The following is a 72,089-nucleotide window of genomic DNA, read 5'->3' as shown; positions in this document are numbered from 1 at the left end:
TGTAGATATCGTAGATTTTTCCATCTATCTGCCTGTCAATATATAGATGGATGTATTGGATTTCGTTGTGGTTCTGTGTGATTTCCCTTGATACTTGTTCATATCTTCTGAGCTATCCTGCCGCCGCCTAGTGGATTCATTTAAAAAATGCATTTATTCATATCTGTTAAAGGCTTGTTTGCACATAAGGAGAACATGTTTCCTCAGCTTTATTACTATTGTCTCATTGAGAACATATGAATGTTTAACTCATAGACAATGTGTGTAAGCTTTAAAGGTTGACAGATCACGTACACAGGCAGCATCGATAATAATTATAAGTATCAATCAAATAAGCATAAACCAGACAGAAGCGCTCTATTCATTTTCTAATAATAATTTGAATATAAAACAGCCATGGTTCATCCGTTGTCCTGCAAGATTCTGACTAATAATGAATAGAACTTTACAATGGAATATAAGTAAACAAATCTGGAGGATATTTAACATTTACAGAGAGGGGAGGCAAAGATATGAAGAGGGATATTTACAAATAAAAAGGGTTTAGTGGTTTAGTTTGTAATAGCGAGGGGGTTATACAATGAGAGGGCATAGGGGTACAGGCGATGATATCCCGAAAGCGAAAACAGAGGGTGGAGACGATGAGGGCGCATTGAGCATTGAGGGCGACATCATGAACTCAGCCTATTATAGTGGACCGCACAGACCATATCTTATCTTAGGGGTGCAAGAGAGATGTTGTGGGAGATGTATTCCATCTGCCTAATATATTCCACCAGCTATAATACTTCAGAAAGAGTAGGAGTACCACCTATACCACACTATGTTCGCAGTTTACATGTAATTGTCACACCTTGTTGACTTGTTCACAGGAAAAATGGGCAAATGTAAGGATCTGAGCGACAAATTGTGATGACTAGACGACTGGGTCAGAGCATCTCCAAAACTGCAGCTCTTGTTGGGTGTTCCCGATCTGCAGTGGTCAGTACCTGGTCAAAAGCGGTCCTAGGAAGGAAAAGCGGTGAACCTGCGACAGGGTCATGGGCGGCCAAGGCTCATTGATGCACGTGGAGGGGGGGTGAAGGATGGCCCGTGTGGTCAAATCCAACAGACGAGCTACTGGAGCAAAAGTTAATGCTGGTTCTGATATAAAGGTTTCAGAACACACAGTGCATAGCAGTTTGTTGCATATGGGGCTGTGTAGCCGCAGACCAGTCAAGGTGCCCATACTGACCCCTGTCCACAGTTGAAAGCGTCTACAATGGGCACATGAGCATAACAACTGGACCATGGAGCAATTAAAAAAGGTGTCCTGGTCTGATGAATCAGGCTTTCACGTGTGCGTTGCTTACCTGGAGAACACATGGGACCGGGACGCATCCATGAAGTCCCCACCTCGCAACTTACAGGACTTAAATGATCTGCTGCTAACGTTCTGGTGCCAGATACCACAGCCCCCCTTCAGAGGTCTAGTGGAGTCCATGCCTTGGCGGGTCAGGGCTGTTTTGTCGTCAAAAGGGAGGCCTACACAATATTAGGCAGGTGGTCAAAATGGTATGCCTGATTTTTTTATATGTTGCAATACATTTGGCTGAAACCTGACATTTACAATTTCGGATTTTTTAGCTTGACTTTGCGATGACACTTATGTAAGTTTGGCAGTAATATGGCTGGATTGGTGATAGTTAGCATAATGTAGTCTGCAAATAGATCTGCTTTCAGGATCCCTTTATGGCCATTGTGTTGTACATATGAAATGATATCTAATGCCTTCATAATGCCAGTCAGTACCGTTCAATCACTCATTAAGAAGTGGAAAATTGGAACAACAATTAGCTTTATGGTCGAGCTACCAGAAAAAAGCCTTATCTGCAACAATGTCACAAAAAAGCCCAGTTACAATATGCCAGACAACACCTTGACAGGCCTCACAGCTTGTGGCACACTTCAATTTTAAGTGACAAGACCAAAATTTAGCTTTATGGTCACAACCGTAAACATTACGTTTGGAGAGTGATCGACAGGGCCTATTGTGAGAAAAATACCATCCCCACTCAGAAGCGTGGTGGCTCTCTGATATTTTGGGAGATGAGCTCTAAAGGTGCAGGGAATCTTATGATGATTGGCGGCAAGATTAATGCAGCATGGTATCAGAAAATACTGGAAGACAATTTGCATTCTTCTGCACGAAGGTTGCACGTGGGATGCTCTTGGACTTTCCAGCATGACAATGACCCTAAGCACAGGCCAAGTTGACCCTCCAGTGGTTACAGCAGAAAAAAGGTGAAGGTTCTGGAGTGGCCATCACAGTCTCCTGACCTTAATATCATCAAGCCACTCTGGGGAGATCTCAAACATGTGGTTCATGCGAGACGACCAAAGACTTGGAGGCATGACCTGGAGGCATTTTGTGGTGACTAATGGGCAGCGATACCACATGCAAGAATTTGGAGCCTCATAGACAACTATTACAAAAGACTACATGCTGTCATTGATGCTAAAGGGGGAAATACACAGTAAGGGTATGCAGATCTTTGAACAGGGGCCATTTAATTTGTTTGTTTGCTGCCATGTTGTGTTTTATGATTGTGCCATTCTGTTATAACCCACAGTTGAATATGAAACCCATAAGAAATAAAAGACATGTGTTTTGCCGGCTCACTCATGTTTTCTTGATGGTACATATATATCCAATTCTCCAAGACTATGCAAACTTTTTAGTTTGGTTTCCCGCACATTGCGCATATGTTTCTGAGGAAGTATTAAAAAATTACAGTAAGGGAGGAAATGAAACCTATAAACAAATACTTGTTACAGTTTTGTAATAAGCATAGTACTTTACAGCAGAGAGACGGAGACTGATTTGTTGATGTTCAAAGGTAAGGCATTTCATGTACATGTATATTTCCATGATCCAACTTGTACTCAACACTGGGCCAATTGTCCACTGTGCTGCAGTGTCAGATTATGAAAGTGTAAAGAGGAAGTTGTGTATAACTACTGTGTCAGTAACAGGTTAAAACAGGCCATCGGGTATTCATAGGGTTAATCTACCGTAAGGGGAAGGGTGTGGGCATGGATTTCAAATAAGAAAGCACTGAAAGCATTAGGTACCTGAGAAGAGTACATGAGCTGCAATTGCTGGCTGGGGGCTGCAGGTTGTAATATACTTTCATTTTGTTCTGACTAAATGAATGAGTAAATGAGTAAGTGAATGAATGTACATGTGTTTGGGGCAGAGGTGGCATAGGCTGAATTTTTAAGGGGCACAGGTGGCACTGGCAGGCTGTTTTGTTGGCATGGGTGGCACTGGCAGGCTGTTTGGGGCACAGACTAGCTGTTTGGGAACAAAGATGGCATAGACATGTTTAGGGGAACAGATGATGCAGACAAGCTGTTTGGGGGCAAAGGTGGCACTGTGGGACATGTTGCTTGTGAAGTTGGGGTGCCCTGGGGCAACTTTCCTTACAGGGTTATGTGTTTTCTAGTAACGCCCCTGGGGCGTGTGGGCACATGAACTCGACCATGCAATAACATTTTAGACAAGCTCTAATTTATGGAATAAATACGGCTCACTGTCTAAAAGCACCCATTGTGTTTACTTAATAATCCTGTAAAGCAACACGAAGGCACCAAACCTCACAAGTACATATATATATCAAATGATAGGACTTAAAAAATGTTTTTGCTTGCATACACTGTTTTACTTATAATGATTCCAGACACGTTATTATAAAGTAATTATATTAATAATTCTCCTTTATAGATCAAGAGACCGGTTTGCAACAATGAACATATCTTATATTTTTGACAAGGCATAGAACAAAGCATTAAACATGAACCTTTATCGACTAACAAACCACAGAATTTATCTTATAACAATGGCATTGCACTGCATCACGCTCACTACAGGATATGGATACTCTAAATGTTATCTGCCATACAACAACAACAAATATGCTGACTGTGTAGGCCGAAGGGTTGTTGTCTTAACATCAGAGATTAGGAATCTTCCAAATGAAACACAATGGTTAAACATGTCACAAAATGAAATCAGGATCATAGAAGATAATGCATTTTCTCATTTGCCCAATCTCCTGGAGATCCAACTGAGTAAGAACAGAATTCATACTATTCAACACAAGGCATTCCAAAACTTAAATAACCTTCAACTTCTTGACCTTAGCCAAAACCTAATCGAGTCTTTGGATTCCCTGACAAATCTCACAAGCCTCAGAATTCTTTGCATCAGTCACAACAAAATCTTCACGATACAAAGTGAGATCCTGAGACCTTTACAAGCTTTAGAAGAACTTAATCTGGCCTCTAATTTAATTTCAGATTTTAGAATGGTGGCAAAGGCACTCACAAATTTGTACATGGTTTCTAAACTGAACCTTTCCTCAAACACTATATCCAACCTGAGCAGTGAGCAACGTTTGATAAAATTACCGTCTCTACAATACCTGATCCTTTGCAATAATACAATTTCTGTTTTGGATCTCTCCTATTACTTCATGCCTAATCTTATAGAACTAAATGTGTTGAGGAATAACATGTCTCGCATAAATGGGAGTTCTTTGCAAAATGTACCCAACTTGTCTAAAATTGTATTTGATGAAAACCCTTTAAACATTTCCCAACTTTTGGGAAGCTGGCTTCCAAACTTGACAGAACTTCACTGGTCAAGTATGAGACCTGCTCTACAGCATGACCTGTCACTCGCTTGTCAAGTTTTCCAAAGTTTACCATTATTGCGATGGCTTGAGCTCAAGCATTGCAAAATCTCAAGCACTAACTTAAAGGTCATTGGACAATGCACAAACCTTACTACACTTGTCCTGTCAACAAGTTCTTTCATCAGGGTGGTAAACAATAGTCTTCAGAGTTTTGAATATCTTCAGGTCCTTCACCTTGATAGCTGTAAGGTAAAGCAAATTAATGTCAATGCCTGGAATGGTTTGAAGGCCCTCCACACTCTAAATTTAGAAAGAAATAGACTCTCAGTCTTGAAAACAAACATGTTCAGTCCTTTAAGGAAACTTCGCGTTTTAGACTTGTCGAAAAACTATGTGACATACATCGACAAAGATGCATTTAGGGGCTTATACAATTTAAGATACCTTAGCCTGAAAAGCTGCAAAATAGCTTATATAAAAGAAGGAAAATTTATGTATCTGTGGAATCTCAGAGTGCTTGATTTAAGGGAGAACAGTTTATCGGTAATCAGGGGCAAATCATTTCACAAACTGAGCAAACTTCAAACACTTTTATTGTCTGGGAACAAAATATCCTCCATTCAAAAATATGCTCTACAAGGTCTTCGCTCTTTGGAGCATCTTTCTTTGGCAGATAACGGTTTTTATAAATTAACTAATTTTACTTTACAATTTTTAAAATCTCTTGTCACGTTGGACCTAAGTAAAAACCAATTGTGGGCTTTTAATAAATATCAGTCACCCAATCCATTCTTGTATCTTAAGCAATTAAAATCTTTGGACCTGAGCTACCAAACTCAAACCTTCAGTGACATTAGTGTTCCAGCAACGTTGTTCAAGGGTCTTCAGTCTCTTAAAAAACTGAATCTCAGAGGAAACCCATGCCTATTTTTCAAAAACAAGTCCTTGTCACTTCTTGCAAATCTAACAGAATTGGATATTTCTGAACTCTACCCAATGACAGATCATTCGGACCTTTTTAAACCAGAGTTATTTCAAAATCTCACTCAACTTAGGCACCTTAACGCTGACAAAAATGAAATTCGAGATCTTCCAGAAAACATATTTTCGCACGTAACACTGTTGGAAAACTTGTCATTAAAATACAATAAACTTAGAAATATCAGCAAAAGCATTTTAGAAAACGTGCCCAATTTAGTATATTTTGATGTGTATATGAATCCACTTTCTTGCTCCTGTGAAAACTATTGGTTTCAAAATTGGTCTGAGTTTAACACAGTGGTGCAAGTTCCCTTTATTCAGTCATATAATTGCTTTGGCCAGCAAGCTCAAGACAATAACTTTATAAACTATGATCTCAGTTTTTGTGGCGCCGACATCTCCGTCTACTTCTTCATTGGAACATTCTTCACAACGTCTCTATTCTTGATCATAAGTCTTTTGATTGTTAAGCTGAAGTGGTCGATACTTTATGGCTACTATATGTTACGAGTCTGGTTCAAGTGGAAAATTCAAAAGGAAGAACGCGCGTGTAGATATGATGCATTTATATCTTACTCTTCAGAGGATGAACAATGGGTCATAGAAAATCTACTATTTCAACTGGAAGAGCAGGGCAAACATAGATATAAGCTTTGCTTCAAACCTCGAGACTTTCTTCCAGGATGCTACCATATAGAAAACATTCAGGAAGCCATCAGCAACAGCCGCAAGACAATGTGCATTGTGAGCAGACATTACCTAACAAGTGAGTGGTGCAGGATTGAAATGGAGATGGCGTGCTCCAGAGTCTTTTTTCAGAAGGAGGATGTCCTTCTTCTGGTTTTTCTAGAAGATATCCCAGACTACAGGTCAGTAATAAGTGTAATTACAGCAGGAACCACTTATATTATTAATAATGAATGCCCACACACAGTTGAAATGATGAACAGGGAAAGGAGGACTTCAGTGAGTTATATATATATTTTTTAACCACATTGTATTGATGCTGTAGCCCCCTGATGGGCTGAGTCCCTCCATCACTTGGAGCTCAATGTAAGCTGCAGCTAGCACCAGGGAAAGAACCCACTGTGTGATGTGTGTGACTATGTGTGTATATGTGACTATGTGTGCAGTGGCGTCTCCAGCTTTCATATTTAGGGGGGGCACATGGGGGGCCAGGGACCAAAGTAGGGGGGCCAATTATAAAACAGCATATATATACTAGACGTGCATTTTTAACTACATAATAGTAAAGACCGTGATTGAAATATGATTTCAAAATAACAGCTAAACTGGCAGTTATTTTTCATTCTTTAATATTAGCCCCTGCTGACAATATATATAAATATTAGACCCTGCTGCCGATATATAGAAATATTACACCCTGCTTCCGATATATATTAATATTAGCCCCTGCAGCCTATATTAATATTAGACGCTGCTGCCAATATATATAAATATTAATAATACCGTATTTGCTCGATTATAAGACGACCCTGATTATAAGACGACCCCCCAAAATCTGAATATTAACTTAGGAAAAAAGAAAAAGCCTGAATATAAGACGACCCTAAAGGAAAAAAGTTTTACCAGTAAATGTTAATTCATGTAAACTATTTTTTTTAATAAAAGCTATGATTGAGAAAAATATTTTTTTTGTTTTTATTTCTTGTATTTTCCAGCCTGTCCCCCAGTTACGCACATCTGCCCCCAGGCTTGCCACACCAATATGGCACTGTGGCCCATGATATGCCTTTTAACCCTCTATATGCCACTGTGCCCCATGGTATGCCTTTTGACCCCCTATATGCCACTCTGCCTCCAGAAATGCCTTATACCCCTATATCCCATTCTGGCATTTAGGGGGTTAAAATGCATATTATGGGGCAGAGTGGCATATAGGGAGGTATAAGGCATTTCAGGAGGCAGAGTGGCATTAAGGGAGTTAAAAGGCATTGTATAGAGCACTCTGCCTCCAGAAATGCCTTATACCCCTATATGCCACTCTGGCATTTAGGGGGTTAAAAGGCATATTATGGGGCAGAGTGGCATATAGGGAGGTATAAGGCATTTCAGGAGGCAGAGTGCTCTATTAAATGCCCCCTTAACGCCACTCCAGAAATGCCCTATGCCCCCATTTAACTAACACACACACACACACTTTCTCCCCCCCCTCCCCTCCCCTCTCCTCTCTCCTCTCTCCCCTCTCTCCCCTCTCAGCCCTCTCTTACCGGTGCTTCCAGCCGGGGCAGCGGGTTGACGTCGCCTTCTGCTGCAGCCGGAAGGAGGTGGAGTTGGCAGCGGGGGTTTGTATGCGTCCGTCGCGTATACTTTCCCCGGCTGTCAGAGATCAGAGATCTCGGACAGTCGGGGAAGGTCTACGCGACGGACGCAGACAACCCCCGCTGCTAGCCACACCTCCTTCCGGCTGCAGCGGACGTTGTCTACGCGGATCGCGTAGACGTCAACCCGCTGCCCCGGCAATACAGCAGGAAGCACCGGTAAGTGTGTATGATGGGGGGGGGGGGTGAGACAGGAGGATCCAGGTCCCCTGCAGCGGTGCGGGGGATCTGGATCTTAGTCTCCTAATCAGACTCTATTTGAGGTCTGATTAGAAGACGACCCCGATTAGAAGACGAGGGGTATTTTTCAGAGCATTTGCTCTGAAAAATACCTCGTCTTATAATCGAGCAAATACGGTACATAAATAAATATTAGCCCCTGCTGCCAAAACATATATAAATATTTGCCCCTGCTGCCAATATATATATAAATATTAGAACTTGCTGCCAATATATTTTATAGTGAAAAAATTGGACCCTACCCATGCATTTCCTTGGGCCCCGCTCAACGCTTCCTTGCATGCAATCACTCCCTCCGCTACCATACCAAAAAAAATAATATTTGCCACACTGACTGCAGATCAGAGTCCCTTTGTCCCCTCATTCACTAAACCATACCGCTCTTTTACTTACACCCTGTAGTTCAGGTATAGATCAAATAAACAACACATGGAAACAGCACATGCAACTGAATGAGATAAAAAAACAAAACTTGCAGGTTGCAGGTATATACCAGCATTGCAGGTATATATCAACTGGAAATCACATGTACACTCAGCACTGTAGGTATAGATCAAATAAACAACAAATGGAAACAGCACTCCATAAGACATGAATAAGACATACAAATCCTATATTTGCAGGTAAACATAATTAATGTATGGAAATATAGCCGATACAGATCAACAGAATAACACAAAAACCCAGCTTTGCAGGTATATATCAATTGGAAATTACATATAAACTCTGCATTAAAGGTATAGATAAACCCCCCTAAATTACAGGCATAGATCACTGGTCACACACCCCAAAGCCAACCCTGGCGTCCACATTGCCCACATAGAACCTGACCAGCACCCAAATTACACGTACATAGGACGTGCCATCTTTGTCGCCAAACAGCCCAGCATGAGTCAACATTGTCCCCAAACAGCTGAACGTACGCCATGTTTGTCCCATAAACACACTATCTGTGGCATCTTTGTCCCCATTGCCTAAACACCCTGCTTATACAATCTTTGCTTTTTTGACAAATCAATAATACACCTATGATTCACAAACACTTTTACAGTCACTCACTAATTCACACAAATTATTTACACATTCATTAATGCATCCACACATTAATCCATTCATTCTCTCTCTCTCATTCTGACTCTTTATTTCAATATTCTTGCCACCCTCCTTTCTCCCTATCTACCCCCTCTCCCTCCCTATCTATCCTATCTCTCCCCTCTCCCTCCCAATCAATCCTATCTCTCCCCTCTCCCTCCCAATCTATCCTATCTATCCCCTCTCCCTCCCAATCTATCCTATCTCTCCTATCTATCCCCTCTCCCTCCCAATCTATCCTATCTCTCCTATCTATCCCCTCTCCCTCCCAATCTATCCTATCTATCCCCTCTCCCTTCCAATCTATCCTATCTATCCCCGCTCCCTCCCAATCTATCCTATCTATCCCCTCTCCCTCCCAATCTACCTCTTCTCACTCTCTAACCCCCTCCTAACTTTCTACCCTCTCCCCCCTTCGAAGTTCACTTACCTTGGGCCTGTAGAAGTCCCTGTCTCCCTGGTTCTGCCGCAGTGTGCGCGGCTTCACTGTTGAGCGCCGGATATGACATCATATACCGGCGCTCAACTTGAAATGCCGGCACTGCGACCAAGGCAGAGGCCTCGCGGAGAAGAGTGAGAGGCGCCGAACGGTTTCTGAAAACGTATTCCTCAGCGACCGTTCGGCGCCTCTCTCTCTCCTCCGCGTCTATTACAAAAAAAAAAAAAACGGCGTTTGAATTGGGGGGGCACAGCATGATGTAGGGGGGGCCATGGCCTGTGACTGTCTGTGTGACAGTGTATGTAATGTCTAGTAATAAACAGGTTGCCAGTGTCATCTTTGTCCCCAGATCTGTCTGTGTTACATTAGCCCCCAAACAGCCTGCCAGAACCTTCTGTGACCCCAAACATTGCTTGTTACAAAACCATAGAACGTTTAACCCTTTCAAAAAAGAATCTGTATTCTTTACATTCCTTTAACCATTACTTGTTGTAAACTACACACTAACATGTCTGGATGTGTAGTCTTTATTTTATGTACAGCTTGTAAACCCAATTTCTCTGCTCTCCTGTTTTTAGACTTTCCGCCTATCACAAGTTAAGAAAGCTAATAAAGCAAAATACGTACCTCAACTGGCCTGAGGACCCCCAGGGCGAAGAACTGTTTTGGTTTAAACTTAGTGAAGCCTTAGGCAAAGAGATGTATGAAGAGGATACAATACAGCTTGGAGTGGCCAGAAGAGCATTTTAATTTTATGATGTATTTTTTCAGTGCACCAGAAAATACTATCTGATGTTCATATACTGTACTTATATCTGTGTGTGTATGTATCTATTTATCTTTCTACCTACCTATTAACTGTACAATATCCATTTTTTTCCCTATATTTTTATTGATGTGTGTTGTTGAAAAAAAGTTTTTTAGATACATATTTCAAATCAAAATTCTTTATTACGTTATTATGTTTTTACGGTAAAAACTTTTAATTTTGTTTCCTAAGACAGCAGGGATATTTTTCAAACACAAATACATTTAAACGAGGATACAATGTGAAGCTAGGTCTACATTGTTCATTCAATGGGCTTACGCACAAAGCAGGTGGAAAAAATGTATAGATAGCTATAGATAACTGGAAGGTTAAAAACACTCAAGTTCCCTTTTTGATGGCCTAGAACACAAAAATATTTTTTTTAATTTCCTCTTTTCTCTCCAAAAGGGGAAATAATTTATTAGGCATAAGCCATCTGTTTTATATCTGGATTGTAATTCTACTAATACAATAAAACAAAAGTGCAATAAACAAAACAAAGGTCTCGCTACAGTTCCCCCTTTGCTGTAATCCATTCCTGGATTTCCATATGCTCTGTGCTTCTGATTCCTTGATTCCAGTTCTGCTCTTTGCTTCAGCTCTGTTCCCTTTATAAGGTGTGCCCCACCTGTGTGTTCTGTTTGTCTCAGTCAGTAGTCTAAAGGTATGTCCACGCAGGTTTTGTGCTCAATGTCTAGTTTCAGTTCATTAGTAATTCAGTAGGCAGGCACAGGTTTTGTGCTCAATATTTAGTTTCAGTTTATTAGTAATTCAGTAGGCAGTTTTAGGACCCACTGAGTACTTAGTGGTGAGCTAAGCATACTATGGATATGACAGAATCTCCAATTGTTATCACTTAGTCCTAGGCTAGTTCCTGTATTCATGTTTGTCTAGCTCTTATGTACCTTTGCCCTCTTTTCCTTGAATCATCTGAGGATTTCGGTTCCTTTCTCCATGTCCCAGTTAAGATCCTTGCTTAAAGGCGAAGCTTCCGAGGACCCTGTCCTTTTGTTGTGTCCTGTATTATGTATGTCTTGTCTGGCTATGTTTCTTGCTTGGTCTCCCTGTCCCTTGCTTACTATGTTTCAGTTGTTACTCTGCTTAGCTTCCATACTCCCAGCATCCTGCACATTTGTCTGTAGAGCTATGTCTCATGCCTGCTCCAGGGTGCCTGCGTGATATCTCTGAGTTCTGCTTTGTTCTGGACAACATCCACTGCTATGTCAGGGCCCTGGTATGTGGCCTCACAACCCTAGGTGCTCAACACCCTGGAGAGTGCAGTCGCCCTGAATCGGGCCCTGTCCAGCTCCGCTACTGCGCAATAACTCCTGATCTCCATCTTTGGGTGCTCTGGGTCAGTTAGCTTAAATTTTGGATAGGAGCTTCCCTCATAACTGTTGTCTCAGCAGGAGTGGCAAACCATGACTCTGACACTTGCCTACTATCATAAGAAAAGACAAAGCACATAAGTTCAGTGACCTATAAGAGTGGTACGTGAATGTTATAGGGTCTAATGTAGACACAATTAAAACTCACCCAACCCAGATATCTAAAGGCTGTGTCAAGGACCCTTCACTTTCCACCTGGAGCTTCTATGAAAAATATACACTGTTGGCAGTCTTGACCCCGTACTAATACTCAGCATCTGTAACCTACAAAAAAGCAAACGGTGACCTGGTCTCTGGATAAAAGACACAAAGACCATGTCCCATCAATGCTAGTTAAGACACAAGTTTCCTGGTCTTTGCCATTCTCCCAGCCTACATGTTCTGACTTAGGAGGGAAGCTCTGAGGTAGCCTGAATTTGTCTCTTCTGGCACAGCCCTTGCTAGATCACACTACAGTGTAGCCCCCAAACGCAGATGCACCGGCTGTGGAAAAAGACATATTCGGTTGGATGTGTATTACGTACCTATAATATGATTATACCTCTTCATTTGTGTGCCAACGCTGCATTATATTATATACTGTCACCTACTGGGCAATGAGTGCAATCTACGTATATGTGCAAGTCCATCTATTGCATATGTTTACTAAGGGGTTGGGAGTTTTGAGAAAGTTATTTTTTTAAATTTTTTTTTTACAATGACTCATAATAGAAATTTTATGAAAAGGGGAAGTATTAATTTTAGGTTTAAAATTGATTATTACAATATTTCAAAGAATATAACGTCAACAGGGTCCAAACTGATGTGAAATCATAGGTTTAAGGGAACTGTCACTTTCACAGCTTTTTGCGTGACTAAGTCGGTTTATTATAACTTTGGTTTATTTTTTCTTGCTGGTTGATCAGTGTAATTGCTTACGAGATAATTCTATTTCAAAATAAGGGAACCTTTAGGCCTGTGGCAAAAGTCCAAACTGACCATCTTATCAATTACTTGCAATGACGTTATCTACGTTCTACTCCTCTCATTCTTACAAGGTCTGTTTGAACCAATTGACAACTATAGCGTAATAAAATGGTAGAGATAGGGGAGGAATAATCACATAACTCCTAAGATTCTAAACGCACAGTATACACATTATGACACGCTACTCTTTGTCTTGTTTGTCAATACTAGAGAGCAGCAACATACGATGGCGCTATATAGATCAGTAAATAATGATAAAGTTGTTTATTTTGTGCATTTGGTTATTTAATAAACATCATTTAAAAATGTAAGACTTGGAAAAAGAATAAATCTATTAACAAAACAAGCGAGTACCCAAAGTTCTAACACTCAGGTGTCATTAGGGTTGCCACCTTTCTTGCCAAAAAATACCGGCCATACTAATTTGCATAATCTGTCATATAGGGGTTAAAGGGCATTTCTAGAGGCAGGGTGGCATATAGGGGGTTAAAAGGCATTTCTAGAGGCAGAGTGGCATATAGGGGGTTAAAAGAATATCATGGGGTACTCTGCATCCAGAAAAGCCTTATAATATAAAAAATTCTTTATATTGTTTTGAAATGTACAGACCGCTAATAAATCCATACATCCCAATCTGTGTCTCATTCCATTCCATTAGTTTAAACATTGTCCGCATCTCTCAATGTGATAAAAAGTAGATTAAATCGTTCTGTAAAAGGGATTACATTAGCTACTGTGACAGGACCGACCTGTACCCCGACTGGGTACTCCTGCCAATCGTTGTTTCCTCCTGCCGGGACACCAGCGATTAACCCCTTCACCGCCAGACAAAACCAGCGTGCAGAGAGAAGGGGCTGCTTTACCACTGTGGCTAGCCGAAGCTGAGCTACACAGTGGGGCTATCGTCCTGAAAAGGACAATCAGTGATCATAGCGGAGGACACAGCTCTTCAGGAACCTCGGCGGCACTGTAGTATACAGAAGTATAGTAATACAGCGCTCTACCGCCCTGATAAGGGCAGCGCCAATGCTTACCTCAATAACAAGCCGAGACTCGTAGTGAGGTAAAACAGGAACTCTTTATTTGGTAAACGCATGGCTTATATACAGTCCAACACAGGAAAAAGGCCATAAACCATGTCCACATAGCCCCGCCAGCCCAACAGTCCGGCTCCACGCTTAGGCCACCGAGCCCCGCAATATTCGTACAGCTTTCAATCGTCGGTTCAGGGTGACCCTGAAGGAAGGGCGGTGATCTTGGGGTACCAATGGATAGCTCGGGGTCCTGAGGATATCTGCCCAAAAAGCGACGTGATTGAACTGCTGCCGCTTGGGGTTCCTGCGACCAAAGTTCCGCCAGGACGAGCCGCGAGATAGCCGGGCACGGGTTCCGTAACCGCGCCAGCTAACCCCTGCTCTCCTGGAAGTCCTACAAGCGACTCCCTCCCCGGACCACCCCTGGTCGGCACCCCCACCACCCGTGGGGTATTTCCATATGATAGTGCTGTGGTCGGGCCAATGATGTCCGGGTTATACAGGGTTAAAAGTGTAGGGGCAGGACATGTGGCACATGGATAGGGTAGGACATGAAGGAGAACACAGTATACACAAATAAACACCACATATATGGGGAAAGTACATAAATCACCAATACTTAATATACCCACACATTTTAACCCCGGATGGTCACAACCACTACTACAGACGGCACTGATTAACCCGGGGCCATCACAGCAATGTATTCTCTGAGAGAGCCTCCATTTATAAACAGATTGTTTTAAACAAATAGACAACGTGGTTGTAATGATATCTCAGAATGTCTAAAACCTGGTGGATTAAACTGGCTGCCTACAAGTGATTTTAGGGCAGGAATAGTTTACCAGGGCATCATCTCCTTAAAGTCCTCCTGAGTTCATTAGCTATGTTTAAAGTAAGTCGTTGATCTGCTCTGAGTGCATGTAGGACACCTAGATCGGAGGTGGGACCTCCTGGACATTTAAGCACATTATCTTGCTAACTAATACCACTTCCAGAACAGGTTGCTTGTGCTAGAGAGGTATGGAGTGGTATCAGAAGAGGATTTGATCATTATAGAGGGAGGTGACATTACGAACACGACAAATCAGCTTTTGAAATCCTTTGAATGTCATTTGTTTGCTAAGAAGGACAACAGACACAAAGGAAGGAAGAGACATTCAGAAAGTATACCAAAATACAAGCTTTGAAAACTCAAGACAAGGTAGAAAGTACCTCCAACAAACATGAAGCTTTCCTCAACTTTTGTGGCTGTGTACCTACTCCTTGTACATGTTTGCTGGGGGGAGTATTCTCTTCCAAAATTTGTCTGTACCCCAATGCCTCTGGATATGGATTGCCAGTCAAATATGCAACGTCACAGTGCAGGTACTGGTAACCATTGGGTAGGGATGCAGGAGGAAGCCAAAGAAACCATCCTGCATTTACGTGAGACGGTGGTACATCAGAAGGAAACAATTTTAGACCAAAGGGAAACAATCAGGGAGTTGACTCTAAAATTAAGCCGCTGTGAGGGCTATCCACACAGCAGGGGGCATGAAGAGAGTTATATTCACACTCCAGAACATGGACAAGAAAGGGAACATGGACATGAAGACAGTTATGGACATGAGAGTACACATGGACATGAGAGTACACATGAACATGAGAGTGGGCATGGTCACGAAAGAGAGCATGGACATAAAAGGGAACATGGACATGACTGGGAAGAAGGCCATGAAAGAGAACATGGTCATGAATGGGAGCATGGGCACAAGAGAGAACATGGACAAGAATGGGAAGCTAGACATGAAAGAGACTTTGGGCATGAAAGAGAACATGGACATGAGCGAGAGCATGGCCATGAAAGAGACCATATTCATGGGCACGATGATGTCCATGGGCATACTAGAGATCATGAGTACCCTCATCTCACTCATCGTGAGTATCGCGAACAGCCAGCTCATGACTCTTATCGAAAACCCAGTGCTCCACCAAACACAATGGAAGATCCCCCAGAAGTAACCCCACCTGGAATTCCTCAAATGGAAAGAGTGCTGGAGACATTAAAAGAAAGACTAGAACATATACAGGTAACTATGATAAAACCTGTTTCTTGTTCATATATGGCTGATATATGCAAGTGTGTGTGGCAACTTAAATCACCTTGCCATTGTCGTTTTTGTAGCAGTTATTGGACTTCATGGGGTAATGGGTGTTGCAAATATATGCAAAATTTCATACCAGCAGTAAAAATTATAATTTATTACAATTTCTATATGTAAATCAATTTTATACTATGGGGTTACCTAAGGCACCAGACAGTTTATAAGTATGTTACTTGGTTTATGGGAAGATCCCCATCCCTTGGATATCATCACCCATGCATTTTGTACCTACCCCAACAGGGTGAATACGTTATCTGAACCGTTCTCTACACATTTTAAGTGATTTTGTGTTCACGTACCCTCTTTTTTTTTTTCAAAACATGCTGTTTTCTGAATTTAAAAGGGTACAAAATAGCTAAAAGCAGACAGAAGTTTTCAAAAAACAAGGTACATTTTGTTCCGTGGACTAAAGTGCCCAAATAGCTGGTGTGCAATTTTTTTATATATTTTTTGTTAAGTTTGGTATATTTTATATTTTTAAACTATGGTGTGCTTAATATAGCGTTAGAGACCCATTAGTGACCCCACAACGTCAATAATTTGCAAAATACAATTTCCGTGAATGAATGTACATATCCTACGTGCTATGCATATGCTGAAGTGACTTGAAATCAGCAAAAGGCAATGCCACATATATCAGAAACATAAAACACAATTAATGCACACAAAAAAACTATGCTTACTCTTCCCTTACCTCTTTCAAACTCAAAATGTAGTTATTTCTTCAAATAAGTGTTTAAATATGTACATCTTTACCTAACTGTGTGTCTGGAGCCCCAAGAACTCTTGTAATATAAGTAAGCATAAATGTTTTTGTTTTTTTACTGTTAAATAAAAAATAATTTGTAAATAGACTAGGTATATTCTATATTTTTAAAAAAAATTATTAAATGTTATCTAAATTACACTTCATTCCCTAAATCCGAGTGCTATATATCTCACCCTATTTAAAATGGAACTGCATTAATTAAGATTATTCAAAATAGTTAAATGGAACAGTATTCTAAAAAAAAATATTCTGTTTCAATTTAAAAAACAATAGTGACATGAAGCACTGGGTAAAATAATTGTAGAGACATAGGTAGAAAATGAGACTAGTTAATATGCAGGGAGATTTGGTATCTATAATATAAATAGAACAAAAATACTTTTTACCATATTTATTAAAGAAATCGACTTTACTATACACAACGTATACAGTGTATCTTTGATTATTATCAACAACTGCAGGAAAGCAGATAAGGAAAAGAGATGATGATTATTGATCCCAAATTAGAGCCTGGAGGGTAAACCCAGCCAAGTTGCCCTGCAATAAAGCAGGTCAAAACAAGGCACCATCCATGTGCACTATACAACGCCGTCTTTACCACTTTTACAGAAATAAAGTTAGACTGACTGTATCCAGTCATTATATAAATGCTACCTAACCCCATTGTGCCTTGTAGAAGCCCTGGTGATAAAATGTAGAACACATTTATAAAAGCAGGACCTGATGGGACCGGGTATTTGGTCCTGATGTTTTAAGCAGCTGTCTGATGGATACGCGTGGCCATGCACTACACTTCTACATCCAGCAGCCAGTATAATATATTCAGACGATGACCACACACTTCTATATTACAGCAACCGCCCAAGGAGTTTAGGGATGGCTTATGAAAGATCAGCCTGCCAGGCATTTCCTCAGTATACCATCGCAATAAGAGAAGCCCTTGCCATGCCTCCCTTTCCAGTCATGCTCTTACAATAAATGAACACATGATGGCCACCATCAGTCTGTAGAGGCAATGGACGAAGCCCATATTTTAATCAATAATATAAAAATGTATTAATCTGGATCGGTTTTCAGTTTTATATTCCTGTAATGTGTTATTAATGTTTATAAGACAGCTTATTGTAGGACAATAAACTGCTAGGTCAAGGGGATATCTGTTAACAAAAATGTGCTAGGGTTAAGCACACACAAGAGTTTTTTGGGCAGTTGCTCCTTTTGCTCACTTTATATATACCCCCTGGGTTACAGCATATTAATGTCCAATGTGGAATAAAACATTGATTGGCTAATGTAGAGATAGGGTGTTTCGTGAATTAATTGTCACCTGGGGTACAACATTTCATTCATAGGAAGCCTATCAGACCTACATGCCTTATGGTGCCATCACAATTCAATGTGTATTCAGTTTTAATGCATTCTAAGATTCTACCTTAAGACATATAGTGGAGCAGTGGCTTCTAAAGAACAACCCATGTTGGAGAATGGCATCTGGAGTAAAATGCAGCATAATGGATGGCATTGTGTAAAGCAGGGCATTGTGTAAACACCTGGCTGTTTGATTTATGGGTCTCGCGTTTTGTCCTGTTACAGACTTCCAGGAACTCAACACTCTTTTCCACAACTTTGAGGGACAACATCCAAAAAAAGATCAGCATCCTTGAACAACAGATACATGACAAGCAGAATGGTACTGGTCACCATGAGGACACAGTAAGACACAAGCTGGATACCAGCATGGTCGGGGGAGAGAAAGGTAAAAAAAAAAAGCCAAGTCAATTGTTCTTTCCATGAGGGACATAATTCCGCAACCAATGACTTGTGGCTTTTGCGTATACCATGCAGTATAGTCCAGACATATACTCTTTAGTCTATGGCTTTCATATCTGGGGGTTTCCAGTTGGGTTCGCAGGGGAGCTGAAATTTCAACTTGGCGCCTTAACTGTGGGTCTTCTTAATGCGCAGAAATGCTGAAATGGCAACTCTCCTGCAAAGTTATCTGAAAACACAGGTTTTAGGGAATAAAGGCAATAGCATTTGCTCATACTCCAACACAAGGAGTGGTGTGTGTGGCTTCAAACAGGTTCCCAAACCTGCCGACCATCATATTTAAATTAACGTGCATTTTTATACATAGAAACCAGATGTTTCGTGTCATCTATTATGGAAATTTAATTTATTACTTTCTTTCTGCTCCAATAACTGCAACCTTTTTTTGCTGTGCAGCTGAAATATGACATGTCAATAGTTTGCTATAATTATTAAACCACAATAGCATATGAGATACATATTTGCTAAATATTCCTTAGGGATTTTATTGACGGCAGTGTTTGTTTATGGGATTTGCTGAAGGTTTGGTGCTATGTTATAGGAATGATAATGCTTCACCACTTCTCATTATCTTTCAACAGGACATAAAAGTGAAAAAAAATCCAACGACTTCCGGGTCAGTTTCCCATTCAGAACAAATTATATGTACGCCAAGGTGAAAAGAACCCTCCACCACGAGATTTTTGCCTTCACCATCTGCTTGTGGCTAAAGTCCAACTCTTCTCCTGGTGTGGGGACACCCTTTTCATACTCTGTTCCTGGCCAATCAAACGAGGTGGTGTTGATTGAATGGGGACACAACCCAATGGAATTACTTATCAATGACAAGGTAATGTTTAAAAATTATGTCCTCCTATTGTTTAAATAGGGATCAACAAAAAAGACGGAAGCAGGCAAAAAAAACGCACAGTGACATTCTTTCAAGAGCGTAAAAAACACCCCAGTGAAATATAAACACAGAGACAATAAGATGTTTCCTGGTTAAAACTTTCCTAGTTAGAAACGTAACATTGCATTGCTAGAAATGTTCAGTTTGTCATTCAAGAAATATGCCAAACCAACAACATTTTGTAGCAAATTCCATATTACGTACCTATTCTGTAATAATAATAATAATAATTTACTATACCAGACATTAAAGGCCTTGGTGTGCCCCATATCTGCTGTGATTGTCAGAACTATCTTCATATTAAAATTAATGATGTTGATTTTAGCATTCAATATAACCTGTACATTGTAATCATTTGGTGTAGAGCTTTTTGATTCTTCTTTAAAGTGTCGTAAATCCACTTGTTAGTATTTTATTTTGATTTGGGTAAATAAAAGCAAGTTTTGATCTCGTCTTTTCTAGGCTGCTACTTTACCATTAGCTATAAATGACGCTAAATGGCACCACATTGGCATTACTTGGTCAACCAGGGATGGGGTTTGGGAGTCCTACCTGGACGGTGTAAGAAGAGGAAGTGGTGAGAACCTGGCATCATGGCACCCAATCAAACCTGGTGGAGTTTTTGTCTTAGGACAGGAACAGGTAAGGAACCTTAAACTATTTCCATCTCTCAAACATAGGATACTTTTCATAATTGACTTGAATATAGTATTTTTGGATCCTTTTATGTTTATAAGTGAGTAGCACATTTCAGCTCAGGTAAATAACAGGCATGATTCAGGTAATGTTACAGGTGATATGTTAATAGTTAAAGTATTATAATATGACCTAACATGGGGCAATTAAGGAACAAACAACATGGTGAAATAATCTGGTTCATAGGAAGCATCAGAGGGTCAGCAACTTGACATAGGAAAGCTATCTAGACCTCTAGGAGAGGGCGAGCAGGGGGCAATCTACCCCCAGGGTGGTCTAAAACAGGGCTGATTAGATTTCTTCAAGCAGGACCAACCTGACTTCTTAAAATGCGACATTTGACACTGGACCGGCTTGTTTTGGGAAGTGACTGCTCAGCAGGGTCGTACAATACGATGTAACACTACAATACTTACTTACAATACAATGTAAGTGGGGGGCGCTTACTTGTACTTTTTTCCCCTGGGCTAAAAAGTGCCAGCTGTCCCACGCCAGAGCCCATACTGGTGTTGTTATCACGGGCCAAGGTTAGTAGGACCCCTTTGTCAACATTACAGATGAACTTTGTAACTGTCTACCTTCTGCATGGTTATGTGTGGCAATAGAGTGAGTGATCCCACACTGGGTCTATTGGCACCTAAGTCAGCCATAGTTTCAGTATTTGATTCACTGACACCTTGTCTGCCTGTAGTCTGTACTCCTAAGGGTGTTGGGTCACTAGCAATGATTTTAGGAAGGTTTGTCTAAGCTGTAAAGCTTTTGAAAACCAACAAAAGCTAACTCGATTTAATTTTCTAGGATGCTCTGGGAGGAAGATTTGATGCCACTCAGGCCTTTGTGGGTGAAATTTCTGACTTTAACATGTGGAGTCATATTCTGACACCTGCTGAGATTTTCAAGATGGCCACCTGTGCCTCCCATTCCACCGGTGATGTCATAGAATGGGCAGAGTCCTCCATGGAGCTCCACGGCGGTGTGTCCAAACTCCCATTTAACTCTTGCCATTGACATGAGGAGTCCCTCCCTGTGCAGCATGCTCTGATACAGAACCCAGACATGGAGTGGGTTCCTGACACCCCAATGACTATTACTTCAGTTGGAGTAGAAAACCTCTGCCCTTCAACATGTTTCCTACTCGTTTATGTTTCTCTCTGCTTTTTAATTGCTTACATCATGTAATATTTTTTTTATGTAATTACCAATCGGGTATCTTGCTACCAGTTTTGTAGTTCTTCTGATTTTGATGGTAGACTGATATTAGGAATGGGTTCTCCCAGAAATAATACTTACTAAACATAAAAGAAAAGTACTTTCTGTCTTGAGCCTATTGTAAGACAAGATTATGATTTGGTTGGTGCTACATTTACATCAATAGGGAGAGAGGATGACGAATGGCAGACATAAAGATGCGTTAAATTTGGTTATTGGGGAGAAGGGCGCCTACTAAAAACATTTACTGAACAATTTTAAAGTTATAATATTATAAAAATTATATTAAAGCAATAGACTAGAGAATGATTGGACTCCAGGTATGCTACTCAGAGCTCTCCCTCTTCTAGGAGAGTGGCTTCATGGATGGATAGGGATTGCTGGTCTAAAAGTGGGGCTAGACGGCTGGAAAGTGGGCAGGGGTTGGAAGTAGGCATAACCAAACCCTACACCCCAGTCCAGATGAAGGTGAAACTGAGACCCAGGAGAGCCGGGCTTCACCAGGGCACGCTGGGTCAAACCTGGACAGTATGACGATAAATCATTATTAATCATAGTCGTCATTATTCTCCACTGGCCTAGTTTCTATCCCAGTCTCGGAAAATCATTTCCCAAGATCCCCTACTTATCTTATACCTCTCTTGGCATCACTCTTTTTCCCATCATACTTCTTGCTCTCTCTCCAAAAAAAATCCCTGAGGCCCTTCCCATTTTAGCCACCTTTCTTGGCACAGAATAAGGCCTTCTCCCTTGTGGTCTACTACAGCCACCGACCGTGTTTCCACCAGGTCTTCAAAGTCTACAGGTCTACAACAAGTAGTATGGGGTGTAGTATGGCTTTACAATTGCAAAGGTTACAAATGCTTTGATATCTTACTGCAATGGGAAAGTTATTAATGAAAACAAACATTTTCTTGTGACTTTTATGTATATTTTCAGTTTAGTCTGCCAATAGAATGCAGTGGCTTTGTGCTGATTGACTTATATGTTGCAGAGCCTTAGAGTTGCTTTTACACAATTTTACCGATTTCCTCTCATTCTATCTGCAAATGTTAGATATAACTGTAAACCTTTTTTTGTATCGCTGTCAGTTATGCAAATACTGGCACTTCAATTATTTCATCTGCTGCAACTTGGAGGATCTATCCATGTGTTACATATATAAATATAATATATATATTATGTGTGTATAGCAAGTATACTGTTTTATGAATGTTTGTGTATTTTGTGTGTAGCCTAGTTACCTGTACACGTGTTTATAATAGAAATATTGATCATGTGTTTTCTATTTTTTTCACAACTCTACATATTGTGTGATGTATAATTTTGAAGGCTTAAAATAAGGAGAATAAATATTGGACATGTTCTTCAAAGTGAATTCACCCCCGAAAAATCTTACCAAATAGATGTTAACCCTAAGAAAATTCCAACAGTTGTGGTTATGCTAAAGCGTAACATAGAAACATAGAATATGACAGCAGATCAGACCCATTCGGTCCGTTTTTCCTGCTGTAAAGACTCAAACCTTAATCAGTCATTGGTCTCGTCTTAGATTCAGGAGTCATATTCCTATCCCATGCATGATTAAATTCCCTTACTGTATTAACCTCTACCACTTCCGATGCGAATCTGTTCCATTTCTAGAATGGTAAGAAAAAAGTGGTTTGGTAGAAGCCACTTTTAACAGAAATATGGCTTTCTATGGTTGAAATACTAAATATTGTAGTCCATATATCTATCTCTCAAACTACGTAACTATTTATAGGGAGGGACTATTACATTTCTCTAATGGTGTTAGTGTTAGCAAGTAACCTTGGGTTGCCAATCCATAGAAGGTGTGATAGAACGTTTTTAATAACCGTTAGTGGGGGTCTAAATGCTTACGCTATGGTGGGCAGTCAGTTTCATGTGATGTTACTGTTCCAGTATGTTGAAAGGTTTGTTTACTGTAACCTGCGGTGAAATCGCCAGATAAACTATTTTCTCCCCATTTAAGGGAGGAGTAGAACATGTTAAAGGATGACATCAGAATAATGCATCAATAAAGCATTTCAAATGTATAGGAAGCCCAAAATACTGGTGGCAACACCTTCGTAACACATTGTGCTTCTGATTACTGGTTCTGTCTGGAGTGATCTGGTTGGACGGGGAGAAATGGACCTCCTGACAATTTTCTTTGCTCCTATACATCTAAATATTAGTTATGTGTCAATTAATGTCAAAGGCTAATGATTTGCTTGTATTCTTTTCTGTATTCGGTTTTTGTAATAAATGAATACCTTAAATCCTGAATTGTACGTTTGTAGATATCGTTAGTCCTATGATGTCATATCAAGTTCGGATTACCTCATGCGAAGGCATTTTTTTAATGCGTGATATATTTTCTTTGGAAAAATATTTTGCACAAAAGTCAGCCGGTGTAAAGAAGGTCAGAAGGGTCCCTTTCTAAACTATTTTAAATGGACACGGGGAGACAGGAACATATCTGGGTCACGTTACGTCACGTGACCCTGCGGTGAAACCAAAGCTGCTCAAGAAAGTGTGAGAGCAGCAGAATAGCAAGCTGCAGGAGTGACGAGAGGTAAACGGGGGCAGGGGTTGTCTGTTTTTATGTATATATGTATGAATGTGAGCATGGTTGGATAACTGTGTTTCTGTGTGAGCATGGATGTGTAAATGTGCGTGAGCGTGGATGTCTAATTGGATGTCTAATTGTTTGTGTTCATGTATGTCTAATTGTGTGCGATTGTGTGTGTAGTTAGTGTAACTGTGTTTACATATGTGTGCCACGTGTATGTTGCAAGGGGGGGCAAGGGGCAAAGAAGGCACAGACAAGTTGATTGGGAGCAATGATGGCACAGACCAGCTGTTGGGGGGTCCCTGATGCAATTTTCGCACCAGGACCCTGTGGCTTCTAGTTACGCCCCTTTCATGTTTCCCAGCTCAGTTCTTAGTAGTTCCATTCAAATTCAAAATCCATTCAAATACTAAAAAAGTAGTATGAGATCTCTGCAGCTCTTAGCTTCAATACAAAAGCAGGACTGAGGGACAGCTCAGCAAGACAGTGCCATATAATGACTGTCCGACTTAAAATGGGATACTTTGTAGGTATGCACAAATAGTTACAGTCCTGTTGGACATACCCAAACCTTCTATCAGTATCATGAATCAATTCTTGCAAAAGGTCTGGGACCCATACCTTGGAAACAGACTGCTTAGACTAAACAAAAGGGACATGTAAAACGCGTGGGGAAGAAGAGGACCAACGCCACCAAGATATCTTTAAACAGAAAAAAATTGTATATTCGCCAACTTTTACCCACATTTACTGCTAAACATGACATTGCAAGATTAAAAGGATCAGAAAAGACATTGGATCACAATAATTAGCTTCCATGCATTTACAATGGAGCCAAACCAATATTTAAAGCAGACACTCAGCTATCACACGCGTGTCTGATGTGTCCCTTAAATACTGGGGAGAAATGATTGGTCTAATAACCAAGGCAAGGTTTGTGAAGGTCCATAGAACATTTAATTGTTCACCACTGACCCCAGTAAATGTCCACCATGAGCAATGTTGGTTTCCTTAATTCACTCTTATCACAGTTACTGCACTATATTAGTTTTTGTGTGTTTATATCTTACATGCCAAAGCATGTTTACAGAAGACCATCAAGGATGATCACTAAGTATTCTTCTATGTATTGATTGTCACGTGTGATATCGCATTCTATAGGGCTTGGGTATTTAACGTCACAGAGCGCTTCTCTTTTTTTGTACCGTTGGCAGTTGTTAGCGAGTGTTCTATGTATAGTTGTAGCTGTCTTTTGACCCACAAGATATTTTGACTAATAAGGCGCTTCAGTATTTCATAGATTTGTTTTTCAGTGCTATTATACGGTCTCATTTTGGAGCCAGGTATCGTAGCTCTTGTTGAGGGGCACCATGCTGATCTCCTATGCATCAGCAGAAAGATCTCCCTACTGATGTGAAATAGCAGTTTGTCGTTCGCCCACATTGGGGTAATTGTTGATGTATGATTGCATCCTTCATTGCGAAGGGGTTAAGCGTTCTAGATAGAGTCATGAAAATAAGGTGCTGTTTTTCATTTCATAGCATTGAGCATAGCGAAGGCTGGGAAATTACGCTGGCCACAATTCCTAGATTTAATCATGAATGCAACATGCTCATCACAATTAACTGGCACAATATATATATATATAGATGCCACTTCGGTTCCATCCAATGGCACCGTATCATGGCAATATATAAATATAGCATGCATTTTAAAGGCTACATGGGTTAATGCTCCACTGTTACTTTGTAGACCCTCACCTAAGAGGACATTACTTCCAGGGACTGCGAGCGATGTTCTTGGATACTCTGAAATGGTATAAGCTTGCTGCTAGATCAGCATCTACTTAGACTTTGGATTTATCCTTCCCTGAAAACAAAACTCTCTGCTAATCATCTCATTAGCAAGAGGATCAGTGCTGATGTCATCTCCAGACAGGCACAAGGTCAAGGTAACATATATGAAAGCTAAAGTGTATATTAAACCCTTTTTTTTTTTAATATGTTTACCTATATACAAAGTTTTCATTTGTAAATTTAATGATAAAATTAAATGTTTGTCCTCAGAAAATACACAGTGATATTCCATTAATCTTAGTAAAAATACAAAGTATTTTTATCTTTATGTGGGAATGAAGAACAGCCTTAGCAGTAATTGCTGAAGGAGTTAATGCTGGTTCTGATAGAAAGGCAACAACCAATAAATGAAGAATATATTCCTAATTGATAAACACGAGTGATCACCCAGCGATAATCAAAAAATTTACTTCCCAACAATAAGCAGCTGCAACCCAAGAAAAGTTACTGTGCCAACGTGTCCTGTTCTGATTTTAGAGATTGTAAAAGCAAAGATTTGAATTATGAGAAGAGCCGGATTTCTGTTTTCCCCTTGTGAGCGCATATAATACACAGACTTACATTTAATAACTACACTATTGTGTTTTATTTTCCCCCCAGTTGTGCAACCTGCCCCTTGTGAGAACACAAAGTGCATCGCAGTTTGTTGTGTATGGGGCTGCGTAGCCGCAGACCAGTCAGGGTGCCCATACTGACCCCTGCCCACTGCCAAAAGAGCCTACAATGGGCACGTGAGCATAAGAACTGGAGCACAGAGCAATGGAAGAAGGTGGCCGGTCTGATGAATCACATTTTTTTTCACATCACATTGGTGGCCGGGTGCGTCGCATACCTGGAGAACACATGGCACCAGGATGCACTATGGGAAGAAGGCAAGCCGGTGGAAGCAGTGTGATGCTTTGGGCAATGTTCTGCTGGAAAACCTTGACACTTACCGCCTACCCAGGGCCGGCCCGACAATGGAGCCGAGTGGGGCAACCGCTCCAGGCGGCATTTTGCCGCTCCAAGCCCTTTTTTTAAAGCGAAAGAGAGAGAGAGGGGCGCCGAGTGGTTTTCGCTTACCAAGCTGTCAGTACCCGCTCGGCGCCCCTCTCTCTCTCCTCTGCGATGAGTCTCCCTGTTCGGTCTCGGTGCTGGCTTGTAATGCTGAGTGCCGGAAGATTTCTGGCGCTCAGCATTACAAGCCGGCACCGAGACCGAACAGGGAGACTCGCCGCAGGACTGCTGAAAGATAAGTATAAGGGGGGGTGCAGCATTTTAAAATTCGCCCCAGGCGGCATTTTGCCTTGGGCCGGCCATGCGCCTACCCAAGCATAGAAACTAGTTTAAGACCAAACAAAGCAAAACAGGTGCCAGATTTGTCAGTTTTTATTAAGTCAACATTTGCATACAATATTAAATAGAAAAAATTACAAACATAATCCAACCCTTTAATACCATTTTCTTCCGATTACAAGGAAGAGGAGGTATCCGATCCAAAGGTGTATTCACAGTACTTCCTGTCGAGAGAAGAGAAGGGCAGGAGAAAAAGCATACCCCCCTTTGGCACAAAAATATACAAAACCTGCCAAGTATATCACATTACAAAAACTGAGACCCTCTTTAATGTTAATGCCCCTTAGCTTACAGAAAAAAAAAAAAACACGTTTGTGCTTTTTATGTCTTCTAGACAACTTTACCGAAAGGTAGGAGTGAATGTTTTCTAGACTGTAGTGTTTTATTGCGATTTGAACACGGCAGAACAAAGTGTGAGGCCCCCGTGCTGTTGAGGATGTCACAGTTATAAACTGTGTATACTATATTATATATATATATACACACTCATAGATATGCATTTCCAAAGTGTGTGTGTATGTGTGTGTGTGTATGTATGTTCCAGCACTAGATTGCTTTACCCCAAAGCTGCTCTAGCAAAACCCATTTACTTTGAATAGGCAGAATAGCCTAAGTGTTTATACCGTGCAACAATACATGGTAAATGGTGTGACTGTATTCTGCCAAGTAAAATTTGTAACCAAGTCTTTGAAAAGAAGACTTAAAAAGGGGCAGTCGTGTCCAGGTAAGTTTTGCTTGGTTCACTGCTCCCCTAAATAAAGTTTTAAAAAATATTTATATGACCATCTTGTTTGGGGGCTTTTTTAATGCAAAAAAACCGGCAAACTTTTACAGAGAAGGATTTAAGCGTTTTGAGTGTTTTTTAAAAAAGAAATCACTGCAACAGGAAAAACACCAATTTAAGGTGGTAAAATTCAATGACAAATGACAGCAATTGGAACAATCACCAGGAAGCATGGTGTGTTCCGTACAATTGCCTTGCTAAATGTAGCCGATTAAATGTTCTAGAAGGTTGGCAAATAGATGTCTACGGAAGATAAGGCAAATATTAACGTTTTATTCCGCTAATATTTTGAGATAGCTGTGTTAGTAAGTGTATTGAAATACTCAAGCCCAAGTCATTCTGTTAGTGCTTGGTCCCTTTCCATAGCTTGGGAAAAGGAGACGGGGAGGAGGAGAAATACAGGACCTAACCTAGACCGTGATGTGGCTCCATACCAACGTGTGAGAATTCTGCAAAGATACTAGGCACCAGCTGTTAAACTGAACATTTTTACTTATACCAGACAACCATGATTTTATGTTTTCATGCCATAACACTAAATAACATAATAGTAATAAAAACACACACACACACACACACACACACACACACACACACGTTCCTCTAGGGCCAAAACACAAAAATGCTTCTCAACACCCGCTATGATTTAGACACAGATTAAATTAACAATAAGGAACTAGACTGTCTGGTAATATTTCCTTCCTTCGCAAAGATTAATTATATGATCTAATCTACGGGTCAATGTAATGGAGCGACTGAAGTTTGGTCCTCATGACATTTGTCTCATTTTGGAAGAAACGACGACACAAAAGGGTGGGCTGGCATTTTTACAGCCTTGTTTTAGGTTTGGAGGAAAATAGTCTTGTTAAGAGGGGAAGAAACTGCCCTATACTATAACACAATAGCATGATTATATGAAAATCGTTCAGTGCGTTGTGGGGGGGTAAACCGGTCCCCTGTATTAGAGGTTTCCCTTAATTCTTCCTTCCAAGGCTGCACGATCAGCTTTCGCCAGCAGTAGTAAGAGTGACATCATAATTAATGATGGGCACCAGCTATGATTTCAGTGATCTTCCAATACATTTGTTTAGTTTGTAACCACGAGCGGATCTGCCACTTTCCCAAATGCTACATATTCCAATTCAGTGCACTAAACGAATGTAATGGTGCGTACAAAAGAAACAGGCAGTACGGTCACTAGAACCCCACCACACGTTTTTACTACAAGAGCAGCTCTCTCAGGTTCCTGTTCTCAGGATTTGTGTGGTTATTGCCCACCAGGATCTTTCGGTTCAACTTAGGGATAAACTTACAACCTCCGAATGTGACGAGCAAAACAGAGAGAGGATACCAGAATAGTAAATAGACGGTTATTCTGCTCTGAGAAACATCTCAGATTCTCCGACCTGCTCCCTTATTTTAAAACCAAATTATTCCTAAACTATAAAAACAAAGTCTATCTAGGTTGACCACATGCACTTTGTTACGATTAGATGTAAATGGCACACCACATTTTACCACTCTTTGTAAGAAAATACGGCAAATGAAACCCTTTCAAACCGCTTTAACGCCTGGTTGGAAACCATGATTTGTCACGCTGCTGAGCCAAGATGCATCTACTGAATTTACCGCCAGAGGCACTAAGGGATGCTCGAATGCGATGAGTGAACTAGACCCTGAAACGCCACATTAAGAGTTTGCACCCGGGCAGACACCGCTTTAAGACACGCGTGTGCACCGTGGTTTACAACAGGGCACATTATTATCAAACCACCTACGTTTAATTTACATGAACATTTGTTTTTGACCGCATGCTAAAGGCTTTTCTTCGCATTAATTTCAGGGTCTGGGTTTTGTTCTACAGTTCAAAAACACTGAATATGCTAACAAATCAGTAATGGCAATCAGGAGGGTTTATGTTAAACATCAGTCAGTCCATCCTTTCCGGTAGAGACTCCTATTTGGGGATGGGGTAGTAGGAAACCTATGGCTCCTTCTGTTGCAAATAAAGTCTCCATGAAGGCTACAGGTTACCTGCCCACGGAGAGTAGATCTTTAGCCTGCCGCTATATCCCTGTAACTCAGAAATGCGTTTGTACTCCAACATTTGCTTACCAGCGATGCTCAACAATGTGCAGGCATTTTTTACTAAAGATTCTGTAAAAAAGGTCCTGTTTGCGCAGAGATGTGGTTCTTTCACACCACGTGCAGCTGTACACATTCACAAGCATTGGTTTTGTGGGTACTGCTGGTCATATTGCTTTTTCATGCACCATGTCACAATGTTTACCTGCGTGTGAGGCTTCAGCCAAAAAAAATTAAACAAAAAAAAAAAGGCAGTAAGTTTGAATATTAGAAAAGTACAGTCTTATCAGGAAACCTGCCAAATGGACTCATTTTCAATGCACCAATACCAACGTGTTTACAAAGAAGAGTTCTGAAATGCTAGAGACCAGGCATGATCCAGCCATAACCTCTGTTTCTACATAGCGACTTGATCCAAAATAGCCATTTTTTCTTTTAGAGCAGATATTCTTTAGAGTAGCAAGAGTCATCTTGCTAAAGGAGTGTTTGGAAGAGGCCAGAAGATTGGAGTATTGCCATATCATCATCACCGAGGTCCTTTTAAGACTGTTCTTGTTGTTGCTGCTGCTGCTGCATCTGTTTTTTCTTAACAGAGATGCGCTTCTTCCGAGCTGCCAGCATCTCATAGAATGGATCCACGCTCACAGCTGCCCTAAAAAATAAAAAGATATCACAAAGTTATGTTACCAGCCACAATATGGAATAGATATATATTTTTAATGTATGTATATCATATTAAAAGAGAATGCCAAACTTTTTTTTTTAAGGGACTATTCCTTTTTTCTTAATATAACAAACTCTACTTAAGCCATAATTACAAAACAACGTGCTACGTATATAATAATGAAAATAAGCCGCAGTATACTGGCCCAACCAACAGTAAGCGTCCACTGGGAAAGTAGGCCAGTAGCGTTTCTATGCGGTAATTCACTGATGATTCTTTGTGGTATTAAGAACTGTTTTACTAATTGATGATTAAAAAACTGGTACTGCACGTGAAGCAAGGCTTCTTACTTTATAGACTTTATCCACTCTTCCTTTTCTTCGGGTGTTGGTGCTGAGATTCTGTAGACATTGTGGTTGCCTTCCACTACTCTGCCATCGGCTTCGGTCTTACAGGCTTTGATAAGTTGCCCCTTGTTATTTGGAATGTAGAGCTCAAAGCAGTTCTAATGCAAGAAAACATAAAAGCAGGTGTTATTTCAACCAATATAATAAAAAAATACACATCTAACCTCTTAAAAGGGATTTTTAAACACTTCCCACTTAACCTCAACTTGGATAAATTAAGTTATTCGGAATTACTGCTTACTGGTTTGCGTGGATCTTCCACTTCCCGAATACTAAGATTCTCCAGTGGGATAATTCCTCGTGGCTCTTTATCCTGCGTATAAAAAATTACAATGTAACAACTGCTTTACAAATTGCACTTTTTTTTTTTTTTTTTTTAAAGCTGAATACACACGCAACTTACCGTGGTATATTCAAAATAATACAAACAGTTGTCAGTCAGAATAAACCAGCGCCGCTTCCATGTTTTCACTCTACCACCTGGAAAACATTTTAGGAATAAATAATTTATGATGGCTGGGGAAAAAAGTGGGCACTGCTACCCCATTAAAGAGGAGAGAACAGGTAAGCCCACAAAAGACCAGGAAACGCCCAAAATAACAGCCACAGGCTGCATTTTCTTAAACATTGCAATATGGGTAAAGTAATAAAACTATTGTATATCACAAAAACAAGTAGCAGCAGACTTAAAGAGCCAAAACCTTTAAAATAAACTATGGCTTCTGTGACGGAGGAGGGTTTCCCGATAACATTTTCAGGGAAAATGGTGTATCCACGATACATTTAGTTTTCTGTAGTTGTCTGGCTGGCAAACTTGCTGTTGGAGCTTGAATGTGTCTCAGCCTGAATGTGCTGCAGTAAAGACTCCTTTCGAATTTCAGGGGACCCAGCAGTGATCCCCACCATCAATCCTGGTTAAAAGGCGAGCCTCTCACAGAAGAATAATGGTCGGTGACCAGATTAATGACTTGAAGCCGGGGAGTGCTGGTCACCTGAAAGGAAAAGCCAGCTTGTAGCTTCTACAAAGCCGTTTTCTCAAAACTGTGGGAGGATATGGTAAAAAATAAACTGAGTTGTTAAAAAATCCATATATTTTAAAGTGTGGTGGCCCTTTAACACTGGTTTACAACAGGTGAGACTATTTAGAAGGCTGAGTGAAACATTTAGCTCTACCTACCTCCTGGGTAGTTTGTGAGCAGACGGAAGAGCAAATGTCATCAGCGGCGTAGCACATAAGGCAGGGAAAGCAGAGAAAGGGGCAAATGCCGAGGTGGGGGGGGGGGGGAAGAGAAAAAAATGGAGAGATGCAGATAACATGGGAAGGGAGGGAAGCCAGGTGGGTAAGGAGAAAGAGAAAAGGAAAAAATAAGTTACATAAACAAAAGGCGGAAAACTAGGTTCATACACATCCTCTAGGCACAGTGTGCGTTAGTGAATAATTATTATGGGGCATTACACATAGCTAAATCAGAAATTAGAAAGCATTAATTCTAAAAAATAAAAAAAAATTAACTGGTCCTACGAGTTGTTTTTCGAATAAAACAGGAAAGAAATATAGATTATTGGGCTACAAACTTTTCTTGTGAAAGCAAATTTCAGAAGGTGTGCGTGTGTGTGTGCGCGCGATGATCTAAACTGTGAAAGGGTTGTATATTAAATAACATGTCAGCTCATATTTGTTTGTGCAACAACAAGTACAAGAAAAGCAAAGTGAATGAATGGCAATTACTCTGAGATGACCATCGGGTGGCTCTGATGAGCATGAATTGCATGGTAGAGATGCACGTGAAATGACTACAAGTTGCCATTTGTGTGTCTTTCCAGTATCTCAGCCAGCATTACAAATATATTCAGTGCTGCTCATTTCTGTGTAGAAAAACAGGTTTTGAGTTGCTTGCTGAATGTGTGCAAGGTATGGACATCGCAAGTGAAGAATAGAGTAAGCATTAGTTAGGACCTTTGTCCTGTGTACAGTTGTATTGAGAGATCTGAATAAATTGCTTTCAATTTGGTTGATAACGTTTGTCGAGGTAAAACTATTAAATAGAAAGAAAAATATTTTAAAAAACCACAACTCGTATACCTATAGTTGGGAGAACATGCTGGACTCCGGTAACAGGCTGTGTGTACAGTTAAAAGGTTGATTAAGTATTATGAGCTGGTTCCTAAGGGTATTAAGCAAGCTTAATGTTTGACTTTTGCTAGAATGTTTACTGGACGTGTAATGTACATTTATACACATCTTAACAGCATATTTTATGACCGTGGTATGAAACTTTGTAATGCTATGTATATGAATTCAAATGTTCCAAAGTGGCTCCAGAGGGATGTGGTGGAATGGCAAAGGAAGGAGCAGAAAGACACAGAAATATAGAAGGTTTGAGGATGAGGATTCAAATAAATAAAAAAAAAATAAATAAATAAAAAAAAAGACAGTAGGAAAAAAGGTTTTGCTCACCCAATTTGAGGAGCCAACCTTCTCTATCTGGGTTGAAGAAGGTGTGGGTCAGGTCATTCCCATCATCCTCTGGGATCTTAAATGGCTCATTTCTGATACTGTCATACAAATTCTATGGAGAAATCAATGAATACACAACCTTTGATTAAGCACCACCGGTTATATATATATATAACTAATAAAATAAAACGGTAAAAAAAAACAAAACCCACATACACACTATACATATCTATAAAGCATCAATCATGTAACACGAGTACTGCAAGTAGAAGTACTTCACAATCTTACCTAACCTGTATGTGTTAGTTTTCTCTTTTACTGCAATGTACTCAGTGATTTAAAACAAAGTGTAGAAAGAAGAAAATATATGCAAAGCAGAAGCCTTTAACGGAGATATTTCTATGATGACAAACTGTGCATATTTGTAACAGAAAGCGAGTACAACCAAAAGCATCATCAGAACTCTTACCCTGAGCAGCTCCTCGGGAAGGTCTCCCCCATCGTTAATGCCTCTGTTCATTGAGATAAATCTCTCAAAACCGGGCTTGTCCCGAACATTGGGATTGTGCAGACTCGTGTTCAGCATAATGACCGCAAAAGACAGAACATAGCACGTGTCTGCAGAAGAGATAAAATTACAATGAAGGGTGTACCAGGAAAAAAGAAAGCTACACGAGCATATGGCAGACTCGAGCCATCACATGGACTTTGGAATCATATACACTAACATCAATAAATCTCCTTTTACAACACCTCGCTTTTAAGAGGAAAACCATCATAAAATCAAATTTGCACAACAGACTTAATTGACATAGCAATGTTGTGTAGTTCTAGGGCAGACCTGGGCAAAGCACGGCCCGCGGGCCACATCCGGCCCGCTGAATAGCTCGGACCGGCCCGCAAAGAGTGTCCTGGTGACTCACCAATGAGTCCGGTGTGTCCCCCCGCCCCGGTCACTTACCTTAAACTCCTGTGTTGGAAGCGTTTGTCTCGGGTGCCGGCGCTTTACGCTGGGCGCCGGCATATGACGTCAGACGCCGGCGATCAGCAGTGAAGCGCCGGCACCCGAGACAAACGCCTCACGCTTCCAACACAGGAGTTTAAGGTAAGTGACCGGGGCGGGGGGGGAGATCCTGAGAAGGGGGGGTTAGGGAGTTAGAGGGGAGATACTGAGAAGGGGGGTTAGGGAGGGAGGTCTTACTGTGTGTGTGTGTCTTACTGTGTTTGTGTGTGTGTGTCTTACTGTGTGTGTGTGTGTATCTCACTGTGTCTGTGTGTGTCTCACTGTGTCTGTGTGTGTCTCACTGTGTCTGTGTGTGTGTCTCACTGTGTCTGTGTGTGTGTCTCACTGTGTCTGTGTGTGTGTCTCACTGTGTCTGTGTGTGTGTCTCACTGTGTCTGTGTGTGTCTCACTGTGTCTGTGTGTGTCTCACTGTGTCTGTGTGTGTCTCACTGTGTCTGTGTGTGTCTCACTGTGTCTGTGTGTGTCTCACTGTGTCTGTGTGTGTCTCACTGTGTCTTACTGTGTCTGTGTGTGTCTTACTGTGTCTGTGTGTGTCTTACTGTGTCTGTGTGTGTCTTACTGCGTGTGTCTTACTGTGTTCATAGCTTATTCAGTTATTGTAATAAATATTTTAGCCCATTTTTTAGCTCAAAATATTTTTTCCTTTTTTTTCTCCTCTAAAATCTAGGTGCGTCTTATCAGCAGGTGCGTCTTATAGAGCGAAAAATACGGTATGCACTCCGAAGCCTTGTTCATTTTGTTCACTTCTGTGCTGTGCTAATAGTTATTCAGGCCTTACTTATTCAAGCACCTCTACCAATGACGTAGGCTTGAATAACTTTATTAAACAGCACATAAGTTAACAAAATGGACAAGGCTTCAGAGTTTGTAGTTTGTAGAGGTCTGGCCCTCTAAAACCATTCCAATTTCTCATGTGGCCCCATGGGAAAATTAATTGCCCACCCCTGTTCTAGGGTGTGAAAACAGTTTATTATTTCAAAGCAGATGACTATAGGATTCCATATTTCTGACATTAAACGCATTATTAGATTTCACTAATGATGGAAGAGGTGAGGTAAAGGTTGGGTAGACTGGATGGGCCTAATGGTTCTTATCTGCCATCACTTTCTATGTTTCTATGTTCTGTAAAATAAACTACAGTGTCCTGAATTTCACACCAACTGCCACGTCCAGAAGGCTTACCTGTAGACTGAAACACGCCAGGGTTACACATGCAGTATCTCTGCGCAAACGCTTCCATCATGCGGTCAATTTTCTGAGCCTCTCCTGGAAGGCGGAAGCTCCACAGGAATTGCCTAAACACGGCAGAGATGTGAATGGCATTAGGCTGTCCGGGCCAACAGAAGATATCCGCTTTGGACTTAGTGTTTCAACACATTGCTTAATTAGCAACTATGGTATGTTTGTCCACAATGCCATAAAACATGTTTTGGGGCTCCATTAACTAAGCCTTGAATATTAGCCACTGGGCCAACTGCTACTCTACAGATGCACTGGTCAAACTGAATGCCCATTAACTTTAAATAAAACCAAAGGCAAGCTCCATCGAATACGGCAGCATTCTACAGACATACGAGATAACCCTTCTTAACCGTAATGAAGTCAACGGTTGCATTAACACGCACTGCGAAAACATATCGAGCACGTTTGGTTGCAGCATACAGGATGGAAACAGAAAATTAACTGCATCCTCTGCGTGTCAAAAGTAATTTTGAGGTATAAATGCATAAAGAAGATACTGATTTTAAAGCTATGCTTTAATTAACCAGATGTTTCTAATAAAATTTCACACCAGTGTGATAAGATGTGTCAAATTCAGCTCACGGGGCCAACAAAAACAGACCGCACGCCACCCCTAATTTTTTGCCTATTTGGAAACCATTGCTTAACTGTGTGGTTGAAATGACCACTTCCTCCCATCACATAGCTTAAGAAGACAAGAATACCGCAGCTTTCGTGTACAACAGACGCTAACCAGATATAATCGCATTTCCTGTAACTGAACAACGTACCTGAGGGCTTGGACCAAGTTGAGGTCTGTAAACTCATGAAGGTCCACAAAAGCATGAAGAACCGCAATGTTGAAGTCCTCCCTATGTTTACAACAATGGTGAAAAAGCAATAGAGGAATATAGTAAGTTTGCATGTAGACAAAGGCACTTGAAATGTAGTTAACCAATATATACTCTATTAAGCGGAATCACGTTAGAGCCCTTGGAGCTTTTCAGGAACGTGTTTGGCCTGAAAGCCGTGGAGCTCAGGACGGAGAAGAGACAAATGCAATTGTGCAGAATCCCTCCATTCATTTAAATTGGCGACCAAATTAGAATTTAAAGTAGGAACCCAGCTATTATATGCAGGAAAGCATAGAGGGTCTCTTTAAGCACTATTTAGACAATAAATTGCACCTGTCATTAAAAGCTGAATGGCCAAGAACTGAATGGGTAAAACATTTTAATCTCCATGTAGTTTGTGTATGACAGGTCCACTAGAATTCAGATATTCTCTCTCTCAAAGATCTAAAGTGAATGTGTGTATAATGTACCTCAATATTCTTGCTTGTGTTACCCATGACCACAACTATAATTTACCTCTCTCCTAAATAGTCCCCGATGGCAGTTTTATTAAGCCCTTCACCCTTGTAAAGAAAACGTGCTATTTCTTCCGGCGTATTCCGAAGCAACTCATTCTCCTGCAGGTACGCAATGCCCTGTGTAGAGAAAATTAAAATGAAACCTTCTGGAAGGGAATTGGAAAACTTCCTTTCACATGCTTTAGATCGTGAAATGTATTACCGTGCTGTACATTAACGAATTTCATTAAATTATTTTTTTTTGACGAGAAAAAACACGTACCTTTTTAGGGTCCATGTTGAATTTCTTCCTCCCCATACCAACCTTTCGATTTCTCTGCAACGTTTTACTATAAGAAAAAAACAAAACGTAAATGAACCACAACGACCACAATCTGTACGAATAAAGATACAATATAAAAACGCAAAAATCATTAAGGTTTGCAGCAGCCTCCATGGAACCCAACGGGATGTAAAATGGATTAGGAATAATCTCCATAGCTTCACCTAATTAATACAATTACAAATTGAACAATGGGGCACATTTGTACAAAGCAGAATTGGCACTTTTATGTACTCTGCTGCAACACTTTGTCCCAGGGTTAATCTTTATAAATGATGGCCCAAACCTCTCATGAGCACCACTGAAGGGATTTGTGATGATGCCTTGCTAGAAAGTTATAGAAGGTTCCTAGCTGTATGAATGAATAATAATAATAATAATAGATGTGAACCAGTTAATGTAGCCAAAGTGATTCCCTTTAATACAAAACAATAGAAAATTGTCAGCAGTAGTACCTTCCTTCATTTGCCTCGAGGCCTTCCACCTCGTTCATGGCATCTTTCAACTCATCTCGCAGTCTCTGGATTTCTACCAGAAGTTCCTGTTTCCGACGTCTGATGTTTTCCAACTCAATACGCTCCTCAGGAGTCAGGTCTGTGGGGACTATAGAGGAAGCGAAAAACAAACAAACATTCTCATGATCCCTCAGGATATATCTGTATACAGACTGGAGACCCCCGCACTTTCCCTACAGACCAAGGTTTGTGCAGTTACTTCCAAATGACTTGGGACAGAATAATGAGATGCGCCCCGACAACAACTATAGATGTGGCCTACTATCTGTTACTCTTACTATAAATGGAGGTTGGAAGTGCTTTGTTACTAGTGAATAATTATAATTTGTACCTAAACAACAATTTCCTCCAAAAACGTGGAGAGATGTGGCTTGTGTGCACGTATTTACACGTATCGAGTTTAATTATTCATTATAAATATATATTAAAAGAACCCAACATTGGTCCTAGCAGTATAAATCCAACCACAAACTAAAAGCTTCAAAATATATAACGTTCATATAACAAAATAAAATAGATTTTTTTCTATTTCCGAAAGAAAACCTCCCCTTGCCTCTCAAAAACAAGAATACATCAGGGAACAGAGTTTGGAGGTCTCCATGCAATAAGCAACTGGACCTCGGCTCCAATAAAGACAGCGGATTACAACGTTGCGTGTGACGTGAATGGATTAGCAAACTCAAATCAATACACCCCGCTTATTACTGCATTCAGCTACAGCTGGGACGGCGAGAAACACGCTAAATGCGACACTTAAGCCGTCAGCAGTCACATAAAAATGAAAAGCACACAAAAAGAGCTTACGGGCGAGATTTTATTTCACGTTATTGCATTTCCAGGGTAGCAGAAACAGGAATTTCGGCTCTCATTCTTCATTTTGCAAAGCGAAGAAGGGGGACATTCACGCCCAATTATTTTTGCTCGCTAAATGGAGCGCTGTAGTAGTTTTCATTCCTTGACTTCGCTATATATTATGAAGGTCCAATCACACAGAGCTTCTGCTGGCCCTGAATAATGTACAGTTTTTTTTTTTAAAGTCTTACACATTGAAATATACATTCTACAGAGCCAGCTCAGTCCTTCTTGATGGATAAGCTTACTAGTGCCGACTCTTCACAGATAACCGTTTTTAGTGAATAAATCCCAGACCCATAAAGTTTGAGGCAATGCACTAAATACCCATCTTCACGACAATTCCAGAAGTAAAGACTGGCGTTGAACGGTTATTTTGAATAACACATTTAAGATGTATGCCAGTAGGACAAACATTCTGCCACTAATTCCACTGCATATTTGGAAAGCATACTTGGCCAGCTGACTATAAGGAATTCAAGCACATGGTCATGTAATATCATCGTACGCTTGGCTGCCTCGTTAAGGGAGGGCTGAGGAGCATAAATTGTTGGTATCCAACTGGTTGCTTTCTGGGACAGCAACAGGAAGTGGAGTTATTTTCTGAACCTACGACAAAACAAAATTCCCGGGATTTGGCGGCGGATAAAAGTCCATTTGTTTTCGACTTGTTATAATATACGAAACAGGATTTAATTCATTACTTCAAATTAATCTTAGAGAGACCACCAAATGACATCATTTGCTTGCATCTCTACTACACACATTGTCATCTATTCGACCCAAACCTATAAAACTGCAATATTTGGAGAATTACTGCATTCATATCCATGACTATATAGCTGAAGTGAGCTGCTAAATGTAATCCACTAATCAAATACCACATTAAAATGTTAATATAAATTTTTTTTAAAACAAAAACCACAAACTTTGATTGTGGTTTATATCACGATTAAAGCCGGAGCTCTAGTAAAATACCCCCCAAAAACGGTAAATTAGATAGCAGGGGTACGCTACGTCTACTGGGGCCAAGCTACAGACCAGCAGTTATGTGAAACAAGATGTCAGAGGGATAATCGAAGCATTGTTGGAGGGAGAAAAAACCCTACAATGCATTATATGAAAGCAAAATGCTAATTAACTCTGACCTCATACTTCAAATATCAGTCTAATAAATGGTTTCCACAAAGGAATCTTTATTATACAGTAATCTGCTTTGGATTTCCGGCAACGCCAGCTTCTTATAACTGCCCGCGTAATGTTGGAAGAAATTGGCATAGTCTTGGTAAACGGCTGAAAAGCAAAAGTTTCTCGGTTACTTGTAAACTTCTCGTTGCTTATTGGCTGTATACACTACTGTTCAAAAGTTTGGAGCCACTTAAAGATCCTCGTTTTCTGATAGAAAAGCACATTTTGTTCATTACAATAACATGAAACGGATCAGAAATCCAGAACATTGTAAATGAATGCGTTGTAAATTAATTTTGAAGCTAATTTTGATTTAATGGAATATCTTCATAGGTGTACAGAGGTCCTTTACTACGCCCATCACTCCTGTTTTCCAATGGCCCTTTATCACGCCCATCACTCCTGTGCTCCAATGGTCCTTCATCACTCCCGTGTTCCAAAGGCCCTTTATCACACCCATCACTCCTGTGCTCCAATGGGCCATTATCACGCCCATCACTAATTAATATTTTGGAATAACCAAGACCTATCAGAGGGTAAATAAATGTAAGGGTCTGTATAAAAAGGAACGGTGACCTATAAAGGCTTTGCGTTATATTAAAGTTTTCAGCGTGATACTTTAAACATGGTAGCTTTGGAGCCCATGATAGCGGATCTTTCATTCAGCTATAAAGAACTATTGGCAACAGTCTGACAGGAAGGAGAGATCCAGTACTTTATGGCAAACTAAGCACCAGTATCGGTAAAGATCTTATTAAAGGGACACTCTTGGGTCCCAGATGTCCTTATTGATAAAGAATGCATATTTTGTATGAATTTTGGAGAAGCTCAAGCTCTAGTGTAACACCCCACAGTGGCAATATTTTCACTCCAATGATCAGTGTAACTAAAATGCCCCAATTCATAATAATGGCAGCACTTTCTGTGCATGTTCACGGGGGTCCCAGTAGCCCCCACTCCTGAAAGCCCTTGCCAAACCAGAAGCAGACTGGCAGGGAGAAGATTACATGGGTGTTCAGCAGAAAGGAGATGTATTCAGCTGAAGGCACCTCGGAGCTGGTGGGGCAGGGAAAAAGGGAAATACATAGGGTAGACTCCCCCCCCCCCCCAAATGTACTTGCAAATAGGAAAACACACAGCTACCATATGCATTTAAATCTTTATTTAGGAGCTGTTGAACCATTTCAAGAATGTTACTTCAACATACGGATTTTTCGTACATTCCGTGCTAACGTAACATTCCAATGAGTGACAGTTTCTTTTACTTTTTAGATTCACATCCCCCGAGTGAACAAATCTGACACAGGTTTAGCCACCATGAGTCACTGCCTTTAGGAAGGGTTGCAGGAATGCTAGTTCCTGGCATGAGTAGCACAATTTACTTGGGAAGGATGTAGACAGGAACCGTCTTACTAAGAGGACAAAAACTTTAAGACCAGACAGATTTTAGAGAACGTTGAATGAGAAAACAAATCCGGTTTTCTGCGTATGCAAAATGGAGGTCTAGAAAAGTACAAGGACCAAGTCGCAGGATGATTCTTTTCTGCCCTATATTATACGCCTTATGAAACGCCGCACTAGGGTGTTCTAATAAGCTTAAGACAGTTTAAGGCAACTCAGGTGGTCCGATAGCTCCGAGACTACTTTGGGTAATAACTCTTCAGGGTATTTTACACACGTAAAAAGGGAGGAAAAATAGCAGATATGAAGCCGTCTCCCACCATAGACCGTTGGATGCCGTAACATTGGATTGCCTGTGCAATCTCATGCAATCCTTCTCGACTGCTTCATTATTTCAATAGAACCCCGCTATGACTTACACGCTGCCTTGTGCTAGCTTTATACAAGACTCATTGTATTCGCCATCACAAAATTACAACTGTAGTTCTTGATGGACATTGAAAAATTCCTGCAGCCAACAAGCTCCTTCACAGAAAAGGATGGCCACTGTCATTACATTCAAAACAATAGGATATTGGTTAAATTATAGGAAATCTGGTGCTTTCCAGCATATTTCTGGGAGAATAAAGCAATCTTCATTCAAGGTGCCCTCTGTCGCCATCCCATCACCTTTCTGCCCTAACCTAGATCCAATCGTGTTTTGTTGCCTTGTAAGATGGCCTACATTACATTTATATAGCACCAGCAGGTTCCATAGCGCTGTAACAGTGGGGGACGGTGACGATATTCGATCAATTAAAAAGCCTACCGGTTGAGAAGGAGAAGAGGGCACCGGTGTTTATGGGCCTCATTAGGTGAACGGAAGCAAATCAATTTGAAGAATCATCGTCTTCTCCAACCTGCTCCATCTACAGGAGATCTCAGGCTTTTCTGGCACAGAGAGTGCTCTACAGAACATGTTAGGGCCATATCCGAGCCCATTTTATTTAATATTAAGAGTTTCCAAAAGTATAAACTCTTTCCCATGACGGTGCATTTAAATGAGGAATGAAAATGGCTCTGGAGTTCTGCAGCTTCTTGGGGGTGATGTATCATCGTACTCATGGCTTGTAAGGGCACCTTTGAGTCACAGCAAGGCAGGAGAACATAGTTTGGAGGTTTTTTTTGTTTGTTTGTTTTTTTTACTTACTGAAAATTCTTCTAACATGTTTGCAGAACACCAGACATTTTTACTTCATTTTTGTCCCCCAGCTCTTTGTGCTCTTTTAGATGGCTCCACAATACATAACCTTGATTAACCCGGGTATTTTTTTTTTTTTTTATAACGGAGGCTTTGTTTGACAAGAGACTTACTCCGCATAATTCCCATTATATAAAGCATTATCCAATTCATAATACCAAGAACAGGCTTGTGTTTGGAACAAGGTTTTCAAAATTGCCAAGATCTAACAAAGCCTTTGAATTCCTCGCAGGGTATAATTTAGAAAACGCCAGAGAAAAACGCTCCCATGTGGGCTGCCTGTTCCGAGCGCATGGAAACAACGTAACGGAGGAATCAGGTTAATGGGATTATTAAAGCCATGTTTCTTAACATTGTTACATATCACGCTGATTATGTATGATGCTTTCCGTTAATAAGAGACCACAGGTTGTCACGAGACATTATCTCCTCAACGGCTGCCATCCGCAAATACAATGCATTGTTCTTTTAGTTCATTTGTCTCTCTGTATTTTCAGGGTCTTTTGAAAACCTTTCGACGACTGGTTTAAAAATCCTTTGGAAGTCAGGCACTTGTACTTTTGACCAGTGACCTGATGTCTTCTATGACATGTAGAGACCACCCATGAGCTCAACATACATCATATACATTGCACCTCAGAAAAAATTAAATCACATCGCCATGAGGTTATTAAACACAATCCTCAACACATCCAGTTATTAACTCGACTGATATTTACGGGTGGACTTCTGTTAAAAGGTTGGGCAGCGACCAAAATGAACTCTCCAGCTGATGCTGAATCGAAGCCCCTGGATCGTAACGACATCTGGAAAGCCATCATGTGGCAATCCCCACTATTCACATAGTGGTCCCAGTAAGGGGTGGCATTTGACAATGTATGGCACACAAAGAAAGATTTGTCAGACAAAGTGGGGAATCCACATATCTACAATCGGGGAACGCGCGTACATTGAAAGGGCCATAAAGAATTATTCAGCAGCAGCTGCACATAATCACATTCATAAAATCGCAAACTTCATCAACCCTCTGCTCATTTCTTAATGCCAATAAAAGTTCCTGTGTTTTATGAATCACAACAGATTAAACAGTAATCATTTCTGTTTTGCACAGCCCCAGGGAGTCTGAAAGAATATTAGGCAACAAAGTACTCTTCTTCGCACATCTACAAAACATACGGCTTTGTCTATCCGAAACCACAGGCAACAGCAAAAGCACCGACAAAATAAAATATAGAGTATAAATGTCATATACCTCTCACTAAATAATGTGTATTAACTCCATTGATAGTTCCATAATGACCCTAGCATTCACACTTACCAGTGGAGTTATACAGGAACATGGCCAACCTGGGATGGCGTGTTGCTTCTGCCAACATTAATAAGCCACAGGAGCATCTAGTGGCACCGCAGCTCTCACACTCCCATACACGCTTCATTTCTAAGATCACGCGACCAGCTGACCTGCTAATATCTAGGTATGATATGTAATGTATACCATAATTCACCATGTGGTATCAAGCGTCAGCCTCTGTCACTAGAAGCCTTTGCCGGTATTCTCCATTCAAGCAAAGCAGCTCCTACCGCCAATGTCTTCTACTACAACTAAAACCGGTGACAATCAGTGATAACGATTGTGTGTATCACACAGACAACACAACCATGATCCCCCTAAATAAAACACAGGAGGCTTACAACAGATGGCATGTTCTCCTAGCTGTAAAGAATGAAAAGCAAATGTCAACGGCAACCCGGCTGTCGGGCGTACATCACAAGATATGATCTGTACAGTTTCTGGGACATTTTCATATACGATCACAGCCCAATTCCTTCCTTCCTACTGAAGTGCTGCTGGATTTCCTGTTTCCCTATATCAGCCATGGAGGGAAATGGCAGCTTTATCTTGCTATCAGTGGTTTCACCTATAGAAATCTATATAGACTGTCTTTCTCCTCAGGTATGTCCAGCAACATGACTGAACCGGTAAGACTACCCCTGCTTGAACGCAGATGAGCCAATCCATGGCACGAATTTGCCCCAATGTAATCCTTGATACCCAGTATAACACAGAACGCAGCCTCTTATACCCCCCTATGAATACAACCGCCTTTCCCAACCCCCTTTCACCTAGCATATCAGTAACACCCCCCCCCCCAGGACAAAATGGAACATCCCAGGGGCCACATTCCCATTCCAAGGCCTACTCAAATGTACGCAGGCGTTCGAACGTTAACTGCCCACGAGAGCGGATTCAGTCAGTAGTGCAGTATGTCTAAGCTACGTCCCCTGATCGACCGGAATACCCCACTCACCGCAAACCGTGTCCTCCATGCTGACGGGGGTGGTGCGCCCGGTCAGTGCGTAACCCACGGCTACAGGCAGCTTTCCTACGTCAGTTATCACTATACGACAAGCAATACGTTAAGCACTGGTCCGTCTATGTCCCCTCAGCGCTTCAACCGGTTACCACTCATAGGGTAACCCACCCAGATACCCCTTCTTCTAAACCCCGCCTACTGCTTCCATAGCAGCAAAACTCAACCCCGCCCTCCGTGGTTAAAGCGCTTGACGGATAACTGGAACACCAATCAGCCCTCGACTGTAAAAATTGTTGAGGTGGGCAGATGAGCGGGGCTGGGATTGAGTCTCGCGAACTCTTTGTTTCCAGGATGTCCGTTTTTAGTTGACTGGCAGCCCGCATGTCCAATTGGAACGTACGTTTCCTTGTAGGGGCGTGGCGTAACGTTAATTGACGGCTTTTAGAGCCAATAGAATTTAGACTTTTTTTTCAGAGGCGCACTCAGTCGTTGTTTGAGGCGGGAACATGATCAGATAGCTGCTAATGGAGTGTATCGTAAATACCAGAGCGATTATCTAGTACGGGTTTTGCAATAAGAGTTTACCGGCAACGGGAGTTAGCGCCGGGAAATATAAGTTAAGAATAATTTTAACAGGTTTGCTGAGGCGGTCGTGTGTAGTATGCTTCAGGGTAGTGGGTGAAAACCGGAAATGTGCCAGAAGCAGAAGGATTCCATAATGGTGCGAGAAACAGCGCAATCTACATTCTGGGCAAAAAGCTGCGGAGCACGAAAGGAATGTCATGTAAAGAGAGGCTGCTTCGAGAACAGCTTATTGTGGGGGTTAATTGTTACAACCTTTTCTGGGCAGGTTGCAGACGTATTTACCCCTGCTGCTAACCTAGGCCCGACCCAGGAAAACACCCTCAGCTCCGTCTTCTTCATCTTCCAACAGAGCGCCGCGATATGACATCATGTTCTGGCTTAAAGAAGCGCAGCTAGTTATGTACAGGCCTCCATAGTGTGATAGTGATGTCCGGATCATGAACGAATCGTTCATTTGATCCGGTTCTTTTTAGTGATCCAGATGAATCGGTTCAGTAGACTGAACGATTCATTTGTAGCGGTTCAGTCTGTGAATCATTCAGCTGTAACCTGATCCTAGAGCTGTGAGTCATCTGCAGAGCACTCAGACACAGATTCTGGGGTCAGGTTACAGCTCATTAATTCACAGAGGAACGATGACTTATAGAGTCAGAGACTCGTTCAATGATTCGAATGATCCGAAGACTCAAATGATTCGAATCTTACAAGGATCCGAATCTTACAGAGAATATTACTGATACCATACTTTTATAAATAAATACATTAATAATGTTCACACTGCCCCCAGGATTTAGATTCCCCTAAGTTTGCCCCCCTTTACCTATAACTGCACCTACAGTTAACTTTATTAAATTAATTAAATTAACCCTCAGTCATCAGCGTAAAATTAACCCTTATACCCCATCAACCATAACTGCCCCTGAAATTAACTGTAAAGATCCCATTAACCATAACAGCCCCTGAAATTAACCCTAAAGACCCCATTAACCATAACGGCCCCTGAAATTAACCCTAAATACTCCATTAACCATAACTGCCCCTAAATTAATTGCATGTACTCCAGATAAATTGCCTAATAAATTGGTATGGTTGATGGGGTCTTTAGTGTTAATTTAGGGGCAGTTATGCTTAATGGGGTGTTTAGGGTTAATTTGGGGGCAGTTATGCTTAACGGGGTGTTTAGGGTTAATTTAGGGGCAGTTATGCTTAATGGGGTGTTTAGGGTTAATTTGGGGGCAGTTATGCTTAACGGGGTGTTTAGGGTTAATTTAGGGGCAGTTATGCTTAATGGGGTCTTTAGTGTTAATTTGGGGGCAGTTATGCTTAATGGGGTGTTAAGGGTTAATTTTAGGGGCAGTCATGGTTGATGGGGTGTTTAGGGTTAATTTAATTAATTTAATAAAGTTAGCTTAAGGTGCAGTTGCAGGTAAAGGGGAATGTAAATCCTGGGGGCAGTGATTATTAATGTATTTATTTATAACAGTATGGTGATATTATCTGACTGATTCGAATCCCAATGAAGGCAGAGAGTCGTTCAAAGATCCGGATCTTACAGTGATCCGGATCACTGTAAGATTCGGATCTCTGTAAGATCCGAATCTTTGAACGACTCTCTGCCTTCATTGACATCACTGGAGGCAGGGGGGAGGATTCATAATGAAAGGGGCGGGGCCAATCGTTAGTGTGCCTGCACGGAGTTACTGGAAAACAGTAACTCCTGTGAGTCACACTGAGTGATCCGACGATTCGGATCATGAATCGGATCATTTCAGTGAACGAATCGAAATGATCCGATTCACTTTAATGATCCGAACTTCCCATCACTATAGTGTGAGAGGGCAGCGGGACCTTAGGAGGTCTGATCTGCTGCCCCCCCCCCCATATGTTTTGCTACAAGGTACTGCCACTCCCCTGGACCCACCACCCAGGCCTAGTCTCTACTACATTGACAGGGCTGTGTCGTAGTGTATAGCCCCTAGAGTGCTGTCCGGCTATGTAGGTAATCTACATAGGGTCCACAAAGCGGCAATTCTGACCCTGTCCTAAGTAATTGCACAAGGTGATTGCTCAGGCCATTTTTTAGGTGGCACTGCGGGAGTTATTTTGAATTTATTTAATTTGGTGTGCCAGCATTGCAAGGGCCCTAATCGCGCCAGTCTTTGAAAACCACACCAATGTTACCACCAATTCAAAGTCAAGTAGATTGGTCTGTATAGCTTAAGAGTTGTCTCAATCTTTATTGGAGGGACATAGTCCTATTTAACCTTGCCACATTACCAATTCTCCTCATGTGGTTTTCAAAATGGTCAGAAGTGGTAAAAAGTTTAAACAGTGATGGGCATAAAGCTATCCGTAATCTAAGACAAGGACTAAGGTTTCATTTACACCTGGAAGAATGTACCCAATGGTTCTTATCTGCTGTTGATGTCATAACGTTCTAGTGGCAATGCCATAAAGAAAAGGTCAAAACGGGATTAAAAATTACTTTCAGATCATACTTAATATCTTTTTAATTTTTAAATCGATCTTTTGCATCATATTTAAGATCTGTCAAGATGTTTGTATGTCCCTCTGTGGTGTCATAATGTCGTAATAATGATGTATATTTGTTATTACATCATAAGATCTTTTGCTTGTGCCATCATAAAGTTATCCTTGTGTTGTTATGTAAACATAAAAAATATTTTGATTATGATATGGTAATCAAAAAATTCTTGAAATCTTTTTAATAACTTTTTCATAATAGTATTCTATTATCCTTAAGACTTCTGAAAACTTTTGATTGTGACATCATAATGGTGTCCTTCTGTTATCATTATGACATCATAATAAAATCTTGATTTTGACTTCATAATGTTGTTGTTTTATTATAAATGACAGCTTGAAATCCCTTTAATGTTTTTGGATTGTGACATCACAATGACATTGACTGACTTATGACATCATAAAAAAAATGTTGATTTGACATAATAGCATCATTGCATTATCATTATTATGTCATAAGAAGATCATTTGGTTTTGACATAATTAGATTTCTTAAGTGTGACATAATGGTATAATTTTATTATCATTTAGACATTCGATCTTTTGATTGTGACATCATAATGCTATCATTGTGTTGTTATGTAAACATAAAAAATATTTTGTTTCATCATAGTATAATTTTATTATAATTATGACATCATAATAGGATCTTGTCATTGTGAAATAATGGTATCATTGTGTAATCATTATAACATAAGATCTTTTGATTGTGACATCATAATGCTAACATTGTGTTAATATGTAATCCTAAAAAATATTTTGATTGTGACATTGTATCATTTTATTTTAATTATGACATCATAGTAGGATCTTGTCATTGTGAAATGGTGTCGTGTTTTCATTATGACATCGATGTTTTAACCCCTTCGTTACCAGTGACATACCAGGTACGCCATGCCCCCCATGGAGCGATTCTGTAGGCTCAAAAACATGACTTATCATGCATGTGGGGGTATTGCTGTACTCGGGGGGGGGGCATTGCTGAACACAAATCAAGGCCTATTTTGTTCTTTCACATATCCACTCAGAAAAATAAACATGGTGAAACTACAAAGTGGATGTGAAAATAGTTTTTTTTTCTGTTAAACTAACTTTGGAAGGCGTTCGTGTGGAATCAGCTACATGGGACAGGCCAATATGCCCCTAACTAGATTCCCTGAGCTGTCTAGTCTTTGGAAATTCATAGTCTCAGGGGGTTGAAATGAAGTATGGGACATCTACTGTGTCTTAAACGAGACCTGGACCCAACAAACTGATCCAAATTCCATGTTTGAAAACCGTAATGCGCATGTTCCAATTTTGAATCCGCAGAGACATACCCGTGTGGGGTATTCCTGTACTCAGGGGGTGGGGGGTTCACATACCCAAAGAACACACATTGCTGAAATACTGTGTTTGAATAGAATGGGTTTGTTAAAAATCAAATTTTACTGCAATGTTTAGGACAGACTGGCACTAAAATTGTAAAATCAAAAGTATCAAAATGCCCCTAGTAAAATATTGGGATGGCAACTTTCAAAAATATATACTTTTGTTTAGCTATTGGGGCTAAAAAAATCTTGTTTAGAAACAGTGATGCGCGTCATTCATATTTAACCCTGTAAGTACCAAAATAAATGAAAATACCAGGCATATGTTTTAAACTTTTACTTTAAAACTTTTACTTTTAATACTTTTAAAGTTTTTTTTGGGAATTGCACTGCTTATATATACTTTTTATGGGAGAAACTAGCTATTTTTCATACCAAATAATAATATATATATATATATATATATATATATATATATATATTCAATTATTTCAGAAGAAAGCCCTACTTGTGCGGAAAAAATAATGGCATCATAATAATGGCATCATTGTATTATAATTATGACATCATAATGGTATTATATTTTGATATCACAATAAGATCTCTTGATTGTGATATTATAATAGTATCACTGGAATTATAACTCCTTATACAAGGGTGGCTGGTCCATCCCTGACAATGACACTTTTATCTCCTGTATAATATACTCTAACTCCCTCTAGATTGTCAGTGTCATGGAAGCTTCACGTATTTCCCATTATAGATGGTGGACCCCTGGATTGCATTACATACTTCCAGCAGACGACAGTGGGCACTGATTGCAGTGCAATATCTGGTTCCCTTGCTTGGATTTATGTGTAAGTACACATTACCTGATTACAGGTACAGGGTGGCAACAGCGAGAGAGCCAGAGCTCTCTAGATCCCAGTTTCCCCCTTCCTCCTGCCTGTCTGACCAATATTATTGGTTCTGATGGCAGGATTGTGTAAGTTGGTGTTGGTTGCATAATTTGCATATGATCTGCATATTGCGTTTCACATATGGTGTAATGCATGCTGGTCGTAACTCAAAGCAAGCCTATTGAAAGGCTCTTGGAGGCTGGTGGTGATTGTTTCCTCAACAAAGTTCCTGTTTTAACTCAAAATGGACAGAGTAAAGCACGCAGTGATATACAAGGAAGAGAGGCAAAGGCGTGCCTGATATCCCTACCATGCTGAGGGCCTTTTTTGTGTGCCACTGGGTGCGTAGGACTCTCAGAGACGTAGTGAAAGACTCTGCTGGAAACTCCATGTCTCGCTTCTTCCTACTGCCCCTGTGGAGGCAGCTCAAGTGGGACAGCTTCGTCCCTTTAAAATTGGACTTTGCCCTGGTTCTACTCAGATGTGGGCAAATTTGTAAGGGAGCACCAACTGGAGGGAGTTAAACCAGACCTGTGGTCATCCCGTGTGATCCACAAGCTCATCAGAGCCAAAGACACTATTCAGAACATCCCAGGGCTCCCTGCCGCCACAGCCACAACTGTTTGGGCTAATGTGGCATCGAGCAGGCTAACCAACAGGCATAAAGACATTGGATGGCCATTCAGGGAGGCCTCCCCCTAAGGACATTTATGCATGCCAGGGGGCTGTGCAGATATAGACATTGTCCACAGTGCATTTTGGAGGAGGAGATTTCCCTTTACTTGTTCTGGCAGTGCCCGTTTGCACAGGATTTGTTCTGAGCCCTGGAGCAGGATCTCAAGGACTCCATCGAGAGAAAGTACCTGTCCTACCCCTCTGTACTTTACAGACTTTTTCCAGGAACACACACAGAGAACGCCATTGACGATTCTTGGCGCCTCATGTGCTGTGTAAAGGACGCTCTATGGTTTGCCAGGAACCGCCTGGTGTTGAGGAGGGAGCAGGTCACAGTCAGTGACTGCAGCAAGGCTTAGCCACAGCCTGCTGAGAGACCACTCTCTCAAGGACAGTCTAGAGGCTGACGACTAGTCCCATTGTCCTTGACCCCCTTTTTACTCTCACCCTTCCCGAGCATTCCATTCCCCCATTTCACCAGCATGTGTCTACTAATGTGCTAACCATATGTGCCATGTCTGGAATTGTAAGTGTACACTGCTTTTACTGTATATTACTGAGCTTTCCGTAACTGAAGTCGTACTGTAACTTGCATTGCCCTGCGCAGCATCGCAGTACTGCTTTTCGACTTTCTGAACATAATATTGTCAAAACAGGCACAAAATGTTTTATCATAAACAGTTTTGTATAAATAAACTTAAATACAAAAAAAATTGGGGTAAGCCTCTGTGCTGCCCTTGTCAGGGCAGTAAAGCACAGTATTGCTATGCTTCTCTATACTACAGTGCCACCGAGGTTCCCAAAGAGCTATGTTTCCTGCTCCCAGTGGCCATGGGTAGAATGAAGGATTGCCTTGCGGTGTACCCAGTCGGGATACAGGTCATTCCTGTCACAGTCAGCTCATTTGAGCAGGGCCCTCCTCACATGTTGTTTCTGTATGTCATGTTATGTTTTAACAGTGAAGACACATTTAAAAAAATATAATAGCAATAATCTATTTTTTGTGCCTGCCCACACCAAAAGCGCTTACCGCGGAAGTATATGTTTGTGGGGTGTCTGCGTGCAGCTGCCTACCCGTCAGTGTCAGGGCTTGGGGCTGTGACACTACTTTTTAGACGCATTATGTATGTTATTAACAGTCCTAACTATGGGGATTTCCTATATTTCATTTAAACGTTTACTCATTATGAAACTGACATTAAAAAAAACATTTGCAAAGTCATAAAAACTTATCTTATTGGGGGAAAATGTTCATGGTGAGATAATCTCCAGGATAAAAAAGATAAGTATTATTCACGGTTGTTTGTAAGAGAAACGATTCTCACCATGTATCAAATTATGAAATATTTCCATATTCAAGGAAGTTTTGTAGAAGTCATTAAAACAAAACAAAAATCATGCACTAAAACGGGACAACATTTTTGCCCAATGATTAGACTTTTCTGGCGTAAAATATCTATATTTTGGACAATGATTTTGCTCCAGGCACAGTTCAGGTGTTACTTAACCATGCCACCATTTCCCTTTCCAACTACAAAAACGTATTGGCCTCATTTTTGTTAAACACTGCAAAAGATAAAACCCTTGGCTTTGGAAACATCAGGTTACTCCTAAAATTAGCACACAGCTACGTAACATGGAACAGTTGTGCAACTTTGAAGAGCATATGTTGCATTATCATGATTGATAATAACGACTTATCATGGCACCGATGGAGAGACTTCACATCATCAACTCTTTTTAAAAGGCCGGTCAGGGAGGGATCATACCTCATATATATATAGAGATATAGGCATTAGGAGAAGACGCATTTGAATATTCTTGCAGGAGACCGATGCTCAGTATGGGTCAAGATGTGTCATACTGGTGGGTGCCACACTCTTGTCATAGCTTGGACCTAATCTCAGTTTTTTCTTTTTTCTTCTCTAATGGCGATGCTTACAATTTTTACAAATGTCTGCATTTTTTGCAAACATCGACATTTATTGTATTCCATGAAAGTCCACAGTGAGCATCTAAAATGTGTTGTTATCCGGCAGAACGTCCATTTGTTGTTTGTTCTTTTTGCTTTTCAATCCGTGTTATTGATTTAGAGAGATTTTGATCAAAGGGTTACCTTATGGAAATAGAATATGCACCATAACTTACTGTTTCCTTACTCTTGTATCTAATTTTGATACAAGGCTATGTAGTCATAATTAGGGCTGCAACAACTAATCGATAAAATCGATAATGAAAATCGTTGCCAACGAATTTCATTATCGATTAGTTGAATCGATTTTTATCGATTTATTAAATGAGGGTTTTTTCAGAGCTCTGAAAAATACCCCTCATTATATAATCCGTTTTAGTGACTCACAGCAGCAGCTCCTACTTACCAGCCCCTCCCTGTAATCACTGTGACAACTGGCCCTGCCCCCTTCCTTCTCCCAGAAGGCCAGAACCACATGGCTGTGACACTCATCTAACTGTAAGTATAAAATTAATATTTGGGCTACTGAAAGTTAGGGGAGGTGGGAGTTAATTTAGGGGCAGTTATGGTTAATGGGGTGTTTAGGGTTAATTTAGGGGCAGTTATGGTTAATGGGGTGTTTAGGGTTAATTTAGGGACAGTTATGGTTAATGGTGTGTTTAGGGTTAATTTAGGGACAGTTATGGTTAATGGGGTGTTTAGGGTTAATTTAGGGGCAGCTATGGTTAATGGTGTGTTTAGGGTTAATTTAGGAGCAGCTGTGGTTAATGGGGTGTTTGGGGTTAATTTGAGGCAGTTTTGGTTAATGGTATGTTTAGGGTTAATTTAGGGGCTGTTGTGGTTCATGGGGTCTTTAGAGTTAATTTAGGGGATGCTGTGGTTGATGGGGTCTTTAGGGTTAATTTAGGGGCAGTTATGGTTAATGGGGTGTTTAGGGTTAATTTAATGATGAGGACTGAGGGTTAATTTTATTAATTTATTAAAGTTAACTTAAGGTGCAGTTAGAGGTAAAGGGGGAAAAACTAAGGGGAATCTAAATCCTGGGGGCAGTGAAGATTAACCCAGTACTTATTTATAAAAGTATGGTCTGTGACTCTATGAGGGGACTATGAGATATCTGGGGGGTATACGGCATATCTAGGGAGGACGGAGTGACATATCTGGGGGTATAAGGCATATAGGGTATATAAGGCATATGTGGGGAGGGCAGTGTGGCATGTCTGCGGAGGACAGAGTGGTGTATCAGGGTGTATAAGGCAGATCTGGGGCCACAGTGGCATATCTGGGGGTAGAGTGGAGTGGCTTTTCTGGGGGTAGAGTGGAGTGGCATATGTGGGGAGGGCAGTGTGGCATGTCTGGGGAGGATGGCGTGGTGTATCGGGGTATAAGGTGTATCAGGCACAGTGGCATATGTGGGGGTAGAGTGGAGTGACATATGTGGGAGGCAGAGTGGAGCGGTATATGTGGGAGGCAGCGTGGCATATGTGGGGGGCAGCGTGGCAAGCCTGGGCTCAAACGTGCATAAATTGGGGGGGGCTGGTTGCAAAATAAAGGCAAGAAATGCATTTTATCAAAGTTTTTTTATTATGCTGTATTTAATATAATTTGTTTATTACATTTTTTTAAATAAATGAAAAATTTACATTCATTTTTTTTATCCGATTAATCGAAAAAATAATCGGCCAACTAATCGATTATGAAAATAATCGTTAGTTGCAGCCCTAGTCATAATGAGTGATGACCAAGTTCTAGTGCTGGGCACACAGAGAAAAGTGAAAAGAAATACTTTCCCTTTAAGAATCTGGGTTCTTATATTCTTACACAATCTTGTAATGTGATTGGTGTTAATATGTGAAAGACTCCTATGTGAAAAGGAAAAGCCCGACCCAGCCGCTGTTGAGCCTCTTGAAACACAGTAGTGAACAGTGGTCTCCATAAAGATACAAGAGAGAGTGGTATTCAGTTAAAAATAGTATTTAATGTAACACAAATCAAATATAATAGTTGCTTACATCAAGAGGTAGAAGCTGAAGCATAAAAGCAGGGCAGCATTCCTGTGTAAGTACAGTACCTTGAAAAAGCCAATTTCTGTCCAAATGTGTTGTGCACATGTGCCTATACTCGAAAGTGAAGAACACATGGACGTTCTCTGACGGCAGTGTCAGTTGAAAGTGAAAAGGTTCCCAGAGGTTCTATCCTGGGACCTCTGAAGAGACCACCCCTGATGGCTGATCACAGGTACTGCTTAGTGATCGTTCTGTGATCAGCAGCAATGGAAATTTTTTTTTTAGTGAAAGAGAAGAAGCCCTATCGTTTTCTGAAAAAAAACCCCATTAAATTTGTGTGGGTTCACAAAACATGGAAAAGGGGAATCATGGTCGAACAAAAATAAAAATAGTAAGGCAGGGGTTAAAAACCAGAAGGTAAATTAAACAGTATGTTTGCGCCATCTTGTGGAAATATATAGTATATGTGTGTAGCTATTTTTGTTTAAAGATTATAATGTACTAACATGAAGTAATGAAATCCATAATTAAATCAAATTTTTCAGTGTTCTGGCATAATTAGGAGGAAATAATTCTTGAAACCTTGTACTAATTTGAGAAAACCAATATAATTCCCACCAAGATGATTAATGATAACATAACAGAACCGGAGACAATCCAGAATACTGGTATCCAGACCTACAGCTAATAAACCATATTAGAAAAAGTATTAAAAATAAAGTTTGTCTCTGAAGGTGTGCTGTGGTATCTGCACCAAGACGTTAGCACCAGGTTCTTCAAGTCCTCTAAGTTGTGAGGTGGGGCCTACATTGATGCATCCTGGTGCCATGTGTTCTCCAGGTAAGCGACTTCTTCCATTACTCCTTTCCTGCTTCTAGCATATCAACTTTGAGGATGAAATGTTCACTTGCTGCCTAATATATCCCACTGATCTAACAAGATTATCAGTGATCACTGCGCTAGATTTCCAATTTCCATTTCATGTTATTTTAACGGGCAAAATTAGCTTTTCCTTCACAAATAAGGACATCTCTATGGGAACCCAAACTTTTTGAGGTCTGATTAGAAGACAACCTCGAATGTAAGACAATGGTTATTTTCCAGGGTATTTGCTCTGAAAAAAACTTATAATCAAGCAAATACGGTGTGTGTATATATATATATATGTGTGTATCAAAGTCACAACCAGTATCTGTTCTACAACAAGCCATTGACTGGTGTCAGTTTCATGAAAATAGGCCAGGCAAAACTGTCATGATGCCATATGCAGCCCTGATAGAAACCCTGTGTCTAAATGGTGTTGAAATGTCTTCACACCCTGTGCCATTTAATATATCAGCCCTTATCATAAGCCACTCGTCAGCTGTATCCCTATCCTAATACTGAAAGTGCTATGAACTCACAGCACTCTGGATCATTAAATCCTTTACCATGTTTAGAGCTGCTCTTAGAACATATTAATTATTCCAGTTATTTCTGGCATTGGGGTATCAAGGACACATACAATTTAAACCAAACACCTTTCACTGGATCATTAATAAGATAAATAGACGATATGTATTGGAACATAAAAGAAAATAAACTGTTGTGGATTAAACCCAAGAAAAAGGTAATGTAGATACGGTATATCCCAAAAATGTAAGGTGTCCGAATCAGAGCACCTGTGTTGGGGGTGTGGCTAGAGGTGGGAGGGGTGGGGCACAGATAGGGGTGAATGAGAGTGGGTACAGAGAGTTGCAAGTTGGCCTGGACCAGGGGAGATAAAATTATCTCCAATGGACTCAAGATCTCCAATACCCACAAAAGCAGGACATTACTACAGGACAATGCGTGAAAATTAGGACTGTCCTGCATAAACAAGGACACTTGGGAGGTATATATGGTACACAGAACGAAACAGGGGTGTAGCTTCCACAAGATTCCTTTGTGTAACCAGATCCTCAGATGGCTCCCTGCTGAAAGGAACGGAAAGTGAAACAAAGACAATAAACCTAATTGGCCCTATCATTAGGGATGTCTTGGATCCTCACAGGGCCTGAGTAATTCCTTACATATGTCTCCCCAAAATGTTTTCCCCAGCTCTTATTAATTCTATCATACAATGCTTGTTTTACCCTCCCTCTATTTCAGTTATCCTCCCTTCATCCTTGCCTTCCGTTAAACATAGGTCTTCGATCAATGCAAAATCAATGTCTTAATGCATCTCTTGGCAATAAATGAATGTTGAGTATTACAGAATTACAGAGTATTAGAGAATCATTTGCGACATCAAATATGTAATATTTATAAACAAAATCTGTTTTTTGCTTGTTTTTTTTTACACTTTCCAGTGAGGTTTGTAAACAGGTTCAATGGCAGTAGTAATCGGACCACAGTGCCACCATGTCGAATACAGATTAGATGTAATAATATTTTTTTAAAAAAAACCATTAAATCATGCTTGAATACGTTCATTCAAGGGATGGAATTATTTTAGTCCTTTGTTGGTATACGGTGAAGATAATGCCAACTTTAGTCTAAGAGCTATTCTCCATCCTGTGTAGCACAAGGCTAGCGTTCAGACTGGCGGTCTAGACTCCACACTCTAATAAGCATCTACCCATGTCTGGCTTAGAGGGCACTCTGTACTAGTACATAAAACAATAATGCTGAAGATTGTCTTTGGGAATTGGTGGAATGTTTTGACGTTAAGCAGATGGGATTAGTGATTGAAACTGTGTTGTTTTAATCTCTGTCCCTCCAGCTGGGGAACCAATCTGCTCTCTCTCTCTCTCTCTCTCTCTCTCTCTCTGTGCTCTGACCTTGAGCCCTATCGTCGTCTTTGCCTGTGTATAAATTTGTAGCACACGGATTCCCTGGCAGTGAACGGCAAGATACGTAGCTAAACAGAAATCATTAGCGATCAAGGTAGGGACACCAGCCAACTGGAGGTGCCACAAGTTTCTATGTGTGATGACAGTAAACAACTCATATTGCAGACAGCTCATCAGAATTACTCCCATTCCAGAATGCACCTGTTCCATAATTGTCACAGCTACAAAATACTAATTGAATGCCTGAGTACGATAAGCATTCTAAACAACAGCAACTAATGTGCCAGAGGAACTAGAAAAAGGAGGGCTACAAAATTAATAAGGGGATTGGGAGATACTAGTTATGAAGAGAGACTAAAAAAGTTACAATTATATACAGTGGAAAAACAGCATCTTAGAGGGAATATGATAACATTATATAAATATATGCAGAGCCAATATAAAGAGCTCTTCAGTGACCTGTTCATTAACAGAAATGTACAAAGAACAAGAGGTCTACCCTCTGAGACTGGAAGAGCAGAGATTTCATAGACGACAAAGGAAGGGATTCATTACAGTGAGGACAATAAATGTATGGAATTCATTGCCTAGGGAGGTGGTGTTATCCAATACATTAGATACCTTCAAAAGGGGTCTGGGTATTTTTTTTTAGAAGGGCATTACATACAGGGCTATAAATAGAATTAATATTTTAGAGCTTCTTGATGCAAGGAGAAATCCAATTGCATTTTGGAGTCAAGAAGGAATTTTTCCCCCTGATGGCAGAATTTGAAGTAGCTTAATTAGGGTTTTTTTGCCTTCTTTTGGATCAAGAGTAGGAGAGTTTTTTTTTTCAACCTTATGTTCTATGTAACTATGGAAGGTTGTGTTTCACTGGCCAGATCTGTTTGAATTTTACTACCAAATATTAAAGTTTGGTGACCATAGTGGAATCTGATTTCAGTAATAGTTGTCTTTCCAAACTGACTTCCAGGAAAGGTTTGTTAAAGAGTCTGTATTAATGTAATTACTTTTCTGAGCTTAAAGGTGGATTCTAACTGAGCTTTTTTATTAAAACTAAATTTAAACAGTGATAACGTGCGCAATAATAATAATAAATAAAAAAAACACCGAACCTGAATATAACAATGTATTACAGGTCTAGCAATCCTTGTGGAGATATCTTAAAAATAAAAACAAAAAGAAGAAAATAGCACAATGCAGTCCACTTGGAACTACCCTTCCCCAATAAAAGCTGCACAAAGGAGAGTATAGTGTAGGCTTCTCAAGGTATATAACCAAGACCTCTAAGTATATGATAACCGTTCCACTCAATAGGAAAAAAAAAGTACCAATGAACAGGCATACAATCTTTAATAAGGAAAGTAGTATCTTGCATATCAATTCAAAGTCTTTCGTTTTTTTCGTTTATGTCACATATTCACAAACCAATAATAAAATGAAATATAAAATATACTGCAGTCCAGTATGCAAACGCAGGACCAAAGCCAAGGGGGAATGTGGCCGGAGCCCCGCCATCCTGAAAGAGCTTGGTTTCAGAGCGTTGCGAGGAGGTCCCGTGGAAGCTGCAATGGATGTCTATGCTGACCCCTAGGAATCTACAGCTAGCTGGGCCGTTTATTGGAAATCATTGGATCTACCTAACTGGCCCATGATCCCCATAGCCCGCAAAAGAGGGACACTGGGCCAGGTATGCAGGACAGTGGTATTGTACCCAAAAATCAGATTGTCCTGCAAAAAACAGGATATGAGAGGGATTGCACCTCTGGGGTAACTGGGGCCCTTGGGAGGCATGGAGTGCAATCAAAAGTAAACTAGACCTTTCTAGTACCTTCAGTTGGGCATATTGGGATAGATGTATCTTTATAACATGGTTTGTTCCCTTAAAAGCGAGGATTTATATTATCTTTTACCGCTTCCGTTGGTTGAACGGTGCTATAACAAACCTTAAAAAATAAAACTATTGACATTTTTTTTTAAAAACCAACCCATTTGCTCTTCTTCTATACCTTTTCTTGTACAGAAACAAGTTCCTTTGTACAAAATAATAATTATGTATTGACCTATTTAATTTTAAATACATCATATGTCACCTTGTATTGTTTCGACTGGAGATTATGTTCTTGGGTCACAGTCCCACCAGGGAAAGTGAAAGAAGCACTAGAGGGTATTTGCACGCATTAAATCCTTGCAGAGTTTAGCATCACCCACTTCATTTAAAGGAATGAATGAAATCTCTTTAGGATATCCTCTTATTCTAAGCATCGGATTATTAGCTGCGAGGATGCTTTTTTTAAATAAGAAAAAAAGACTACAGAAAAATGTGATTGTTTGTTTTTCCTAGAAAGGCACGTAAATTGTATTTCTTCCCTATTGTTTGGTGCTGAAAATGCAGGGAGATCATTAAAAGTAATAAGCGCTGTGTAGATTGTTGGAGCGATATAAATAAAAGATAATAAAGTAATATCCATTTTGTCTTGCAGACGTTTGATCGTTTTGGTGCATAATACATTATAGTGTAGAGGAACAAGCATGGTCGCCCACAAAGTCAGCTTTAAAGTGATGTCCACCTCTCTACATATTACTATCACATTACTATACTTTGTCAGCCTCAACAAACTACAATTCCCATAATGCTTAACTCAGATGAGACTTGTAGCCCACAGCAGTGGTTAGTTATCATTGGTTGCGTTTCTACAGATGAACAGCTCAGAAGCATTACTTTTCTTTATTACATTGGGCTGGAGGAAGAGCGAGTCAGACAGAAACTGCCACAAACTATTTCACGGTAGAAAGGAAGACGTGTCCCCAAGAGGTATGTTATTTTTGACACTCTAGTTTACACAATGCATGTTATTAAATCTGTTTTAGGCTCACCAATGTTGTAATGGACTGGGGAGAAGCAGCTATTATTGTGCAGGTGTCCAGTTGATCGCTTGTAGCATGCTGGTTCCGGGTGTATAAGAAATGTTCCTCTGCATATGTTGATTTGTTCAAATATTTCATTGTCAGTTTTTTATGCAGTTGCGACTCGTAGTAACTTGTGTTCAGTGTTCTGCAGCCCTAAAAGTGTATTGAAACTTACCTGGGAACCTGATGGATTTCAGCCTTTGGATGAAGTGCTGCTTTCCCAGGGCTATGATAAGTCTCTGGCCAGAGGAGTCTCATGTGGTCATCCCACTCCCACCTTCTCCCCAGCCTTTTAAAGCCTGAGACTAGCTGCGCCCCTACACGGACCAAGCCTCATTATTGCAGTTACACCCGCCAGGAGATTGGGGTAATTTAGTCAATCCCGAAAGTCCACAGATATCAAAATATTTTTCTTCTTCTGAGTTATCAATAGGTTCCAAAGTAACAAAATTTTGGGGGAAAGTTCACTCTTAATTCCACTAGCCACATGGCAGACTCCCTGTTTGGCAATTTAGAATATTGTGTGCTATGTACAAATGTGTACTGGAAATCCTCTAACGTGCAGCGCTATGATGGGAGCAGTACTCTTGTTATCGCCTTGAAATTTCACTATATTAAGACTATATAGGTGGTGGGCAAGCTGACCTGTGGCGTGAGCTGAGCCCAAGATGAGCCAGAACCGAGGCTTAGCTTTTTGAACTGGACTCAAGAACCTGCCTTCTGTATAAAGGACATATAGAAGCACCGAACGACTGTTGTGAAAGAGCTTGCCCAGCTTTAGGTTAAATTATTTGAAATGCACCAGTGGTCATTATTAAAGATTCAGTCCTAAAACCTCAGTATTTGGATCGAGCTCCCGGTGCTGCCGAGTGAAGCATTGCTTCTTATAATGAATGGAGAGCTTTAGGTACTTTGTGTTTCCTTAGTAATTATATCAGGGATGCCCATATTTTATAATGCCATCATTCTATAAGCTGCCATCACTTAATCAGCTTTCCATTAATGGGACCCTTCACGTGTTTATGAAGCGAAGGGGATTTCTTTAAGCTATTTCATTGTCCGTAACCTGGTTCAGGAATCCTCCCTCCAGAGTGAGATCATCTCATTTGCTAATGGGTTGTAAGCATGTCCGGACTGGCCATTTAGCAAACCGGGTAAAAGCCCACGGGCCACAAGCTTACCTTTACCGCTACTCCAGTGGCATCTCTGGCCCTTTTGTGCATGGCCACCGGCCGGGTACACACCATGCATACCCAGCCAGCGTCATTTAACTGCCTCTAGCCTTAATGTGCTGAGGCTGCTTTTCTTCCCCTGTCCAGAACTGTCTATGTAATGATATTTTTCATGCCAGGCTTTGGTTACTGAAGAAGTGTAAAAATATAAAAAGACTTGTTTTGGTTGGTGCGCCAGGTTTTGAAACAGCTGAAATTGAGAGCTAAAGGAAAACGATATAACCATATTCTAGTTTTCCTTTAGCTCTGAATTTCAGCTGTTTCAAAACCTGACAGGGGTAACTATCTTTTACCTGATGGAATTGCCCTACAATCCAACCATATTGGCAAAATTATAATGATGTCAAATCACTCATCGAACAAATTCTATTTTGACATTTCAGCCTTAAGCCAGCTCCTTTAGAGATGAAAGAGCTAGTCCTATGGGCCCAAGACAGTTACAAGTTTACTTTTGTCTTCCTTCAGTTGAGTGACCTCCATGACCCACTCAAAATCCACCCAGATCTGTCAACAGGTTCACTCCAATGAGTGATGAGGACATCCCATCCCCACTTGGACCTCTTCCTTGAGTGCTTCATCTTATATGGAGCTAACGACCAGTTACCGAAACGCACCGGGTATTTTTTCTAGAAATGGGTATACATGGGGGCATTCGTTTACTCTTTTAGTTTCCCACCAGCTGTTCTTCTGATCAAACGTATTTGGTCCTTATTCTTAAGTTTTTTTAAATTCAGGTCCCCTTTTATAGATTAGATGTGTCAGAATACTGATTAGATGTGCCATAATATTGTTTCTCTATGGGATTATTACTCATAGACTATGATGAGTAACTGTCATGAATTGGTTTAAAATGGAGGATTTTTACAAATATTTTTAATCACCATTCAGTTTCTCTTTTTTTTGCTTATTCCATGTTTCTCAGGGAATATAGTTGAGCTTTATATAGCTCTTTACTAATAGCAATGATTTTAGCGGGATTTGACTCATTAGTTTCCGAATAAAGTTTTGTGGTTAGTTTGTTAGTTCATAAGGAAGAGGTAAAGGTTCATCTTTAGTTATTATATACTCGCCAACATTGTGTGGTATTATGGATCAGGCATGTTTACTGGAGTCATCCAAGAATTTTGTCCCATCAAGCACACAGATATCATGTAAAACCCAGATGATTACACGTTGCCTAATCGGTGCTGAGATATACCCTGAGGGGGCTTTATAGGCCCAAAAAGGTAATTTTACTTGATATCAGGGCTGGCAGCTGCCAACTGACGTAAGGATGGCTGACGCCTGGATATAAGAAACCGTACGTTACATTTTAATGCTCATGGAGCGTGCGGCTGGGCATATCCCCCAGGGCCTGGTGTGCCAGAGGGCCAGTCATGGCCAGCTTGACTTGTTATTTACTTGCATGTCCATAAACCACCTTTTCTGGATGTTGCCAGGATTTAGTTTTGTCCTTTATTACTCAATATATGACAATGTATACCATACATTCATTTTTACAAGGAAGCATAAACAGCTATATAAATGTTAGAACATTAAAGACATGTTATTGGAAACATTTGCTCTTTGCTTTGACAATAATTTTGTGTTTTTTTTGCTTATTATTGTGGGGTAGGAGGAGGAAAAGTCTTTGTTTTGTAGACTGTGGTTGAGCCTCATTTGATTTCCTGCCATTGCGTGACAATCTGGTTTATAAAGTGATGTAAATAGTGTAGGCATTGGTTAGCATACGCCTGTCTAATATAAAACCTGGTCAGTCCTTGATAAATCTTTCTTATTTACTCAATAAAACCCCCCAGACTGCATCTAAATCACCAGTATTTAGAGGACCACCATACTGAAGGCTGTATTACCCTTCAGAGCACCAAAAGCAAGAGATATTCTCTACATTCTCTGACTTGAGCATTTAATGATGAAAGGTGAGTTCGTACTCATGGGTTAATCTTCTTAACGTACCGTAGAACTTGCGTGCACTTGGGTAAAGGTTTGCTGTGGCCGAAGTGTCATTTAGAAACTAACTCTTTTAGTTCTGGTTCTCTTAGTTTATAAACATTTCTTAGTTTATGAGGCCAGGCTATGTAACCGCTTCTATTTTTCACCCCAGCCCTGTTTTCATATTACATATATATTGGAGTCCATTGTGGCCTAGACTCCAATCCATTTTACTATGCTATTGGAGTTAGAAACATTTTGTTTCATTTCAAGCCCCCTCCCCAGGTGCCTCTATAGAAAAACGGAATCGTTTCTTGCATGTGGTCAGTAGTGTTCACTTAACATACTTGGAATTGGCTGCCACCACATCCACCGATTTAAGTAGAACTCAGCTCTTTCTTACTTAAATGGGAGTGCCGAGCATATACTAGAAGTTGATGTGAAGCTCAATGTATGGACATTGCTTATTTCAATAAAACATTTAAGGAACCCAAGTAGTCTCGAGTGTCCTGCTTTAAGAGAGTAAAGGTGTTGGCCCTTCACACATTTTAGCAAATACTTTGATGTGAATTTTTTTTTCCATTTTTTTAATCTTTGGCCCACTTGCCCATTAGTGTACAGAACCCTGATGTGATCATTACCAAAATGCTATCTCACCTGTATCAGCAATCCATTTTATCTTACTGATATATCCATGAGTAATGTCCATTCACCAGGAGCTGCAATACTGCAACAGTTATAAAATTGTCTGATTGTCATACAATCACCATCGACAATTATTAACTGAAGACAAGATTTAAACAACTGTGATGTAATCGCTTATCTGTTTTATCTACTTCACTATAACAATACCAACCAAGACAATTGTACATTTCAAAATATATATACTTTATTCTCATCATTCCTGAAACATTTGCGCCTGCGCCATCTGTAGGGGGTGACAAAGAAATATGTTTGGATTCTGTTGATGAAAACCATACATACTGCATCATTTGGCAAAACTTGTGTGCTCTTGTGTGTCACTGTTTTTTATGGATCCGTTACTGCTATTTCTGATTTTAGTGCACTTCAAACTAATGTGGGACTGTACTATTTGGGACCTCTGAAATCAATATATCATTTTGATTGTTAGTTGTGTTTAGTAAGATTGTAAACATACATAGCTCCTTGCTTGTTCTGTTGCCCCCAAGCTAGCTTGTGTTGGATGGAGTAGTCTGTAGACCAACGATTCTCTTTCTTCTTTACATTTGGCACTCAATACTAGTTCAAATAAGAGAACTTGTGGGATGCAAATTTTGACAGTATCCCTAGTGATATTTACAGATACATTAACTTAATGATACCATCGTTCTTCCAGCCCATCTAATGTTCTTGTTTTAGCCAATTTGGAACACCAATGCCAGCCTAAAGCTTCGACTTAGCATACACTGTTTAGGACTTAACATACCAATCCTCTGCAAGAACATTGGTTTAGTTGGGTTTCGATAATTTATCTATTACCAAGGTTGTTCTTTTTTTTTAGATGTTAATGGTTCCTCTAAAAGTTAGTTATAGAAAAATTGGCTTTTCCACCAAGCTTCTGTTATATTGATCACTTGTCCAGACATATACCCCTACTTGTTCCAAAGCATACATTTTGAATAATTCCCTTCATCGTACAACAATTTACTCCTCGGAGCCTCTAACAATTGTGATGTGAATTAGAAGGCATTTTAAATATGCATTAAATCAGGAAGAACAGCCCAGGTGGAAACAGGTAAGTATAGATGCCAATTTACAAGATCATTAAGAACGATATCATTAACCATATCTTACCAGCTAAGCCCCAAAAACATCCAGTAAAATATAATTTGTTTGTAAGCTTTCTGGGTTAACTTTAAAGTTGTTCTTAGACAAGAGGCACACTTTCTAGATATCCATAAACTCGATGTCTTAACTACTTTTTATTTCATCATTTTGTTTTAAGAACAACTTTAGTGCCAAGGTATCTTCCACATCTTCCCTCTATGAAACATTTTCTCAATGAAATGGTACTGAATCTGTATAGAACATTTACCCACAGAAAAATTCTAATTAAATTATTGCAGATACACGTGATGGACAAATGGGTTTGCTTTTTCATGGCGTTATAAAGCAGATTTGTAGTTCTCGGATAATTTTGCTTTAAATCACTTATTGAGTATTTATTCCTCAGCAAATACGTCCATATCTATGAACATGGAACATTTAAGTCTACACTTCACAGAAGTCATTAAAAAGTTCTCCTATTTAGAACAAAACATTCTATGTTTCATATGGTGGGATTCCTTGACCGTGTTCAACAAGCTTGATCTGTATTTTGCATGACACTTGAGCAATGAACCCTTGATTAAGGGTCACCAAGAAAGGTAAATAAGTAGTGTTTGCTGAGAGAGAACATAAATCAACCTAGAATTAAAGATAAGTAAATGACTTGATTTTACACTCCGTGATGAGGTTTCAAGAAAGAAAGATGCTGAGCGCCTGTTGCAGCCTCAGTCGTATCTTAACATCTGTGCTGTTATTTAAATGTGGCATATCCCCTCTACCACAGTAAAATAAAATAAAAGCAATATGAAAATAGACCAAATGCTTTCTTGGTAATATTCTTACTCCATCCGTCCCCAAGACTGACTTCAGGAACTGCATCTTTTATGTTAGCAGATAGGTCTTCATTATTCATACTCAACAGCAAACAACTAACCAATGGTCACATAAGAAATATTGAATCAAATCAAGTTAGCAATATTTCCTCCAGGGGATCAACTACCCTAAGCATGTCTAACTCAAGAGGAGCCGCTGGGGTAATAAACATTGTGTCAACCAGGGCAGGTGGCTCTTCATCACAAATGCAGTTAAGTGCCACTTCATTCTCATAACAGAAGGAGCTGTGGGCCACCAATGAATATTTTCTTTCAGACAGCTCTTTGGCGCTGCATGTTGGTGTATTGGGCACCTCATAGGTGCGATGGAAGTGCAGGTAGTCTACCTCATAATGATTACGCTTCTCAAAGAGGACCGGCTCAAATCTGCAACCCCAGAAAATTTCAGATGGAAGATAAGAACTGCGACACTGCGTGGTCATTGCTGTGGCTTCTACCATGCCTTCAAGGATAACGACCAACTCGAAGTTGGCAGCTTCTAGTTCTGCTTTACCAAATTCATATAAGGGACTCTCTTCATCAATCTCATGAACAATCGTTATTGGAGACACCAGGAAGATTCTGTCTGTACCGCTGTCGAACCCAACATTGATGTCTGTGTGATCCAAAGGGATGTACTCTCCTTCAGGGGTCATCCGAGGCTGGGTATAAAGAAGTACAAATGCTCAATGAAAATATCTTACAAACTGAGTATTGTGACAATACATAAATTATTTTGTCGTGAGAAATAAGTATTTGCTAGGTTTTTGCTTTGTGACTACTCAGCTTCAACCCTTAACTGCATTTCTATATTAGAAATTTGTCCTGCAGTTAATGGCTGAGATTTTCAATGTTTTGTTTTCCTTTAAATGGGCGACATTCAGCTTGATTCATCTTTTAGAGAGCTGGATTTATATATAGGGCAAACCTAGACACAAAGGGATTTATTCAATAAAACGGGAGCTGGCAGAAGCGTTTCTAGGAGTGTTGTGGTCAGTGGCGTATTCTGGCCTAGGCTGACTATTTGCAACTTTTCTTATCTATTGAAAATCAGGACAAGATTAGGATGTATTACAGTACCTTCTGTACTTTTATAATAACCTCCATAGTTTTAGATACAATTTTATTTAAACAAATATGTTTATAGTGAGTGCCATATGCTGAATTTTTTATTTAATTAATGCAAGTTTCTCATAGGTGACAGTTTCTCCTTAAACTCTCTCCTACATTACATTTTTTATGATTTAAAATATTATAAAAACAACATTGTATGTTAAAAAATAACTGTTTTTATAAAATGAAAAAAGCATAAAAATTTAATAAAAGAGTTACTTATGTTGATCTATCTTTGCGACACCTGGTTCCACGTTTACTGGTGGATGCCTTTACGGTGTGTCAAAAGTGGCCCAGTGTGGACTGACCTCCCACTATTACCCTGGAGAATACTGTAAAGCGGATGATCAAAATATAAGCTGAGGGCACTGACAGCAGTGTGTGGCGATGATAAATAAGCCAGCCGTGAAAGCTGACATGCAGAAAAAGGGCTGGTGGAAACATAGAGATCATAGCATCATAAACCATATGATGGCGGGCTCTTTAAAGCTGGTCCTTCAATTATTTACTGGTTCTTCAACCAATTCTTATTACATATTATTATTTAATTTTTTTAATGTATCTAGCCAAAGACCAGTTTTGACTGTAATATTTTTAATGTGTTAGAATACCTATCAAAAATATGAGATACATGTATTAAACAGGTTTTACCTGCAAGAACTGGGCTCGGACGTGTGCTTCTACTAAATGGCTCTTCCGAAGATTTGCAACCCTCCACATGAGACATAACTTTCCATCTCTTAGTGCAATTACTGCGTTTTCAGTAAAAACTAGCGTTTCATTTCTCTTTTTTGGTTTGGCAATTTTTGCCATGATGGCTCCAATAATAAATGCGTCAATGATGCAGCCCACAATGCACTGCAGGACCACAGTCAACACTGCCAACGGACATTCCTCTGTCACGCTTCGGAATCCATAGCCAATAGAAGTTTGGGTTTCCAAGGAGAACAGGAAGGCAGCCATGAAGCTGGTGACCTGCATAAAACATGGTGAAGGGGGTGTCTCTTCGGAGCCAGGTTCAGGTGGTGGAGCCAGGTCTCCGTGTAATGAGGCAATAAGCCAGAAAGAAAATCCAAAAATGAGCCATGACACCACAAAGGTAAAAGAGAAGACAAGGAACATCCATCTCCAGCGTATGTCCACACAAGTTGTAAAAAGGTCAGTCAAGTAGCGTTGGCTCTTCTCACTGAGGTTAATAAATTCTACATTGCAATGACCGTCTTTTTGTACAAAGCGGGTGCGATGCCGGCCATGCTTGGTGTGTACCTTCCCATTTCGGTAAGCAGTTGTTCTAATGCCCTGTGTTAATTCTGATTCCTCCTCCTCACGGAGGGGGTCAGGGATATCCGTGCTGAAGCGACGGATGGCACGTGCTACCCCCATGGCCAAAGCGCTGCGGGGGAGGATGGTGGTGCTACCCAGCTTGGCGGTTAGAAAATGCAGGAGGAATGAAAAGAACAGTTTCCTTCCACCTCTAAAGGCACACGGTTTTCATGATGAGGTGCTTTTAACTTGACCTGCACCAAGAGAGAAAAAAAAACATAAAATATGAGATTTTATCATCTGTGATAAATCATATTCCGATTTTGCATCAAAAGCAAAATATGTAACTAAGAGAGAGGACGTTTTTTTTCACATGTTTTACTTGCAATTCCACATAATTCCACTGGGGTGCCTAGCACAATAATGACTGTAGGTAGCAGTTATATGATGGCTGCATCCTTTCTGTGCTTCTTTTATGGACTTCCTACACATTCCTTTTCAGTAATTATGTTTTGAACATTGAGTTTGTTGACTGTTTTGGGTTGTTTTATTACTAAGCCACTAAGCTAGACTGCACTGAATGTTGCCACCTGTACGTTGCCCACCCCTGACCTGAACTACCCACCACCTTCTTCTTTTAATTTGTCTCTAAACACGTTTTAGATGCAGATTTTTGTGGTAACACATATCTGGCCTAACTGAAGCCCTTTTATCTTACAAAGCATCTGCTTAGGCAAAAGGCATATGTTTCTTTTTTATATATAATTTGCAACCCCTGGCGGTCATATACACTTTAATGCATATGATAGCGGAGTAGTCCCTTTAAATGTCTGGTGTCCCCTTTTCCAAACACATGGGGGGATTCTGCAGAATCCCTTCATACGCAATTTGCCTATTTGCCCCCTTCCTCTACTCTGTTCAGGAGATCTGTTCGGCCAAACAAGTTATATGTTTATTGTGATATACTTTTTGTGAAGTAAATGTAAAACATATTATGTTTAAAAGTGGACAAGCTGCAGGGTCTGTTGGTCCAACAATCTCAATCCAGCCAGAAGTCATATCTAAACAACTGCTGCAAGGTCTGCAAGTGACCCCCCCCCCCCCATTTACTCTTACCTGTTTTCACAAATGGTCCTCTCAAGTCTCACCTATTCCCGACCTACAAAAGTCATTTTGTTTTTAAGGATACCAGTAGTCTTGGGCCACAGTGTATGGTAATTTGCTTCTGTTTCTTCTCATATCTGTCCTACAGATCGCAAGAGTGTAATAGTGTCATGTTTTAACATATTTCTGAACGACGTTGAGGAGACAGAGGTCTATCTGCCAACCAGTAAGTGAACTTACTGACGTTTTTTTAAAAAAATGGAAATTTGACGCCTTGGTAAAAAAAATACATTCATGTTGAATTTTTATTACGTTATATACTAAATGTTAATTTCCATCCTTTTCAGCGAATTTGTTAGCAAACAAAGTTTGTGTTTTCGAAATTTTTTTAACCTGTCGATAAAATTAAATTTAACATCTGGCAGCTCCGGGTACTTTAAGTATTTTAAACTCGACGTTTTAAACAGATTGAGACGGCTGTAATAGTTACTGTTGAAGTAATATATTAAAACCTGGTTATGTAAAATTGCATTGTGTCCTCCGACTTATGTGGGTCAAGTCCTTCTCATGGCTCCGGCCCTCGTGACTGCTACAGATCTCGAGCATGCACCAACTCTTTTCTCTCTACACAAGAGCTGCTTATGTTTCCATATAAAGCAGACGTGAAGCTTAGTGGCAGCAGACTCGGAATTTCATGACAATGTCATATCTAATCTCAGTCAAGGTATCTGATTTGCATGTAAGGTCAATGACGAAGCAAGAAAAACCTATGCTGTGTTTCCCAGATTGACCGCACTGTAATTTCCTGATGGTTCTTATCCTGCTTTGTTTCATGAATGCTATTTCTTCTAAATGGTCACTTAAATAATTAATACAATTATTATGGGGTATATTTGCATAGAACTTTCACGCCTATCAATCTAAATCTCATTTAAAGTCGACCTATCACGTAGCTTTCAAAATAATGAAATGCATTTATCCAGGCTGCCCAAAGGTTGTTTTTTTTTTTAGAAGAAAAATATATAGAGAAAGCCGTGGAACTATTTACTCCAAAGCTGAACTCATTGGCCTGTCAGGTATAAACAGATTATATGCCTGTCCTACATTCACCTTCATGTGTTCCTTCAAAGGCAACCAGAACAAATCTGCTACCACCAAAGGTCACAGACAACATACCGGGAAGTCATAATCATGCCACAAATGCTGTATTTTGTGATTATTTTCCTTTCTAGGGTTTTTGTTTTCCGAAATATTGTTCTCGGTGATTAGGAGGACTTTTTTAGGAAAAAAAATATCCATTAACAATTAATTTCTACATTATAAAAAGACACACATTGTGGGGGTTTGTATGTCCAGTAGATTATATTTCTTACTTAAAAAACTAGAATTGTTGTAGGAATGAAGGCAGCTCTATATTTCCGTTAAGGCAAAACCGTTTTTAAGAGACGTCTGATAGCTGGACTGGGGATGACGAGGGGGTCCTGGCACTTTAAGGCCGGCTGCTGTCATTATGTAGGCCGCACTTTGTTTTTATGCTTACGCAGCATGCAGCCGGCCATATCCAGCCCACTGCAGCACCCATTCTGCTGCTTGTGGAGTGCTGACGGCCGGCGGCATTGGCCTGGTGTGCCAGATGGCCAGTCTGAGACTGTTTTTTTTCCTTCTTTTAAAATCTATTAATGCACAATATTTACACAATTCTATATTTAAATAAGGAATGTAAATTTTAGTTCAAATGAAAAGACCACTTTAAGTGGCAAACATCTTTGTCCAGTCAGGCCTCAAACCCTCCACCACAAACCTTCTCCTCGTCCTTTAATAATTCTACGTATGTCCCACTTCCTTCCATAATGGTAAATACTATTGAAATACTAGATAATAAATACCACGGACACAGTGGACGGGATGTAAACAGTTTTACTTGAGGGTACTGAGCAACCCTGAG

General features: G+C 40.3%; 3 protein-coding genes across 3 annotated transcripts; 1 reads left to right on the top strand and 2 right to left on the bottom strand.

Annotated features, from left to right (window-relative positions):
* Positions 1–15,195: 15,195 nt before the first annotated feature.
* Positions 15,196–21,308, top strand: LOC149286300 (neuronal pentraxin-2-like). Its single transcript, XM_089494219.1, has 6 exons — positions 15,196–15,700; positions 15,803–16,041; positions 18,479–18,675; positions 19,295–19,544; positions 20,067–20,246; positions 21,099–21,308. Exons 1-6 carry the CDS (start codon positions 15,196–15,198, stop codon positions 21,306–21,308), a joined length of 1,581 nt encoding a protein of 526 aa, XP_089350345.1.
* A 9,379-nt stretch (positions 21,309–30,687) lies between these two features.
* Positions 30,688–44,781, bottom strand: LOC149286299 (cytohesin-2-like). The gene is made up of 12 exons (XM_089494218.1): positions 44,751–44,781; positions 38,071–38,218; positions 37,556–37,622; positions 37,292–37,410; positions 36,713–36,793; positions 35,883–35,995; positions 34,146–34,294; positions 33,677–33,788; positions 31,622–31,698; positions 31,460–31,531; positions 31,162–31,316; positions 30,688–30,799 (listed from the first exon to the last, which is right to left on the bottom strand). The coding sequence occupies exons 1-12, from the start codon at positions 44,779–44,781 to the stop codon at positions 30,688–30,690; spliced, it is 1,236 nt and encodes a 411-aa protein (XP_089350344.1).
* A 21,975-nt stretch (positions 44,782–66,756) lies between these two features.
* Positions 66,757–69,160, bottom strand: LOC149286298 (ATP-sensitive inward rectifier potassium channel 14-like). The gene is made up of 2 exons (XM_089494217.1): positions 68,429–69,160; positions 66,757–67,326 (listed from the first exon to the last, which is right to left on the bottom strand). The coding sequence occupies exons 1-2, from the start codon at positions 69,158–69,160 to the stop codon at positions 66,757–66,759; spliced, it is 1,302 nt and encodes a 433-aa protein (XP_089350343.1).
* Positions 69,161–72,089: the final 2,929 nt, after the last annotated feature.

The sequence above is a fragment of the Sceloporus occidentalis genome, unplaced genomic scaffold (genome assembly GCF_023333645.1).
Source record: "Sceloporus occidentalis isolate IW3139 unplaced genomic scaffold, rSceOcc1.0.p SCAF_70, whole genome shotgun sequence".
Taxonomy (NCBI): Eukaryota; Metazoa; Chordata; class Lepidosauria; order Squamata; family Phrynosomatidae; genus Sceloporus; species Sceloporus occidentalis.
The sequence above is the reverse complement of the archived record's forward strand: the minus strand, read 5'-3'. Positions and strand labels throughout refer to the sequence as shown.

Bases quoted from the DNA above. Each gene is read 5' to 3' on its own strand.
- LOC149286300 (XM_089494219.1), top strand. From the start codon at position 15,196: ATGAAGCTTTCCTCAACTTTTGTGGCTGTGTACCTACTCCTTGTACAT. The intron at 15,701-15,802 runs GTCATGAATGGG...GACATGAGCGAG, and splicing joins AGGCCATGAAAGAGAACATG to AGCATGGCCATGAAAGAGAC. The intron at 20,247-21,098 runs GTAAGGAACCTT...TTAATTTTCTAG, and splicing joins TTGTCTTAGGACAGGAACAG to GATGCTCTGGGAGGAAGATT.
- LOC149286299 (XM_089494218.1), bottom strand. From the start codon at position 44,781: ATGTTGCTGGACATACCTGAGGAGAAAGACA. The intron at 35,996-36,712 runs GTACGTTGTTCA...TGCCGTGTTTAG, and splicing joins AACTTGGTCCAAGCCCTCAG to GCAATTCCTGTGGAGCTTCC. The intron at 31,699-33,676 runs GTGAGCAAAACC...AATGTTTTCCAG, and splicing joins AGGTTGGCTCCTCAAATTGG to GTGGTAGAGTGAAAACATGG.
- LOC149286298 (XM_089494217.1), bottom strand. From the start codon at position 69,160: ATGGGGGTAGCACGTGCCATCCGTCGCTTCAGCACGGATATCCCTGAC. The intron at 67,327-68,428 runs GTAAAACCTGTT...CTTTATACCCAG, and splicing joins TCCGAGCCCAGTTCTTGCAG to CCTCGGATGACCCCTGAAGG.